Below are 50,903 nucleotides of genomic sequence, written 5' to 3'. Positions count from 1 at the left end.
ATTTACGATTATACATATCGAAGAAAGAAACAAGGATGAAAAATAAAAAGTGAAAAAAATGTTACATAATCTTTTTATTTCGTGTGGCTATATATACCTTATGAAATCGACTGTAAGTAATCACTTACGTCACTTATACGTCAGGTTTGCCTTGATATATTGGAGATTCACCAATGATATACTAAATTGTTATAATAAAAATTGTAGGGTTATCTTTTCGTATCGCATTGTATCTTTTGTAAATTTTTTAACACATTCCTTGCTACTGACGTATATGTTGTGTCGACTCAGTTATAATAAATACAATATAGCGTTGATATAGCTGTCGCGTTTTGGTCTCTAGGGATTTGGATGATTACAAGCGTTCTTCTGTGATTATTAATTATTAATTAATTTCCTTATCGATTCTACAAATAGTTATATAATTTTAATAATTGGCATGTTTACTAATTTAACTAATTTCTTTTTTATTCCTTATCATTTCTTTATTGAATTAGTAATTCTACGTTAACACTGTATCCTATAGTTTTAAATTGCATTGCGTCTTAAAAAGAAATTCTTTCAAGAAATATTTCCCCTTCGTGTAGTTCTCTATCATTGCTCATAACTCAGGTTATAGACACGCTATAAATCATGTTACACACGTAATACCAGGGAAAAAGTGCTTATAAACTGGATACCATATAACCTGTTAAGAAATAAAAATTTCATCTAAAATATTAAACAGAAACTTGGACCATAATGTATGTTTCTTAAAAATCGATGCGTAATCCGATCTAGCCTTGAATTTGAACGGTTAATTTACTTTAACGGGCCATGATTCAGTCCAGAAAATATAGGCATTGACTGTGACTATTTTATCCGACATAAGGAAACGATCCAAGATCGAATGAGCCTTGATTACGATCTTTTCTATGGTCAACGTAACTTCTTCATTCAGGTGAAAAGTAAATAATAGTAAGAGAAAGGATAGGTTTATATGAAGAAAGGAACTTCATTCATGCGTGGAAATCAGGATACGACCTCAGTATTAATGTCTGAAAGGATAATTATAATTTGCAGGGCCTCCTTTGTTACTATTGCTTCCTTATGCAAAGACAAACTATTTGTTGATTGATTATCCATGATTTCTTTAATGCACAGCAATTCTCATACCGATCTTCTCTCGAAGAATAATTCGAAAAGAATGATCACGGTAGGGTAATTTCGATAATAAGAGCACGAGGGTTCAAAGTCGATTTGTACTACTTAAAACGCGTCCCTCTGTGTTCCAATTCTTTATTGTTATAATCGTAGGAATTCAGCCGTTATTTGTGCAATAGGTTGGCGCAACTACGAAGAAATATGGTTAATAACAGTGAAAACGTTTATGGTGATTACTGTTGTTGTTAGTAATTTAATCTAAAGTTCAGTTTACGACTCCAACTTGAAGAGAGAAATCATGAAGTCGAAGTCAGAAAAGAATTTTTGCTGAAGATTTAAGAGCATGTTGCGGAAGATGTGCTATTATACAAAAAGATCCGACGAAAGCACGTTTACTTCAACAATTTTTATAATTCGTAACGTTATGTACGTGTATACATAGATAATATGAAAGAATTCATTATATCGTTCCAATTTCTGCTTTTGCTTTCAAGAAGAAGTTGAAGAATCAAGATTGATCAACGATTGCAGTAGGGTCAAATATCACGGTTTATCCAACCTTCGATTCGTTATCGAGTGTTAGATCAATCAGATCTATGATCGCTACATCTATTGAGCGAAGAGTGACTCGTATTTTCAGATTTTCTCAAGGTTTCATCAAAGGGAATCTTTCACGTACAACGTTTTATAATCGGTCATTATGAGTAAAGAACGTGATAGCGTCGAATGGACAGTTGCCTAATAGAAACTGGATAGTGAAACTGAAGTGGCGATTTCAATCAATAATTTCGCATTCTCGGCATCATTATATAAATATATATTAGTCGCTATGGATTTACATACACTTATCTACTCGCCAGTTCTTAATGCAATTTAAGGAAAAAGTAACCCAGTTTAACGAAATAAATAAACAATTTCAAGGAATTAATTCTTTTGCCTGTAAGTAATTAACATTCGTTCTAAATGGTTTAAGTAAGCCATGCATTTCATACAATTCGAATGAATTAGAACTCTCAGATGTAGTTACGACCAATTACCGGTTTTCGAGCACTTATTGTATTATTTGTCGGACGAACATCTTGGTTACGGTAACATGGAATGGCGACATCGGTAATGCAGGTGCAAATATATACGAGCATACGGATCACCAGGGACGGTGAACTCACGTAGCGTTCACGATGATTATGGTCGATCGTCGAGCATCATTGTGTCCGAGGTTCTTCACCTGCTTGAGAATCTACATGAATCTCGATGACAGTGATACGAGTGAGACCTTGCGTAATATAGATTTTTTTATAATCGTCTATTTTACACGGCAGTTTCGTGGAATTTTAACCAATACTTCGTAGAGGATATAATGGATCTAAATAACAAGTTGTCGAGTTGAGAAAGTAAATATAGTAACTTTCGTGTACTTTTGCCTTTTTGAGAATACGCCACATCTTTTACAATATTATTTTCTATTCCTGTTTAGTACTAAGATTAGATCAATTATTGACAAACCCGGATCTGATTCCAGGATTGCAGAAAGCGAACGAAGAAAAATGCTGTCTCGTCGATTTATTACAGCATAATTATGGCAGCACTTACGTACACCCTCTACACCAGAACAAGAGTCTTTCATTCTCCTGAAGAGATAACTTAATTACCCTCAATTATTCAGATAGTATGCGACGGTAGACATTCTGTAACCGTGGAAGTCGACGCTAAATAATTGGGCGAGAACGAGCGGGGGGATGAAGTTTCTTCACTGTTCGACCGCGCTGTCCGCGAACAACTTAATTACAAAGTGTTACGCAGTTTCTAGGTGGTGTATTATGTGATTACGATATATTACGTGTCTACTTTCTACGGTCGTTTTAACGAGATTTGTTTTTGCAACTTTTTTGAGAAAAATTCTAGAAAGACCTCAAAAGTATAAAAGAGTAAGTAATCATAAAATGTCAGTGGTCGGTGAAATCTTGACGAATATTTCGAGTGAAGATAGTAATAATATAATTAGATGTTTTGCATATTATACCGTATTTCAATTAAGAGAATTTAATCAAATATGAATACGTTCGATGCGAAACCCTTGATCAAGCAAAAATCTGATCCACAAGTATCTTATGCGTAAGTCTACTTAATAGAAGTACACCGTTCGCCCGTTAAACAATAAATTTCATTTTAATGGGTGGGTGTAGCAGTAACATAATCTCAAATGACGATGACTCCCACCATTGCCAGTGTAACGAACGAACGTGAATGTCCTTCGATCGTGAGCCTGCGAGAGTGAAATTACCTCATCCCGTAATCAGAACAGAGTTTGTGACCGCATCGATCGATCTCCCTTTAATCATCCACGTGTGCGCTACAAAGGAAACCACGATGTCGAATCTGCTAATCGCTGATTTACTTCTTCATCGAAATATGTAGCCGTTGCCGCAAAGCATGGTGAACATTCAAGACGAATGTCCTTCGGTATCGGCGCACGTTAGACATCCACGAGGATAGTCAAACGCGACGTCGGACCTTTTCAGACGACGTTGTACATCGTCCCGTCCTTCTTGCTAGCCAACGACTCTCACTTTCTCCTTCTCTGTCTCTCTTTCTCTCCTTTCCTCCCTCTACACATTTCAGTCGCTCTAGCTGCCGGCCGTTGGTCTTTCTTTCTCTTTCCACTCTATTCACCTCGTCTCACGAACAAAACGAAGAGTTACAGCATCCTCCCGTGGACGTCGGTTCGCAATAATCGCATGGACCGAACGTTTTACCCCCACCAGTCAATCGGGTGAATCCTATAAATGCTCTCCACGTTCCTCGAGACGAAGAAGTCACCTCTCTCGGGACCACCAAGCGCACCCGCGAGACATGTGTCCGTGTTGAGTGTCCCATTGCGCACGGTGACCAGTTTTTTGGTTCAGAAAGGCCAAAAAATATAAGATCGCGACCACGAAAGATGGTAAGTAAAGTGCGGCGACGGACCAAGTGACTCGAATGTGGGGGTTGATTACGGACGCGAGATGGGTTCAGGGTGAACGAGAGGGAACGAGACGTCATTACGATACGATGGACATGATAGACCGCGTAGGATTGTGTGGAACGATTGGAAAATTAATACATATTTGAAAAATATATATAGTATCTGTGGTGAAAGTGTTTTTTCCGATGATTTCACGCTAATTGTTGTTGGTGCGTTCTCGTTGAGAATGAAGGGTGAAATAGAAAATCATCGTGTGTTTGCTTCGATACTAGTTGTGTTCCGGAGAATAGTTTTGAAAAATTCACAGTATTAAGGTTACTCCGTTGTGATCGAATTTTTGTTGAATTCCTTATGGAGATATAGTTGTATTGAAATTCTAAGTATTCTTCGTATGTAACAACGAATTATCGTTGCTCCATAGAAAGTTCATCCCGCCTAAAGATTTCTCCTCAGTCCAAGTCGTTCTTGGAACCCAAAAAATCATTGCTCGTTTCGATGAGGCAATTCTTTCTTAGAGGAAATCGCTTTGAGCTTTTATTCAACGTGTAAAGGGCCCATTGTGCCCCAAACGTCCCGAAAAACATTTTCATTGTGGAATTTTGGAGTTGTGCCGCGACTTCACTTTCGTTTTTGCAAAACATCGTTTCCACTGGTGAGCTTACTGCTTGGTATTTACATGTACGGTCGCATCCACAGCCTCGCAAGAATTAATACCGAGATACAAGCATCAGCCAGCTGTTAGCGCGCGAAATATCAAAGGTTATCATTGTTCCTTAACTTGAAATCCGCCTTTCTGGAGCCTCCGTTTCCCAACCGTCAATCTCAAACATTGAACATCATCGATAGCGTCGTAGCCCCGAGCACGGAGAAAAATCGTTTTCGAAAGAATGAGGTTACGACGTGTCACAAGAATCTTAAGTAAGATGAAGTTTCTTGAAGTAAATGGAATTTGTGATTGCGATACGTTTGAGAGTAAAATAATGTTATTGCGAATAAAATTTCTGTAAAATTTTAATTAGAAAAATGTAACTCTATTTTGTTATATTTTTATATTTTTCGTGACAATTTTTTTAAGTCTTTGAGTATTTGAAAATTAATTGTTATAATAAGAAAAATGTTCGACGAAAATTCAGGAGAAAAATATTTCTCCCACGCAAATTATACAGCTGTTCGAATTATAATTTTCTCCAAGCTACGATTATTCAAATCGATTGTATTAATACCCATATACGTATCTCCTATATACTATGCGTTTAGGTAAAGGCAGCTCTCCGGTCACGTAATATAGAAATTTTTAGCCGCGAAAGGTCAACAGTGTAATTCTGTCATAAAAAAAAGATACCGTGCCATCAAAATATTCGTACGTCATTAGAAACTTCATCGCATCGATGACGTAATTTCTTTTATGGTTTCTTCTTCAATTCGATGTTAAATTATGGTCTGTCACTAGTGACCGTATGTATACGCGTCACTTTAAGATACAGATGTAACAGTTGCTCAAGAGTTTCAATAGATGAAAGATTCATCTTTTAATTATATCTTAACACGTTTAACGTATTTAAAGCTTTTTTACTTGATTAAAAAAAGCGAACAGTTGAATACATCGATCAAAGAGTTAGAAGCGTGAAATCGCCGTGAACATTAGACTATTACCCGCGTCATTGATTTAGAAATTAATTATCCCGAGGAATACCTGGTTGAATCACTCAATTGAAATTCGCTCATCGACTGAAAGACTGATTGCTATCTGTACAGGTTTCTAGCTCAGTGATGCGTCGATATGACGCGTTGGTCAGTAAAATTCACTTGTCGGCGTCAGTCGGGGCAGAAAACCAACATGTATCAATCTCTCGCCTATTATGTAGCCGCAGATTTTCCTAATTAATGCCATCCTTGCGTAGAAACATGATTTCCTTCGATATTTCTTTTCACGAATGCAACAAGGCCGTGGAACTCTAACCTATCGTCATTTATTAATCATTCGAACAACTTCATTAAGCTATACAGAATAATTCCGTGAAAAAATTTTTGAATACATAGTGAACGACGAAAAAGATAGTTTGACCAGGTTGCAACTCGTTTCATAACGTTATACAGTCATGATTGATTTCACAATTTTCCTTTTAAAAGTCTTCACGAACTTGAGAAGTATCAGCTGTATCAGAACTTTCAACCATAACTTAAATTGCCTTATGATTGATAATAAAAATATACTACCTTGCGAAAACGTGTTTGGTAAACAGTAGCATACAGTAACAAACGTAAAATTGGTCGTAACCTATCGCATAATATTCGTGGTATCGTTTAATAGGCTAATAAACTGAGGAAGTGCGTAACGCGTCGAAATGCGATAAAAAGTTCTAGATTTGTATTTTGTTACGTAGAATAAGAAGTTACTAATAAATGTTACATATTTTTGCATTTATAGGAAATTTAAAACATGCACAGACTGCACACGATATGCAAAGATAGATGAGATATCTGAAAGGTAGTACTCGTTACGATCTTTAATGGGTGAAACGAATCTCTTCTTAGATTTCATTCCTGCGGCTGAATTCATAAAAATAGGAATTTGCATAAACATCCGCAGTTTACCGACTTAACATTCACTGAGTTGCCAATGTGTTTGTACTTCGGTCACAGTTTCGTGAGAGCTATGAACTTATTCGACAAATGATTTTTCCAAGATCTGCATCGTCAATATGACGCAAAAGCCACCATGATTGCCACAAGAATTACGAACAATTACGAAAATTGATTAATTCATCGTTTGCCAATCGCTCGATTCGTTCTGTGACGTTAAAATGATGAATTGATTATGTGACTTGCCTTTGAGACGTGAGACGCGAACGTGATTTAGTCTATCAGAAGACTTCGATTCCTTCGAATTAGCATCTTTCATTATGCTACGGTTTGACAGAATTCCTTTTTCCATGCTACCACTCGACCATAATCACGATTTATCAAGAGATCTATCATCGACGACTAATCTGTCGAAGCTGACATTTATAACCAATGACGAACAATGCCTCGCTAGAAGCGATAATCAGGTGATCTTTCATAGAACTGACATTTGCTCCCAGGGAACAATTTTTTTGCACTCATTGTCCGTTTCAACTGTTTGTATTTCTTATCTGGTGACTCTTGCGTAGTGAATCGTGGTTGCATTTTCCGCTCCCACGCCTACAGAGGTTTCCAGTCCCTGTTTCCGCAAGTTCTTGCCTGAATTTCAATTCCTTTGAATACTAATATCGCAAGTTTAGTACAACTTACAACCGATGGTACCCTGTAGAATGTGCAATCAAACTAACTAATCCAAGACAGTACCATTCAACAGATTACAATAGTTCACGAAAGTATTTGAGCAAACGTATTTTAGCGAACAAAACTTATACATATATAATATTTTAAAATTTTATTAACACTGTAACAAGAAACACTTCTTTTATATTAATCAAATATGAAAACAATCAGAAAACTACATCCTGTAATTACTCTGTCAGTACATTTCCAGATATGTTTCAACATATCAGGTAGTAACACCTGATTGCAGTGCTAATGAAATTTTAGAATATTTCATATAATTATCCGGGTGAGCTATTATATATTTATCAATCGAAGTTTAAAGTTTACCACAGTGTTCATGATGGGAACAAGATCGACTGTTGGTCGACGTGACCACTGACCAATGTCAAAAAGCATAGCAAATAGAAGCAGAGAAACCACAAAGCGAAGATCAATGATAGTTGGTCTCAGATGGGGCGATTGACATCTACCGCAAACAACTTTCATATTCTCAAACGACTGCTATTGAACCACCGCCCCGCTCTTTTGTGCCCTGATGATGTTCTCGTGTTTGAAGTTTAGTGCCTTCATATATCCACCTGTCCGTACTCCCTCTGTATGCCGTAATACAGCCTTGATGAGAAGGATGAGCGTCTAGCGTCTGAATTCCACGCGTTCTTTTCTCCAAGCATCATCTGAGAGATTTCAATTAGAGACCTCATGTGGGTGGGTGTTGGATTTTGCTCGGCAGGATCGATGGTTGCGTTGCACGCCAGATTTAGTGTGAACTATGAAGTCATTGGTATTGGGCATTATCATTATCCGAGACGTTGGACATTAATTCGACAAGAAATGTTATGGTAATTTAGCAAAATTTTATAGATATTATATGACAATGGCAGGCCATATTTTATAACACACCTTATAACGTAATCTCAACGCTAAGTAGATCGTGGAATTGAAACAGTAAGCGGTATAAGTGCTTACAAGTAGAGATATACAGTGAAAATAAAAATTCATTTCTGTTAATTTTGACACTTACGCCATTTATCGCTTGAACGTTATGGGCTTTCAATGTTTGCCAATTTCACAGATTCAGGAAAATAAATGGTAAAAATTTTGTCTGGCTTCCATTTTCTTCAATCACAATTTAGTTGGCAGATAATTTATATTTTATCTACAAAAGGAAAAAACATTTTTTATTTTTGGTACACTTACAACATTTACCGTCTGAAATATTTAAATAAAAAAATTAAAGAATTATGATTTTATCACGATAATTAATCTTGTATTCGCTTTAATTAATAAAACTCGTCTCTTCTTCCGGTTATGTCATCTTATTGCAAGTTTATTGCAACTTTTATGATTGGAAAGTTCGAGCGATAAATTAACAGGTGTTAAATTCGATAGGAAAGAGTACATTCATCGCCGGAGGAGCGTCAATTTTTGTTGTAACTGTCGCGACTAGTGGTTATTGCCACGTTAAAGAATGAATGTTAGCGCTGTGTTAATAATGTCAGATTATATATCCTTCGAGAATTGCTACATAACGAAATATCGCGTAACAACTCTTACAATTTTGCAACGGGAATGTAAAACATGCAACAAATGTATAAATCGAAGTAAACGTCACTTTAAATATACATACCTTTGTATCTAATTCTCCACATCACCACAATTAATTAGCTCTTCAAGTGTAATTTAATCGCAAGGAACTTTTTAACTAGCTTCGATTGACAGTTTCTTTAGCAACATTCTTTTTCAGCGACTTCATTTTCGATATCTTGAAAAAATATCAATTAAACGAGGACTTTTGTATCTCTAAGAGATTTTGTAATAATTTGGAAATAATTTTGTATCGACGGCATAACCAAAAGAGTATCGTCCATAAGATTCAGAGGATCGTGAATAATCATTTTTGCGTCGGCCGATCGAACATGAGATCGTCGCTATGGCATTTTGATTGCGTAACGATCGGCCATGGCTGGACCAAATTGACCAATAAATTTCACGATGATCCATGCTCTTTCACATAAGAACGATAAATAATTGTCGGCTCTTCCTTCTACTTTTTCTTTTTGTTTTTATTTTTTTTCTTTTCATCTGGCCCGATCGCAATTTCTGTTCCTTTTTTGTATATCGTCCGAGACGAGATCCAGCGGCCAAGTTATAACTTTGTTTACGTAATAGTTATAACACTTTTCCCTGCGATCTTCAACCTTTTCTCAAAAAGGATTCACAGGTAGCTCTCTGTTCGGCAATTCGTGACTCGTGGAGCATAACATACTCCGATTCCTTCGATTGCGTCAGTGAACGTTAGTTAGAACAACGATATCGTCTATGGTGAACGAGGCAACACTTATAGAGACGACACGCTATGCTTATTTATTAAATGTTTTGTGAATTTATCCATGAGTTAAATTTATAAACAAACGAAGATAATGTACATTAATAAGATTTATTAAGGATATCTAATATTTATTCTAAATGAAGACTAGGAAGGAAAGACAAGATAAACTAACTTCTTCCATTTTTTACACAGGTGCAGGTTTTAAATATTCACTATGTTTTTTTCATATAATCAATCCCATGTTACGAAAATTGTCCTTTTATTTATTATATATTTAAGAGTATATTTATCCATCTTTTTAATAACTTTAGATATATTATTCGTTATTAAGATATTGTTACAATATAAAAATGTCGTTTGTTAATAATCATACCTTTATTTACTACAAAACCAACTATATAACTGATATAACAATTTTTTAAGGCTTTTATATTAAAATATTTCCTTTTTTTAAGATACAGTAACACTAAAATAAGAAAAATTGACAAGAATGTACTTATCGTGTTTTCTCCTGTAATTATCAAATGAAACACTGCACCAAAAAGTTTTGTACACACTATATACTACATACAAAGGATGAAAAGTCATGAATTTCCAAAGAAAACATTCGGTTATAAAAACGTCCATTTGTATTGAAGAAACGTTACATTGTCTCAAGAGTTGAAAGGAAATGTTCTTACTCATTTTCCTCGACAGGATCGTATGATAAAAACGCTTGTCGCTGAATGTCATTTGCATCCTCGTATAAACGCTATCGCAGAGAGCAGTAGAACACCGGCGATTTTTTTCTCGTCCCAATAGAACAAAGCCGATCTTTGTTATGGTAATTAGTAAAAGTACGCGAACATTTCGTCGTGTCATCGTCCTCCAATTTTTTTCGCTGCATTCCTCCTTGATTTTGCGATGGTTGCATGCATTGTTACATGGGTGGGGAGATACGAGCGAACTGTGGCGTACCGTACTTTCTCCGGAGACGTACTTCTTTTCGCGCATCGTGACGCGTGACAGTGGCCTGCCCTGTTTAATTCATCGGCACGAGCCACGAGAGAAATTCGTCACGTAGTAGCCTAAAGTGGTAGTTTGTGCGATCACGAAGACAATGAGGGTGATTACGAATCTACTTTATTCTTTCGTTACTCCTTTGACTTTGGAAAGGCTGCTGGATTGTTCAAATTTTTCCGAGAACGTTGAAACCTATTAGACTGTAAGATTAAGGCATATGCCCCATTTTTGAAGTTATGCTTCATTTATATTAGCTATTTCGTGGAAGGATCAAGAAGGAATTTTTTAAATCTAAATAAGTATCAATAATAATAATAATAATAGAGAAATCTGAATAAAAAGAAAGTTTGTGTGGTAGATGTTGAATATGGGATTAATAGGTGAATATCTTTGAGAATAAAGTTATAAATGATAGAATGCACCTACGACTAAAAGTGGAGCATTCTTTAAATAAAAATATAATTTTATGAAATGTATGCGCGTATGGGATCGAAGGAAGAGATTACAGATATCGCTCGGTCAGAAATGTCCTATTAATCTTTACCGTAAACCTGGCCGTAAATTAAAACTGTCTAAAGCAGTAATTGGCAACCTTCTGTTTTCATAATGTTGGCAATTTATGTATACTCATTTATTTGTCAAATAAGGTACTTAGGTAATGTGCATCGACATCTTCTAATTGTACAGTGACACGGACCGATAATAACAAGACTTGATGTAATTGCTATTAATTTTCTTCAACGTAAGACGATACTTCAACACTCATTAAAATAACCGCTTTGCTAACTTAAACCTCCTACTGTTTAATGTTTTTACTTTCAATAAAAAAAATTGTATAGCTTCTAAATGATTAAGTTGTTACATACCTAAACAATTCAGATATTACGAATCATTACTTCCATTATCTATTTCTTTAATGGCAGGATAATTAAAACGCGATAAGGTATCACGCGAAATTAAATCGAAAACCATCCACGAGCATCCGTCACGCATTAATTAAACTCAATTTATACCTGTTCCGCTTATAACTCCACTTAGTCTTCTTTTCTGCTCTCGTGAAAATGATTTCCCTTCTACCCGGTTGCCATTTTCGTTGTTCGCCGCGCGAGTTACGACAAACCACGATGTTTCTTTCTTCGTTTAATAAGTACTCGCATTAGCAGTGCACGAAGCAGAATAATTAGAAAGCCATATTCTCGAAGACGCGTTGCTCAGACTTTATTAGTACAGGTAAAGATGCAACCCGCGCCTTCGCTATTATGCAAGATGTCATTTTTGCTCGTATCATAGTTGATCTAGCCGTTTGTCTATTGAACGGAACTCGTCTGTCCGATTCAAATCAACCGAAGATAAATCATCCGGTTATAATGCGATAAATGGGTGTTCGATCGTAAAAAATTCAAAGCGAAATTATGTTTCTGATATTTTATGTTGCCTCTTGAATGATATCATAGATATTATTACTCAACGTTTACCATTCATGAATAATTATGAATCTTCTTAAAAATGCAAATATGTATTAAATATCTAAAAGATTTGAAGGGTACCATTGAACTACAATCACTCGCGAAAGAACTTGAGCCCTTATGTAGTCGTGTTTCAATTCATATGCTATTGGAATTTCAAAAATATTTCAATGACATACATAGTGTATTCATACAAATTTCCTATAAAGTTTCTATAAAGTGTTCTATATATTTGTAAAAGTTTTAATGTAATATTTTCATGAGCCATCATAGTTTCGAATCTTCTTTCGAGAATCTTTTGTCGGTGTGAACGGTGAACCAAGTAACCAAATGCAGCTGTAGGCAGTTCTAGCTATTACGACACAATTTTGCACCTGAAGCCGCGCGAACTGCTGACCCATAGGAAACTGTTGTCATATTGGTTTCTCATTAGAACCGAAGACGTTCTAGACGTACAGTTTGCAACTTTCCCTAGGTGCAAATAAAACGTTGATGGGGCTACTAAGATGTGGCTAATTGTTTGCACTATTCATCCTTGCACCTGAATATCTTTTAAAGCTTTGCTAGTATTAATCATAGAATTTCTCGCTAGCCCGACATAATTACTTCTACGCTATGGAGGTTGCATAATGTAAATTAATGGAACGTTATAAATCAGAAAGTTAGAACGGTACTATTTTAATAAATAATAATAATGAAACATCATTCATTATGTTCTTTAAGTTAAACCTCTTGACACAAGCGGCTCGATATACATTAAATATTTCACCAGATGCTACCTATATTATCTTCTTTTCTACAGAAACAATGTTGTATAAGAAATTTCTCAAGTCACGAATATCCCCAGAGGTTAAGGAGGCTTGATTTCGCAACCTCACCGACAAGGATTGATCGTACTAAAAGTACAGAAATTGTACTAAAAATAAAATATAATTTTCGTTCCCAAAGTACTGCAGAGGAAAGTTTGTCTATGCAAAATGTCGCGAACAAAAATTATAACCGATTTTCTAATTACTTAAAAATAATCATGAATGGCAAACGTGTTTCTTTACATAAATTATAGTACTTCTAAGAATTACGAAGGATATTGTTGAAATCCTTGTTGAAGTCAAGGACTAGTTCATTAGCAGTATCCGAGAAGAGTGAAACGAAAGCGTGAGACCTCAAAATTTCTCAAGAAACGGTAACCTTGCGATCTGTATCGGTTGTTCCGCAAATCTAGCCGTGACACCACTTATACATCAGTAGCCTTTCACATACTGACGAAAGAGATTCTCTCCCCATAGCCCGCGCGATCCTCCTATATAAATTATACGCCTAAAGGTCACTGGACGTTTCTTCGAGCCAGAACCATCATTCGTAGCGGCGCTCACGATGTCGTAAACGGATAAGACGGTTTTAAATTTCTGGGCAACGAAGCTTCCATCAGCTTTCTCTGATTTATGACGCTTATTCAATCAACGAAAGATAATTACGTCGGATGGTAGCATTATTATGATCCGATCGAATTAATTCGAAACATTCAATAGTTTATTGCAAAGATACATACATACAAAATATGACAATAAACACTTTTCAACGATGTAAAATCACGCGGTCAAATGGACATACTCCTCGCGTAGGATATTGACTGTATTAAAAACAGCTAATAAATAACGTACGCTATTTTAAGTATGAAACTAATTAACGAGAGAAGGAAGATAAGAATCGCGACGTGAATTAGAATAGTGAAGTTAAATGCGCACATGTGAAGTTAATCATATGATGGTTGGTTAAACTCAGGAACAGAAAATATTAGGGTTAGAAAGCATCTTCAGCCTGGATAGGACATTGATCAAAAATTCCAAATGACAGGTTTTGAAGATTAAGTACATAATGATCAATGACATGCTGAATGCTGTATCTCGCACGAACGAACCTTTCACGATCACTAGTGTATCACACAAGATGTATCGTAGTCGAGACAGGTTATGTAAGTTCTTGGTTAAGGCGTGAGATAATCCCACGAAGACAATCTTCGATATATCATGGCCAATTGCGTGGCGATCCATGATCTAATACATATATTTCGAATTCATTCAGGTTAATAATTGAGATCATTATTGTACATTTATGTGTGAGATGTTTGATTTATATGAAAGATAATAATGACATGTATTTTCTGATTCAGCGAATCTTGTGGATTGCCACAATAGTGGCAGTGCTCTCCACATACCATGCGCAAGCATCGAGTGAGAAGAGCAAAAGGGCGATAGCAAGCAATGGAGGCTATATCTATGAGCCACCAAATGAAATATTCACGCTACCCCCGAGGTAAGAATTGATTGCAAAATTTTGTGTAAAACATTGTACGATCATTTACATAATTACTCGAACAAATGTACACACAAGTAGCTTTAACATTTTGGCTACAGTAGTCAGTTATACAAATTTTCAACAGACCAACGTCGAGACCACCGACAGCAGTGACTCATGGATATCCAACATCGCATGCATCATCAAGCACACTGCGTCCTGTAACAACGGCACCATATACCTATCCAACACCACAAAAATTCACAACGTCACGCACACCATCTTATCCTTATCCAACTCCATCACAGTAAGAATTGATCGAAAATTCATCTTAGAATATGATGCGATTATTCTAGATGTAGCTTTGATATAAATTTAAATCATAATGTATATACCACAATTATCTCACAGACCAACAAAAAGTCCACCATCAAAGACTACAGGATATTATTACGAAACACCTAGTAGGCCATATACGCCACCTCAGACAACATCATATGTTCCACCAAGGACTGATCGTCCTGCAACAACACCAGGACTTTCACCTCGGCCCACTTCACCACCACAGTAAGCATTTGTAGAAACTTGAATTTAGAAAATTGTAAAGAACTTGATATTATTAGACTGATGAAACTATAATTTGTAGGACAACTTGTAATAAAATCATCATTTACGAATACACTTTCTTACAGAAGGCCAACGATAAGAACATCTCCAGGGTATAATTATCCAACACCTGAAAATCCATTTACGCTGCCGCCTCAACGACCGTCTCCACGCCCTCAACCACCCAGAACCCCAGCACCACCTCCACCTTTCCCACCACAAACACCAAGACCTCCATCTCCTCCGCAGCCACCACGACCTCCAACTCCACCACCATATGTACCTCCATCTCCTCCACAACCACCAAGACCTCCAACGCCACCACCATATATACCTCCATCTCCTCCACAACCACCGAGACCTCCAACGCCACCACCATATGTACCTCCATCTCCTCCACAACCACCAAGACCTCCAACGCCACCACCATATGTACCACCATCTCCTCCGCAACCACCGCGACCACCGACGCCACCACCGTATGTGCCACCATCTCCACCACAAACACCAAGAACACCACCAACTGGTTACACTTATAAAACACCATCACACCCATTTACATATTCACCTCCTACACCATCACGGCCTTCAACACAACCACCAAGAACACCACCGCCTGGACCACCATCAACTGGTTACACTTATCAAACACCATCACACCCATTTACACATCCACCGCCAAGACCTTCAACACAACCACCAAGAACACCACCACCTAGACCACCGACACCTTATTTGCCTCCAACACCACAACCTCCAAAAACACCAGCACCACCACCACCTTTTCCTCCGCAACCACCACAAACGCCAAGACCTCCATTACCTCCGCAGCCTCCTCAACCTCCAAGGCCACCTTCTCCACCACGACCACCCGTGACACCACCACCTAAACCACCAACACCGTATTTACCTCCTTCGCCGCCACAACCACCAAAGACCCCACCACCTTTCCCAACGCAACCACCACAAACACCAAGACCACCTTCACCCCCACGGCCGCCTCAAACTCCAAGACCACCTGCTACATCTGCACCGGGCTATCTGCCTCCCGTACCACCTACGCCTCCACCAAGACCACCGCTTCCGCCACAGCCACCAAGGCCTCCAACTCCACCACCATATGTACCGCCATCTCCTCCACAGCCACCAAGGCCTCCAACTCCACCACCATATGTACCGCCATCTCCTCCACAGCCACCAAGGCCTCCAACTCCACCACCATATGTACCGCCATCTCCTCCACAACCACCAAGGCCTCCAACTCCACCACCTAGGCCCCCAACTCCACCACCTAGGCCCCCAACCCCACAACCATATTTACCCCCATCTCCTCCACAGCCACCAAGACCTCCAACTCCACCACCATATGTACCTCCATCTCCTCCACAACCACCAAGACCACCAACTCCACCACCATATATACCTCCATCTCCTCCACAACCACCAAGACCACCAACTCCACCACCATATGTACCTCCAACTCCGCCACCTAGGCCTCCAACCCCACAACCATATTTACCCCCATCTCCTCCACAGCCGCCAAAACCTCCAACTCCACCACCATATGTACCTCCATCTCCTCCACAACCACCAAGACCACCAACTCCACCACCATATGTACCTCCATCTCCTCCACAACCACCAAGACCACCAACTCCACCACCATATGTACCTCCAACTCCGCCACCTAGGCCTCCAACCCCACAACCATATTTACCCCCATCTCCTCCACAGCCGCCAAAACCTCCAACTCCACCACCATATGTACCTCCATCTCCACCACAGCCACCAAGACCTCCGACTCCACCACCATATGTACCTCCATCCCCTCCACAACCACCAAGACCACCAACTCCACCACCATATGTACCTCCAACTCCACCACCCAAGCCTCCAACCCCACAACCATATTTACCCCCATCTCCACCACAGCCACCAAGACCTCCGACTCCACCACCATATGTACCTCCATCCCCTCCACAACCACCAAGACCACCAACTCCACCACCATATGTACCTCCAACTCCGCCACCTAGGCCTCCAACCCCACAACCATATTTACCCCCATCTCCTCCACAGCCGCCAAAACCTCCAACTCCACCACCATATATACCTCCATCTCCTCCACAACCACCAAGGCCACCAACTCCCCCACAACCGCCAAGACCTCCAACTCCTCCACAACCACCAAAGCCTCCAACTCCACCGCCTTACCCTAAACCATCAACGCATGGCGGCTCGTACTTACCTCCAGACGATCAGACTACTTCAAGGACTACTCCAAGATATACCACTGCCCACACAACACCAAGTCCATTCCCACCAACACATAGAACTCCATTTACTACCTTGTCCACATCTAGTACACCTTATCATCCAACAGTACCAAGTACGCGACCTCCGCCATACCTCCCACCCTCTTCTCCCACTACGCCACGTGTTACGGTAACTCCGCCACCTCCACCAACTCCAATTTACACTCTCGTACCAACATCGACTATCTACACTGCCCCACCAACTGGTAGACCAGCTCCACCACCAACTTTACCACCAACCACGAAGAGGCCTATTGGTTATTTCTACGATGTACCAGAGAATCCACTGGAATTACCACCCTTCGTTCGATGAAGACGGGCAATGTTTTTGCCCTCTTTTTTGTAATTTTTAAATGTATAGTATACAAAGCTATTTATGGATCACCATAGGAAATGATAAGCAATCTGTAATCGAAAAATGGGTGAAAACGATATGACAGGTTTGCTGTATATATTATATCCAGTAGCTTGTACTGTATACGTTTAACTAGAATGGTAATTATTGTAAGTGTAACGAATGCTTCGAACAAAGTCGTAAAGTAGTTTACAATGAAATGATTGGAATAATAATAATTGATTTAAAAAGCTGATGATGCTGTGTTACATTTGTGTAAGAAAAATACAGTGAATATAAGATAAAATGGATGCACATAACTTTGTACATCTGACACACGCATATTACAAAAGAAATAAAAAATTTATATAAAAAATAGCTGTCGTTTCGTGTTTCATTTCACAAAATTAAAATATATAGAAGATAGAAACCAGTCGTGACATATGATAAATACTTCTGTCATATTACTTGATCGTTTCGATGTAACATTTTCGGAAGATCGAAAGTGAGGTACACCTGATTTGCCAGAGGGTCTTGAGAATCACCTTTTCGCCTACGACATCCTCTTCTCTCATGAATATTAACTCATGATTATGAAATGCATTCGAGAATTCAGAATAACGCGACTGGCTTGAACAAACACTATAAATCGAAAATAGTTTGCTGTTGCAATCAATCGAGAGTTATTTTACATCACAACAAGGAACGGTAATTACAGTGACTTTCCTTCCGCGTGAACCATGACGGAATGACGATAATAGTTGATGTGCTTAACCAGCCAGCATGACACCGTGACATTGGCATTCTCTTGCAGTATCGTGCAATAATATTTGACTCGAATCTCCTTGCGTAGTAAGTAGTCCATAACCTATCTCCTACTACCATAACAAGCCTCCCCCACGAACAAAGAAATTTTCTACGTTCATGATAGAATTCAAACAGTGAAAACTCCGTTGCGAGAAATGAGTGCTCGTTAGTTGTATATGGAACTTCGAAAGAATACCATCTCGTGTTCTTGCGACACAGGATTTGCAAAACTATTTGTTGTTAGAAATTTTTAAACAATACTTCGATTGTTTGATTGAAAATCGTGCCCATTTTAATTACCATTTCGATTGTTGTATCGTTGATATTGGAATACTAATATTTTTTAAATCTTCTTGTTATGTTTTATTTATATTTTTATTATGTCCACTTTATATTGATAAAGATCGTAATCATGTGGTAAAAAAATCCCTGAGTGTGCGAAAGATCGATCGATCCATCTCAAAAATGTCATGCGAATAATCAAAAGATGCTGGAAACAGGAAGAAGAACTGTAATTAATACGTCTCAGCTTGGACTTTATTCCGATCACGGTGATCGATACTATAGAAGTCGATACAGTTCTATTACGAGGAAATTTGTAATTGGAGTTATGGTGGTAGTGGCAGTGGCATTAGTAAGTATCCAACCGTAGTACCAATAAAAATCTTTTCAGTACTTAGTTCTCTCGTCAACCCTCTTAACTATTTCACATGTGAAATTTTATTAACAGACTTAAACATGAATATATTTATTTTTTATAAATAAATAAATATCAATAAGTAATATTTTTAATAAATAAATATACTCCCAATATAGTCCCATTTTTAGTATATTAGATTTCCTTTGCAAAAGCAATAGAAGAAATGTCTTATTTCTAAGATTATTATGTTGAAGATTATTAATAATTGAAGAGAAGAATTTTTTCCACAGTCCAAATAACATTCATTCCTGAAAGAATTAATGTCTCTAAATTTTTACCATCAATCATTTTTCTTTGTTTCCTCTTGTCAAAAAAATGTTGCATCCTCAATTGAACTAGTTATCGTATAAACTCAAACATTATAACACAATCTATTAGCATTACATATACTCGCTATGCAAACAGTAGCACACTGCTCACCTATATATCGTATTATTTGCTTTAAAGAGTATTGGTTTCTTTTACGCGATCCCCTTACAAAAGCTATTCATCTCACAAGGAATCGTTTCGTGTACCTATTGCCACATCGAGTAAGTTCAATGACTCACCCCGCGTGATCGAGAAACATTACATATCGATCATTAACAGTGCATTACGTTCTACCGCGTTCAAACGCTACTGTCTGCATAGCTGTAACACTTACGATGATTTTTTAATGAGTACCAAACTATGCGCGAACAATATATCAATTAATAGTACTTAATGCATTCATACCAGGAATTGGATTCATTGCAACGTAAGAAATGTGATTTTCTAATTGTTTTAATAGAAAGTTGATTTTTATGTTTTTACTTAATTCGAAATTTGTTTCATAATTAGATTATGAATGTTTATGCATTCATAAGTGCGCTTAAAAATGTAAAAATCTAAAAAATAGTTATTAGAATATTTAGTGGGTAAAACGAATTCCTATTTAGTTTCATTTCTTTAGTTATGTTTATACAAGTTTGGAATTGCATAAACATCCGCGATCTCTTTATAACTGATTCAAAATGTGATTAATTGTAAAATTAAAGCAACCTGACAGAAAGTAAGCGTTTAACTTTGCAATAACAAACGTTTCGTTAAAAGTAAAGTTTTTGTCACTCGGCGCCTTAATGAGACGCCATTGTGGTGAACAATAAGCGCAATTACATTTCACGAGTTTTCTCCCATGATTAATGCAACAGGTACAGGTAGCAGAGTTAAAAATCACAATTTCACCGTGAATCTCGCCGCAACAGATTCGCATGCATGGCAAACCAAGCGTCTCAAAGAAGATTTCTGCGTGCTTCACATATAGGGCGTTAACTGTGTTTTGACACGAATTAACGTGCGCCGAGACTGGTTCCCGTTTAGGCTTCATGTATAAACAAAATCTAGTGAAGAAATGTCTTTTCTTGCGAACAGGATACCAGTTCGGTTTGAATTGAGAAGTGAACTTTCCAATACCTTTTGTGTTGGAAAAAATCTAAAATTAATTTCACGAAATAAAATCAAATATTATTTAGTACACTATGAAAATATGCTTTATATGTTTAGAACAAGTTGAGAAAGATGAATTAATTAAAATTTAGTACAAATTAATCTTAACAATTTTATTCTTTCTCCTATTATAGGTCGGCATATTTTTATACGACTTCACATCCGCTTCATCAGTGAACAGCAAACTGAATCAGGAAACAAAGCATATGTACATCTTGCAAAATGCTCTTAAGAAACCTTCGAACTTTACGAAAAAATTGTTTAACTCGACTGTTCCGCCAGAAATGAATAGAACCAGTTCCATTTACATTCAAGATCGTTTAGACAATGATGGGAATCTGTTCCTTTACGATGAAACGACCGATCAGAAAGTAACTGACGCAGAATTTAAGTCTCAGAACCTGAATAACTTCAAGCTAAGGAAAAGAGTGCTGAAATCGGTGGAGAACAAGGTGGACGAGTCGGCAGAAGGGAAACAATTGTTCGACAATCATGCAATTGTTTATCGTGTGAGACAAAGGTAAAATATTGTCTACGTTACTCTTTATTGAAATAAGTGATTGTATTGTGGCCTTTTCTGTAACCTGACAACATAAATATGTAATGAAAATGTTCGATACGATTTCTCAAGTCATCAAAGACGTCATAAACGAACTAATATTCATAGAGTTTCGCTTCAATCGTCAGGACTGAAGTCGAGGATTTTAATACGGTGTTACATAACGCTTACAAAACCCGTAACTGGGTTTTAAATGTCCGTTAAGTATTTATAATCGTCACATTTTTCCTTCGTTTAAAAGTTAATGAGCACCCTCTGTGACGTACGCACACACACGATTCGTATTCGATGGAAATATACATGAACTGATTATCTCAGTTTCATTATATCGGTGTTCCCTGCCTGTGCCTCAAGCCGGCAATAAATCAACATTACAGCCTACAGTATGTAAATCCTCAAGAAACACTTTCTACTCTTCAGCAACACTTCTTCTTCCCTCGAACATAGCTCCATTATCACTCACTTTGTTCTTACTTAATACGCATTACGTACACCAACGTAGGATCGCAAGTACTAATGAATCAAAATTTCAATCTCATTTATATATTACAAATCTTTTATTTTATTTTATTTATTTATTATTTTATTTTATTTATTTATTAAATCTCTAGAATTGAAATTTGAGAACTAATTGGTGGAAAAAAGTGTCTGTGTGAAAAATATTTTTAAATACACTTAAACAGGCACAAGTACCCAGAGTTGGAAGAAGATGGAAGTTCAGAGGAGAATCGACCTCTTCCTTTTCATTGGGAATTGAAAACACCACAACCAACTGCCTTCAAACGTCCAAGATACCCTCAACTCACCCAGTACAGATATCCATACGCCTCTAGAAATATTCAGGATATCATCAAATATCTGACAAACGACGCTGACTTATCAAATAGAGGCATCAAGTTCACTGGCGTGTACGTGAATCCAAAGAAATACGATTTGTATCCTGGAGCAGGGGAGATGATGTCCAACAGCGATAGGTCGGAAGAAGATGAAACTCCATCTTATTCGCTAAACGAAGATCCGTTTTATCAGTACAAACCCAAACATCCGGCGGACGTGAATTTATTGGCTACGTCCAATGTCAGGTCTGTAGAAAAAGAATCTACGTATCATTGGTGGTTGGAAACTGTGCAAGCGGAAAGAATGCAGGTTTATTTGTCCTACATAAAGTTGATAGAACCACTCTAGTGGCAGAATTTTTAAAATAGGGCACGCATATTGGAAATTATTGATTATTTACACACTTACAGATTGACAGAGGAGCAAGTAGAGTATGTCGTTTGCCTTTGTACCGTTCAGCTATTTTTCCAACTGCATATAGTACATACTGAAAAATCTGTTCGCTGAACGTAAATTTAATAATAAAATTATTTAACTATCGTAGTTGGACATCGATTTAAATATATTACAATAATTTCTTTAGCACAAACTATTGCGTGTAAATAAAAAATATTATAGTATATTAAAAAATATTATACTTCTGAAAATATTGCACTTAGAAAATATTGAAATGCAATAAACTCTCTGGAATAAAAATGTTCTTAAATATGGAAAAGTGAAATCAGTTCGATTTTTCAGATTTTCACCGACAGGTCTTCACAGATACAACTACGATGCTTACGGACGGCCATCTAATTATTATAAACCGACGTCGATTGAAACCATGTACGAAAATCCAGCTTCCTATTCGAGTAATTATGGAAAGAAGCGGAAACCGCAGCCGTTCAGTGTTATGTTGGACATTTATCCCATCACCGACATTGCAGAGCAAAATAAAAAGACAAACAGGCCGAAACAAGTGCCTATGGACGATTACGAACTGCGAAGACCGATTCAATATAGCAGAGGGCCGAGGTTTCATTCTCCACTCTCGCAATCATTGACGGGAATGTCTACTCACAATCAGGCAATGACTGACGAAGAAGAAAGACAGCAGATGATATTCCATTTGAATCTATATCCAAGGAAAAAAAGCAAGATGAGCAGGTGAAATTTTAAAATACATAAAACAAGTTGATAACCATGTTGCGTTCTTTCAATGATATTAGATCCGGTTGTGTTTCTTATTCTTAACAAGCTTCTTAAGTTTGAGGAAAACATGGAAGAATCGTTATTGCATGTTATTTGCGTGATTTCCCGTTTTAAATATGCACTAAAGTATTTTTTGAAAAATAAAAAGTCCTTTCCCTTGTTCAAATAAGAGTAAGATTTGGACATAGAAACTTGAGAACCGCACCAGAATTAGATACTGCAAATTCATTTTTTTTTTAAGACAGCTTATTCTAGTCAAAATAGAATATATATTGACGTGCCAGAAATACGATATTTTTCTTAAGAAGTCACATTAAAGTACAAAATAAATTATATTCAATTTTGTTCAGAATGAAACATAAATAACATTTCCACATTTCCGGCTCGGCGATTACGTAAAAATTTCTGTGTGCAAATTTTCCACCCACGGTGTCTACGTTCTTGTATCGAAGACGATCTTCCTTACTTTCGATTACATAAGACTCGAGGATCGCTTTCGCGAATCCACCTAGATTTATTCGCAATCGACGAAACGCGATTTCCCTGTAAACCATATCGTCCGATGGATCGTGGAATCGTTACAATGGCGATCGTGGCTTCGTTCTACGTTGGATTTATCTGCAGAATTGTCGGGAAGATCGGTAAATTCATGCGGAGAACTTTCACCGAACGTGCGACGTCGATAGGTGAAAAAATCTTGTCGAAACTGTTCGACGACTCGTTAGAGACGACCACGTGAAATGTCATTGACTAAATTCAAGGTATAAACGATCAATTATTCCGAATGAAAATTATTCGTCGTAAATTCTCTTCAACGATCCTTGCAAGATCGCCTCCTGAAATATATGCATTAATGTATTTTGTTAACTGCGAAAAACGAAGTGACATCAGTTAATATATTGTCAGACAACAAGGATAAGAGTTATTAATGCTATAATGTAAAAATAACAGTTAACTAAAATAAAGAAGCATTGTTTGAAAACATTTTTTGAAAAATTTAAATGAAAATTATTCTATTTCTAACTACTACACTATATATTTTTAAATATAATTATTATAATAGCATTGTAAAAACAATACTTAAGCTTTATCCTTTGGTTTTAGGTACGATATTATTCACAGATCGGAATCCATGGCACCAGAAGATCGACAACAATTCGTGGATAAAGTATGGTCACCTTTAGAAACGATAGCCAAACATTTAGCTGTAGAACAATCAAAGTTCATCGATCAGGATAATGAAAGATCTAATCTTGCTGCCACGCGATATCAAGAAACTTTTCTCGATAACAAAGACGAAGTAAAAAGATTACAAAAGACAAACGATTTTTCAAGATTAAGTGAGAACGAAAACCCGGACGAAACCATCACTGTCCCACCTAACCATAAATCAAGCATAGAGGAAGATTACGCTAGTACCGAAAAATACGAGTTCGAGGCTCAGAAAATTGTAGAAACTACCACGGAGAGTGAATCGAATGACTGTAATACGACTGTCATTTCGAAAGAAACCAAAATCAATAAAACTGAAACTATAGATAATTTAAAGGACATTGACACCGTTGAAGGATTTAAACAATTCAACGACAGTGTCTCTTAAAGAGACTGCAAGAAGAAACATACATTTCTGAGAAAGAAAAATAATAAATATTAAAAAGTATATGGTTGGTCAAGGTAGCTGCGTAATTGTAATAGAAAATTGTCTAAAATCACGCAATAAATACATTAGTGTTCTTTTTTTCTAAATATATTACGATTTCTAATTATATCCTCGAATGTAATTATAGATGTTGTCTGAACTAGACAATCATCAATCTCCTTGAGATTTCTTCGTATTTCCCACCAGATCAAATTATCTACCGAGCTCCACCTCGCCTTGACATTTTCGTCGAGGGCGTTCGAGAGTCTCTCAAGATCCTTGCTGTAGCAATCTTAAGATATTCGTTCAACGCGATTGCTTAATAGGCCAAGAGATCGTGGTCTACAAAATTGGTATTAGTCGCTGAGTACATCTTCTCTGGAGGATCTTTAGACGACTATAAGATCTATTATCTATTGAAGTAGAAAATATTGAAATATTTTATCACAATTTAAAATTAGGAATCATACAAATTTTGTCCGAAAATTTCCAGTTATTTTCTTAAAAATTTCGAAGGAGACAATAAAAGAATTACTTATTTTGATATTACGATTATACAATATATGATTTAAAATTACTTAAATACAAATCATAAATCGTTACTTCTCAATTTTTAATTACTTTCTTTTTAGTTTAGCTTCGAAGTTTTAGTTTCGAAGAAGATGACGAGGTAATGATTTATTTTAGGCGTCGAATGTAAATTAAATAGATTCGAAAGTTGATTCAGGATCTTACAAATGTTAATGTATCCAAATTGGTATATATAAAAAAGACAGCGATATTTTTCGTTTTTTTATAAACATAACTCAAATGTACAGTTTTTATTTCATCCTTAAATACTGCATATATTACAATAGCGGACGCGCATTTTCTATGACAATGTCGCGAACGTTTTATGAATCAGATCCGTGTACAGTCTAAGAAATATACAATTCACGCAAATTAGTTTCACTTAATACTAAATAATGTCGTACTTTACACGTGTCCCTGTATTTTGGCACGAATTTCTCGATCTTACATTATAGCACCATTCGTCAACTTCGTTGCACGATTCTCGTAATTTTCTCGATGACACCGCAAATGACTATAATACAATTTATTCGTATGCTTCGGGCGTTTCCAGCAAGAATAGCGCATTGTCAGTTCTTGAAATGTGATCCACGATTTTTCTCGTTCTCACTGAATGAATCAATTCACTGATTTTGATAACGTTGTGCGTTTGAACAATTCCCTGCTAAGCCACATACCTTGAATAAGTTTCGTTGCTTTAAAATAACATTCAAAACTAACGAATAGCTACGAGCAAGTATTATAGTTGTACTCTATCTTTGATTGACGTTCGTAACTATGGTTGTCAGATATATTCATCTTAGAGATTTTTTGATTGAGGAAATACCTAATTTTTCGTGAATGCTTATATTCAACGTTTCTATTGTTAATATAGCATTCAAATTATTGTTTCCATCTCGTATGATAATCACTTCTCTGGTATTTCTTCCTCCAATAATACTTTTAGGAAATAAAATCTCAATATGGCATGCTCGTTAAGTAAATCTCGGTTCTGAGCTAAAAAGATCTTTCTCAAGGCGTTTTCTGTACAGAAGAATGAAAATCTTTATGCTGTTCAGTCATCGTCTACTCGTTTACGTCCTAGAACCGAGAGTACTCGGATGATAGAGAGTTGTATCCGCTCCCCATTCGTAAGGACCTTCGTGTGGTCCTAGAGAAACCATGGTACCAGGTCCCAGCGTTGTATGTGACGTGGCACTGACCATCCCTGGACCGGAAGAGACGTAACTTAATGGCGGCCGAGGCTGATCACGCAAACGGGCGTGTTTTACTTGTCGTTTGTACCTGGAAGGAACAATTAAACTAATTGTAATTTTCTTCACAAAACTCGACTACTTGTTGTTAAGAGAAGATTGTGGTTACGGATAATATATGTGTAATAAGATAACGAACTTCTAAGTTGGAATTTTAAATTAAATTCCTAAATTCTTAATTTTATTTACATTCTGAAAATCTGTAGAAGATATGGGGTGATTCCAAACTTTTGATCGATAGTGTATATAACAATAGCATTTAAAAATTTGGATCATTCGAAAATATAGCTAATTCCTCTTACAAGTCGTAAAAATCCAAGAAAATCATGGATACTCACTTGGCGTGCATGCAGCAAAGCGCACAACTAGAAATTACCGTAGCAATGCCAACAAGAACCGCGATGGCAAGCACCCACATCTGCGTCATCGAGGCGTCAGCTCTAGCTACCATGGCAGCGCAATGTTGCACCTTCTCCACATGATACGTCCTATAAACTTTCTTCAATTCTTCGTTTTTTGGATCAGTTAGAAGAGCTTTCATTTCGTCCAAATCATATGCTTCCTTTCCAACCATTTGAAAACAGGAACTGGTCGAAGAGAAATCCAAAGAGTTGTCTTCCTTCGAATAAAACTGCGTATCGTAAACATTGACAGTTATCGGTAAAGACAGAGCTTGTTGCACAGATTTCTCAAAATCCTCCAGAGTCTTTCTGACCTCTACAGGTGGCTTCGAAAACACAAACTTCAACATGTCTCTGTCACGCAGCAGAAATATCCTTAATGTGATATTCGTCTCTCTGCCTGGTGTAACCGAGTTATTGGCCGAGACAATGATTTCCATGTAACCATCTGCGTAACTGGTCATGGAACCAGTCGTTCTGAGTTCTCCAGTTTGAGGATTCAAAGACAAATGCGAGGGAATCTCTCGTTTAGACATAGAAGGATCAACGAGGGAAGTAAAAGAAGCTTTGCCCGTGCTGTAATTAATTGGAAGAGCGTCAGAGTCAGCATCGAAAGCTTCCAGAGTGATGAGACTCGTGTCTATTGGAACATTTAGACGGACACCCAATGTAACATTCTCCTTTTTAAACTTTGGCTTATTATCGTCGATATCCAAAATATTGACAAGAATTTGTCTTTCAGAAGGATCTTGTCGATTGTAAGGTTTTGGAACGATGTCACTCTTCTTTGTGGAAAAGGGGAAACATTTAATCGTTAGCAAATGACGATCAGCTGTCTCTCTATCGAGTCGACCGTTTGATTTGATCACTGCCGAATTGTTTTCGAGTCTTTCTACAATAAACAGCCTAGCTTCGTTTCCATAGATAATTGAATAGTCGATCATTCCATTTTCTCCGATGTCTTCGTCAATCGCCTCGATCACGCCAACTTTTGTTCCAATTGGTTCTTCTTCGAATATTGTCAGTTCTATAGGTGAACTGTCTAAGTTTCTTTTAAAATGAGGCTTATGATCGTCGATATCATTCACTAGAACTTGAAGAACTCTAGTTGCCTGCTGAGGAGGACTTCCCAAGTCTTGAGCAACTAATATCAAGGTATAACTATCCTTTGTTTCTCGATCTAGTAATTTTCTGGTAGTAATTAGACCAGTTTCGCTGTTTATTTTGAAGGCACTAGCGTCTTTGCCGAAGTTTCCATCTTCTAGAAATTTGAAAGTGATCTTTCCGTTTGGTAAATTTGGATCATCGGGATCTGAAGCTACGACTTGGAACACTGGACTGCCAATGGTTGAGTTTTCAGCTATGTGAGCTATTTCTTCGAGGGTGGGTCTGATGAAAAGAGGTACGCCATCATTGCTGACTACATCACCGATGTAAAGTGTCAGAATTACGTCGGAATAGAGTTCTGGCACGCCGCCATCTTGAGCTCTGATTCTCATTATGTATGGCTCTGTCCTTCCTTTGCCTGTCAATTCTCGAGCTGAATAAATTTCGCCGGTTGTGTGGTTTATTTTGAACAGTCCTAGAATTTTTATAATCCACAAGTCAATCTTAGAATTCCTTGGCGATTGATTGTATTTTAAAATTTAAAACATTTGACTCTTTTACAGTGACGATAAAGAAATAATTATTGTTCATTCTGAATTTTTCATTACAATCAAAGAGTTAAAGAAAAAACATTAATACTTCGAAAACGGAAAAAATGTTATACTTTTGCTTACCACTTGCTTCGCCCTCATCAATGATTTCATAATTGATTATTCCGCCATTGCCTTCGTCTGGATCTGTGGCAGTAATATTCACTACACTGACACCTGATGAAGCATTCTCAGGTATTACAGCTGTATAAGATTCTTGCTCAAAATTTGGAGCGTTATCATTGACATCTAAAACATCTACGGTCACCAAAGCTCTAGTGCTTCTCTGTTCTGCTCCACCTTGAGGCATGTCTGATGCAACGACGTAAAAACGGAGAACCGACTGTTTTTCTCTGTCAAGTGTTGTATTGGTAGCAATCTATACAAATAAGGTTAGAAATATTCAAATTAATGTAACATAGATATAATGAATGTAACTTAAATTCTAGTAAAATTTATAAAGATAAATTTATTCACCTGAATGTTACCAGTTATTGGTTCCACCTCAAACATATTAGCGTTTTCCCCAACCAAAGAGTATCTCACTTCACCGTATCCTCTCTTAACTTCCTGTTCCGTGCTGGAGCTATCCATGTCCGTAGCTCTGACGTTCAATACAATCTTTGGAGGTTTTACCGATTCTAATACAGAAATTTTGTAATCCTTTTGAGTAAAGATAGGACTGTTGTCATTCATGTCTTGCACTTCGACTATCAAGTTGGCTTCCGACATTTTTCTTGTTATCTCGTAATCTCTTGCTAACGCTCGTACTTTAAATCGAATGAACTGAAAATCACAAACCGTTTAAATCCCAAAACATAATTATGTATAGACACAGGAACTTAGTTTTAAAATTATAATTTGAATAATTTAATTACAAATAGAACAAGAATAAATACTAAATATGAGCTTAGAAATTAGAATTTATAGGATTAAAGTGAATATAAAAAATTAGCTTTAAAACTAAAATTTACCTTTTGATTCAGAGCTTCATAGTCCAGCCGCTTGCTCAAAACAACATTTCCGCTTTGAACACCCACATTCACATACCCTTCATCATCATCTTCCCTCACCAATTCAAACCTTTGAACAGCATAACCAGTAGTTGGTTCTTTAGCTGATAGCATTAGCAAAGTAGTTCCAAGAGGTTGTTCCTCTGGCACGGAAATTTTGATTGTGGGGTTATTAGGCGACCATCCTGGATTCGTAAACGTTGGATTGTCGTCGCTGTAAGCTTGGATATAAATCGTCACCTCGACATTCGTAATCTGTTTCTCTTTATCAACGACGGCGTTCAAATCTTGCACCTGAACCGTCAAAATGACTACTGCAGCCACTTGATAATCTAACACACGATTTACTGTAATTAAACCAGTCATGGAATTTATTCGAAACGCTGTTTTGTAATCATAGGAAGTTGTGCTCTTCAGAGCCACGCCAGTTTTGTCGACAGCCCTGATGGGTTCTACTAAAGAATATTCCAAATAAGCGTCTGAGTCTGGGTCTGTTGCTACTACTTTCAATACTGGTTCACCTGTTTAACGATTATTAATTATCAGCGCTGAATTCTTTCTGTTGTAATTTATATTGCATGATCCTGCCGCTAGTTAACATAAGGACTGTGTCGATAATCATACCGGGAACCACATACTTTTCTTATATTTTTATATACAGTGATGTACAAGATAGTTCCGACCAGAAAGATTTTTCATTTTATATTTTAAAAGTGATACATGAAAAATTTGTTGCTAATATTGAATATGACGACGTGGCACGTAAAAGATCTCAGTAAAACAAATGGACGCTACCAAATAGTTTTATAGTTATATAATATTAGCGGAAACTTTTTCAAATATCATTTTTGAAAGAGTATAAAATGGACATTTTATCTAACTTGAAAGTTTCATGCACCACTATGTACAAAGTGAGAACGAGAGTATGCGATTCACTACTGTTAATGCTGCCTATGAATTAACTAACAAAAGAATCATGCTGTATGTTTTTTATTAATTTGGAACCTACCAATAGATGCTCTTTCCGATACGTAAACGAGATACGTCGACTCGTTGAACATCGGTGGTTTGTTGTTCACGTCTACCATATTCACTGTGACAGTTGTCGTAGCGGTTTCCCTAAGTGGTGTGCCAGAGTCTATGGCGTAAACTATTACTTCGTACTTTTCTCCTCCGGTTTCCAAATCCAAACGAGCATCCGGTGAGACCGTGATAACACCGGAACTAAACAATTCATAACAGATTTTAATATTTAATATTTACAATATATTATTCTGGATCTCTGGAAACATTTATTGGAAAAAGCATTTACGAAAATTGTTACGTATTTGTCTTGAATAAATTATAGAGATGTAAATTATAGTGTAAATTACCTAGAGTCTATGACAAAATTATCTTTAGCACCGGAAGCAATGTGATACTGCAACAAGTTGTCTCTTCCGTCAGGATCGTTTGCTACGACTCTAATGACTTCCGTTCCTGGCGAAGCGTTCTCCAACAATCTTGCTCGGTAAGTGCTAGGTCCTGGTACATTAGATTTGTAATTTCCTCGGAAGATGGGTTTTTGGTTTCCAGGTACTCCGACCCTGACTGATAATTTTGCTTCGGAATATAATGGCGGCGTTCCAGCATCCGTAGCACGAATTATTAATTCGTAAATTCCTCTTTCTGTGTCGTCTGAACGCACTGCTTTCGCCATTGTCACTTCTCCGGTCTCTGAATTTATCTGTAAAAATATTGTTATTAATTCTGTACACGAAATAACTTTTAATAATAACCTACAATAACAATATGCAAATAGGACTTTATAGGATTGCTATTTTTTATTCATTATACTCAGTGGTGGATTTAACACTTTGGCTGCCTGAAGCTAATAATCATTTTGAGCTAAAACGAATTGAAAAATGTTTAAGATGTTTCTTAAATCAATAGGAAATTAATATTTACGTTTAGAGATCTTTTGACTAATCTGTCAAAATATGATATTCACTTAGACGGTGCACATTAATTTCATGTGTAGCAATTAAAATATGCACGATGGCCAGTCCAAAATTGCTTTTAAAACTCCTCGAAATTGTAAGCGAGGAAGATTCTCTTTTTTTCACGTATTTTAGAAAACGCAAGGGTCCTCCAAAATGTTTTAGAATGGACTTATCGAATGCTCATTTTGGCCAAGTTAAAATTTTTATCCCACCCCTTGGATACTAACAAATGTATTTTATATGATTCTTATAATCGTTTATTAATCTTTTTTGTAACCACTTTTTGTAACCCGAATCTTATTGTGTCATTGGCGTCAAGGTAGATCTGCCTCTGATTATACCTATGCTTATTTCATTTATTTTTACTCTTTCATATTTATCTGACTGCAACACGTACCTTGAAAACACCGTTCGTCATACTGTTGTGCGAACTGATGGAGTACGTTACTTTCCCATTTCCCTGTGCTGGGCCATCGACGTCAGTGGCTCTAACAAACATCTGTGGATCGAAACTTGTTGCTCCTTCGCGGACAGTTCTGGTATATTCGTTTTGTTCAAATACTGGCTTATTGTCATTAACATCATCCAATTCTATCAAAATATTCACAGCAGATACTCTTCCACCTCCATCTTTAGCTTCCATCGTCAATGAATACGATTTCTGAGCTTCGTAGTCCAATGGTTTTGCTACCGATACTCCACCTGTTTTTAGATTAGTTTCGAATTTGTCAGATCCGAAACCACGTAGAGTGTAAGTCAATTCACCAAAAGAACCACTGTCGTAGTCTCTTGCGAACACATCGCCGAATCGTGTGCCTATTTCCGCGTCTTCTGGCACAGATAGTTTGTACACCGATTGAGAAAATTCTGGACTGTGATCGTTGGCGTCCATTAACTCTACGTGAACTCTACTTGCGGCCACCTAAAATTTATTTATTAATATATTACTTTTCATACATCAATCGTTATACAAATATTTATTTGTATGTGGTCAAAGATAACATGGACGTTCTATAGAAACAAATCTAGGAATTGTTAAGAATGTATCTATCACTGTGTTAAAAATATTTATATGTAGACTAGGAGTATTTATACAAAATATAGAATTTATACTTTTAAGCCTAGAAATTTATTTTATCTACTAAACATCATTCCAAGTATATTATATTGTATTTGTATGTTATATTCTTATAGATTCTTGCATATTGTGGTGTATTTTTTATAGTATATCTCCAAATTTTTCGTAAATGCATCAAAGTCCATGGTCTATTTACAAGTTATTGACGACAAATTCGTACCACTTCATTTGCAACCAGTGCAACAACTTCGAACTCGAGTTGCCTTTTAGCGAGGTCATCCACATCATAATCCAAGACATTGACATCTTTTGCTTTAACCACAACTGGCACACGCCCTTGAGCTTCTTCGGGACTAACAATGAAAGCCTTGCTAATTCCAGGATAATCCGGCGCATCTCTAAGAGCCAATCTGTACTTCGCATTCTCTCCAACATCTCCGTCACTCACTATCATATTTAATCCCGGTAAAGGTGTACCTTTACCTATGTCTTCTGAAATTTTTATATTAAAGTACTTCTCGTTAAACACAGGCATCAAATCGTCAACATCTGTAACGACTATCGTGACAATCGAGGTTGCAGTGTCTGCTGGGATCTCGTTATTGATTAATTCCGTAGCTTTCACTTGGAACGTATAAATCCCACCATTTTGTAGGATTCTAGGATCCTCTCGATCGAGGGAAATGTTGGTGGTAACCAGTTTTCCTACTGTCACGTCACCCTCTCTCGATACGTCGAGATCAAAGTGGCCTGATTCCTCGTCTTCGAGAGTTAATAGGAGAACTCTAGGTTCACCCGTGTCACCGTCTCGCGCTCTGATTGTTAGAATCGTGTGACTAGCTGGCGTGTTCTCTGGAAGTGCCGCGCTGTACGGCGCGTTCAGAAACACGGGCGGCTGATCCTGAAAGCAATTTATGCAATTTATTTATCATTTACAATCCGTAGTAAATGTAAATCCCTGATTCAAAGGTTTGCTAGTGGATGATACTGGAGTAAGAGATGTATTCTGCTTATTTGACTTCAGCTTTTGATCAAAGCTGACACAGTACGTACTGCCAAAACTATGCCTATTGCTTTGAAACTTGTTGCAATGTTTGTCACCTCTTTCACGTAAAAAGTTTTAATTTCAAGCGCCAACCGATTATTTTTGGTAAAGAATTTTATATTCTAGGTCTCGTATTTAATTAATAGTACTCTCATAGTAATACTCATATTTGTACAATATTTAAACCGAAAATACAGTTATTCAGCATTATAGTAGTTGTGAAATAAAAATGTTACAAAAGTTGTACCAGTATATCCAAATTCGTTCATCACCATGTTGAAATATCTGATTTGTAAATGTGACTATTTCAACCAACTATTTTAACAAAAATACGTGTGCTTCGTTCTTAAAATTTACTGCTAGCCAAGTCTTCAACCACGAACGGTGTTTTAACAGTATTTTAACAAAATATCTATATCTATAATCTACTGATTTAGAGATAAATAAATATCTATAATCTACTGTCAAATATCACTAGTATCATCTCACTTGGTTTTTCATTTGTCTAGACTAATTCTCACGATTCCCAGGAATTAATTAAAAGAATTTGAGACCGTTATCTAACGGAGGATTTCGAGAATGATTAAAGTTTGTGTTAGAACGAACGAACGAACGAACGAACGAAAACGTTTACCGTTCTGGTGAAAGTTATTTCGCGAACAACGCGTACACATAATCAGACGTTCCGCGAACAGAGTCACTAGGTAACGGACTGCGCTTTCCTGCTTAGATTATCGTAAACGATCTTACTAACCAATACGGAATGATCACACTGGATGTACAGTTACTTCCGCGGTTAGGTCGAGACCCACTTACCTGAACATCGAGAACGTCCACGGCTACTGTTGCCCTGGCCTGTAACCTTTTCGATACATCGCTGGCACCGTCTACAGCCAAAAGGTTGATCAAATACGAGTTTCTCCTCTCGTAGTCCAGAGACTTCGACAGGGTGATCTGTACGTCGTATTTTCCCTCCGTCAACTGAAAATGTAGTTTTTGATTTATAGGCTTGATCGACTTTTCGTTGAACGATCGTAGAAGAGGAATTCGAGCGTAGGATGTAAATAATTGGCAATTTTTCTTAACTTAATGATATTTTCGTTGAAGAAATGGTAGAAGGGAAATTTAAGTATTGAAAGTAAGTACTTAAGAATTTAAGGATAGTATAATGTACAGAAGAAATGAATAGTTGAGAATTTTGGCGTATAGGATATAGGGAAATAAAAATATATATAATAGGATCTGGAGAAGATATAGTTAAGATCTTAGAAAGATCGTAGAATGTAAAGAAGTAATTAACTGAAAATTTGGAAATCATATAATATACAGAAGCAAATAGCTGAGAATGTAAGCAAAGCTGAGTGTAGAACATAAGTAAAAATTCTGGATAGTAATTACGTTTAATGAATCGCCACGAATTGTTTGTTACAATGAAATGTCAAGGTTTCTACCTTTTCTGTAGAAACGTTGAAGACCTCGCAGACATCATCGTCTCGCGACGTAGAGACACACTGCACGTGAATATCCGCGTTTACACCACCATCGCGATCTGTGATCGTGATCGTACCAGGTGGAACTAGAAGACCACCCACATGTGCGCTTTCTGGCACCCTGGCTGCATAAGGTCTGCCGTGGTATACCGGTGGATTATCATTCTCATCTAACACAGCTATCTCACGTCGGAGGGATACTGTGTTGGGTTCTGATCCTGCGATCCCTTCGTCTAATAGAATATTGATTTTTTAATATTACTCATAGATATCTCTCATTGTCTGGTAAATAAGAAGTGTACGTTTGAAGTGAACACAAGGAAATAAGGAATATTGTTTGATGAATTGAGTTGCTTAAAGAAGAAGTGATACAAGTGAAAAAGGCTATGATCGTATTTTCATTGAAGAAAGTTATGAATGAAATTATCTCTATATATACTCATGGAGGCCCAGAAGTTTTCAAGATAATTCTTTATATCAATTATTATGTGTATCTCGTTGTTCAAAGACATTTGTATAATTTCTTTACCGAGCCCCTCAAATAAAGACTGAAATCAAAAGTTTAAAGGTATAGTCGCGTAATAAATATAGAAAACAAACTTCACCGAAATTTAATTGCACAATCGAGTCATCACTATTCCGCTAGCGTATCGGCCATCTAATGCTCTATATATACCGTCATCTATCCATTGATATTCTACAGTAACAGTGTAACGGAATATCTATAAAAACAATGTAGTTACCCGTTATACTGATGATCACTTCAATCAAATCCTGGGTCTCCCTGTCCAGCGCCTTTCTTAAAACAACGACACCGCTGTCCCGATTTACAGTGAAGTATTCACCACTGATCGAATAATGTAACTTGGATCCTTCCGGATCTTCTCCTTGAAGAGTGTATACAGGTGCACCTGGAGGTGTGCCTTCTGACACGGCCAGTCTGGCCATGTCTCCACCTTGCACGAAATGCGGCGCTCTGTTGATCACCTGACCCCATGACGAAGACCACGTGGAGAGTGTGAAGAGCAAAATTGTCCACATCGTCACCTGCGGGTTAACGAAATAAATATGTTAAATATTCTTTTACTTTTAATTTTTGAAGATTAATTTCGATACAGACAATTGATGCGAGATTTTTAGGACTTTTACGTTAAAAATATATTTTTAGTATATTTGCGATTCAACCGATTTATATTACTAATGATGCAACACTCGAGAGCGTAGCTCATGTTCCTATTTAAATAGTATATATTTCTAATAGATTTTTAATTTAAATCTGTCAGATCACATAGTTTTAGCATGCAAAATGTTAACAATTTTCATCCCTCCATTTTCACCAAGCCTAAGATCCAATTGCAGCTCGTTGGGAACTTGTTCTTTTTATAATTAGAGGTTCTTTAATTATCGTGAGATGTTTGACATCGCAAGACCATTGTCTTTCATTCTTCGCTGTATAATTTGAGGATGTAAATTAACAATCATAATGCTATTTACTGATATGCACAAGGACCATCATTAGCATCAGTAGTTGACGTTGCATTCGTTGAATAACGGTTATTTAGTGGACGATTAGAAAGTGGATTCAAAGATGAAAATGTTGGGTGTAAGAAGAACAATTCCGCGGCTTATGCTTGGAACTTTCATTAAACAAATTGAAACACGAAGTTTTATACATAAAAGCGCGTTCTCTCTTGCGTGAAAGGTGAACACTTCCTACACTGCGATTCGTCACGATTCCGTTCACTTCCGGTCATCGAAACAAGCGTATCTTAATAATTGTACCGCTTTAAATAATGCAAAAATAACGTCTCCGCGTTCATGGTAATGTTTTCTCCTATAAAACTGACTACAAAAATTTAAGAAACAGACAGAAAAAGGACAATAAATTTTATGATCTATCAACAATTACGACAAACGATAAATTATATGACCAATAATCGCTGTGAAACTTCGGTTTCAAACTATCCGTTCACACACAAATTTTATACAAAAGTATTCAAACTAATTTAAAGTATATAAAAAAATGTGCTCTTGTTATAAAAGCTAATAGGTGAAACAAAGTCTTGTTACATTTCATTTCTCTAACTGCATTCACAAGTATCTAAATTTCTATAAACGTCCACACTTTAGTGATATTTATATATTTCCATGTATAGTGATACTTTATATCTCCACATACGTACAAGACCACTCACTTTCTATCCAAACAACGATTAATTACACAGCAAATAGACATCACTCAGATAATAGTTCGATCAACGTCTTCAACTAGAAAGGAAACTATCGAGAAGAAGCTAACCATAGGCGAGCTCGAGAGCCATCTGAAATAAGCGTACGTGCATTTGTTTCTTGGACGTTGTTGGGATCAATGTTCGCGGTCTCTGTTGGAAAAATGCGACGCATAGACGAGTGGGCAGGAGAGAGGAAATGGTTAAATACTGCGGAGGATGCAACGATCTATCGGAGCCACCGGTTACCACCCATATAAAACGCGGCAGCGACCGAGCCGCGTTCTTTCTGTGGCATTCCGAAAAAATGCTTTCAGGCGAACCACCAGCCGGCAGTGTAGCCACCGAGTACGGTGTCTGAATGACTTCTAGCGGGTGAGCACGGTCAGTGAAAAGCCGTTAGAAATCAGATTCCATTTCAGGAGTTCGCGGTATTCTTGTGCTGCGATCCGTAAATTAAATTGTCCTATTAGTCATCGAACATTTATCTACGCCTTGAGTACTGCTCTTCTGTTTTAATTAATTTAAGCTTGTAAAGTGTACAAATGAATTTGGTGTTGGTGGATAATCGTGTTGCTTTTATGGGTAGGGTTTAGCAAAAAAAGGTAATTGTTGCTCTTATCTTTAACGAGATACTAGAAAAAAGTAGAAAATTACTTTCAGATAATTGATAAACCTCAAATCTTAAGGATTAAGAAATACTTTGTAATTAAAACTTGTATGAGTGAAATATGCATATTATAGAAAAATATGTATGAGGCAAAATAAGGTTAATAAATACTGTAAGATAAGATTCCTAAAAAGATCTGCATACACGCGCATAGTTCCGGAATATACTGATAAAAGGTGTAAAAGATTTGAATCAAAGTTGGAATTCGCCGAACAAGAAAGTTTAGAATGCAAGTACTGACCGCGATCTTCGTTAATCAGAGTGTGTAGTAATCGATTAAGTATTTTTTCGTGAAAGCAGCATTCCAAACGACTTTTTCTGGTAGTGTAAACGGAAAATAATATTTCAACGTGATTTCAAGATCAGCATACGAAATTTCATGGGCCAATGAGTAGCACGTATTAATGTTACGCAGGATTGTTAAGAACTCTGCGGTAACTTTCTAGTAGAGTCTCCAGACAGATTCCGAACAAATGTCTTGCACAACAGCATCGGCTTGGATAGATGCAGATTGCGTTCTATGCTATTCCGCCTCTGTCATAACTCTCACTCAAGACAGCAATTTGTGCGGAATCAAAACCACTCGACCAATAATATTTTTCTGTAGCGTTTAAATGGAACTGCAACGATATTCATTTAGACTCTGGTATTTAAAGGCCAAGTATGTGGAGCAAAATGATGGATTACGAAGTTAATAGGAAATCGTTCAGATGAATTGCGGAATTTAAAACACAATGGGTTATGTTAGAATAAATAATACACAGCATGATTTCTACCCATAAAATTAAGGTAGGTACTAGAATGAAAGCACATATGATTATTGCAATTTATCCTTTTTATGAATGACAGTTTGCTTGTTCTTTTTATTAAGATAGGTTTGAAATGTACCTATCATAAAAATATTGTATAAAAGTTACGCAAACTACTCTTGTAAATTATTTGCATTATATAAGAATTTCTCTAAACTGTGAATTTGAAATTTTCTCTAAATGCGTACATATATTTTACTGTATGGTAGAATAGACAAATGTAATAGACAAATAATAAAATATTTTATAATGTATGATTAAAAAGCTCCGTTTATATGAATTTGTTAGGGGAAATATAGTTTGAATAGCTAACTGGAGTTCATTTTCATCACCACCTGTGGCTCTTTGTCTAATTTTTTGCTTAATTTTGAGAATTTTGAAACTGTTCATTTTGAAGGCTTCAATGAGAACCAGCTATTGCTGAAAGTAATACGTGGGAAGCAATCATTCTGCGAAGAGAAACAAGCGATGACTACGGGACAGTATACTAGCGATTTTCCGGTGACTTCGTACCACTAGTTGACTTCCGTGTTCTGAAGGTTGTTATCAAGTATTGTCTTCGGCAAACCTAATTATTAATCATGTGAAATTACTAGAAATTTTGTATGATACAGGAAAGGCACGAGACCTGCTACCTTGTTGAAACAATTCTCACAATTACTTCACACCGGAATCTTAATCATAGGATTAAATTTGAGTATCTTTAAATACCACCAAAAGAACACGTTGCTATGATCTTGACTCATAGTTAAACTCAAGAAATTTTACACAAAATGGATAATATTTACAGTCCTTATGAAGGCATTTATATTCAAATATTCGTGCATCACTATATTACCCAACAATGGAGAAAGGCTGCAACTACTAAAGAAGCAATTTGTAGTACATTGACATAAAGTTTTCACAGCTTACTACGTTTATTATATGTTGTGATAGTATTAGTGATTTGCTTAGCAAATTAGGCATATTAGGCATATTAGGCGTACAAACTAATTTGAACTTTTGATTCTTAGATTTACCTATTTCTAACTTAAATTCAAATATTTTTTCTATCTTACAGGAGTTTTATGAAATAAAATCTACAATTAATATTAGCAATATTAATATTAGTTTCACGCTTACTATAGTTAATGAAATAATAAGAACGGTTTTGATGATTAAAATATTACATAATGAATAGAATTTCCATTTTCTTTCTAAAGGCACCGAATTCATTTACATTTATAATACACATCTAATATTTTATTTTCTTTTTTCATAGTTGAGCAGTATAGAAGAGGAATTGACAACGAAACATACAAGAAAATTTACATTTCCACATAAACCGCTTAAATAGATTCAGCAATAACAAACGGACTCGAAGTATTCCAACGTTGGTACGATTTCTATTATAATGTGCGCAACGCGGGAAAGCATGGAACGTTAAAACTCATGACCAAGAGTATACTTCTACTGTTTAAAAACTCGTCCGAGATTCTGAACAGTGTAATTGCAATTATCAGTGACGGAACATAAAACGATACGACTAGATTATGCGATGGATTCAATTCTAGCCAGGAAGAAATTCACAGATCGCGCTTTCGTCATTCGCCATGAACGAACCATAAAACACACCATGAAATCTCGCAGAAATAATAGTAAACGGAATATTACACCGTAAGCGCAACGATCGCTGACCACAATGTATTTACTAAGCGCGATTCTCAAATATAAGATATACATATAAATATTTTGTAATGAGAAAAAAATCTTTTAAGATTATGGAAAAGGATGAAAATAAAGGAGATAATGAGAACACAAAATTATTCAAATAGAAATAACTCCATGCTCTATTTAATAATGCATGATCCCATTATTCATGATATTAAACGAATTCGAATTCATGACGTTGTCTTGTATTCTTTATGAATTATACTTGATGGTAACTACCGCAATGCATGCAATTTGCTGTTCAAAGTTTAAGTGCTGGTGCTTCGTTATATGGGTCATCGTGATTTAAAACATGATTAAAATAACAAGATAAAAGCATTCTATGCGCCTCAATTTTGAAATAAAAGTGGTCGTTACCTTCAATCAATTTGAAACGATGAAATTGATCTGCTCGTTAGGTAGGGGAAGAAAAATATATTCTTGGCTTTTAACTAACAATATATATACACACGTATATTCTATCTTATCGAGATTTTATATCCAGTTAGTTGATGATACATTTGTTTAATGTATCACGATCTTATTTTATTACTGTGATAATTTGTTCATTTAGACGTTACTTTTAAAGAGAATTGATTGTAGCCATCAATGAAGATAATACTGTAAAATAATCAAGAGTTCAAAGCGATACTATAAAATTGAATAATCAACTACTCGAGAAAGTTATAACTGTTTCTTCGCTCCTTTATTGCAACACATGTATCAATTAAAAGAACATGAACTTCATTTCAAACAGAAATGAAAAACAAAGTCAGGAACAAAATGAATAATTACTTTATTAATATTTTATGATTTTCCATCAACTATAAACATATCGATTTCAAAACATAATCGTTAAAACGCTGAAATTGAGCTCAATTTCATGGACTGTTGTTCGATCAACAAGGAAACCGGTTTCATCATCGGCTAAACGTATTTCGCCATTTATTACGCGTTGCGACGCTCCGTGCAAGAATTAATTCCTGTGCTATCTGATAGAAAGCTTTTCTCTTTGCGTTTGCTTCCGCACGTTCGTTTCCCGTGAATGAAACATACTACGTAGAAATTATACGCCGCGGTGTATGGTGATGTGTCACAATAGAATTTGCTGAAGTAATACGCGGAAAAATATGTCACGGTACTAGCCATTTTTCCAACGCGATGCATATTCGAATGTACTCAAAACGCTACACCGCGCCGCGGAGAAACTCGAATACATTAGCCGCTCATTCGATAAATTATTTTCCATTTAGGTCGATCGTAAAAAAGATAATGTAATGTTCGTTTCGCGTTCGTTAATGTGGATCAAAACTTATACTACATAATTCGAAATGAATTTAAAGAGTTGATCATAAATTCATAATCATTTAAAAAATTACTTAACTCCTTAAATGCAGCGTGTTACTGTTTTGTTTCAGTTGCGCAATACTTTTTTTTGTAGTGAATTGAGAAGAGCAAACGGAATTTACATTTAGAATTTTATGTAAAGTAGAACAATTTAGACAATGAAATGGATTTGTATATTTTGTAATATTCACATGTAAATCGTTGCTACTATTATACAAGAGAATTTATTAACACTGGTAATTTGTAACTTGTAACTTATGCAGTTTTACTAGTATAATAATTAAACAAATTAATTCGATTATGCAACAGGTCTTACATGATCTTAGTAATGTTCCAACACATTTCTTAGAAAAACCAGGATTATTCAGAATCTAGCAGATGGTAGTGAATATACTATTTTAATAAAATTACGTTCTTCAAGTTTTGCGGCCACTCAACTTTTACTTATTTTCATGGTTGAGCTACACAATTTCCTAGATTACACATAAGCGTAATATTACAACATTACCTAAAGCACTTTACCCCAATCAATTCTAAATTTTCAAAATCTAAGATTCTGTACAAATATTTACCATATCCATTTTACAGCTTAAGCACCTACTACGTAAACACCCGAGACATTGTGTATACACGCAACAATCCCCAAATTACAAAAGTCCACAGTGGAGTTCACGCGTGGCAAACATCTATCACATTCTCGCCTTTGAGACCAATTTCCCAGAGAATTTCTGTGCAAATAAGTTACCTAGATTCGTTCATTGACCTAGATACGCTAAAAAAAAATTGCGTACCAAGCACGAACGGCTCGTAATTGGTTTTCGATACCGGCAACAAGCATTTCGAAACGCGTTCCTTGTGAAATTTCGCGAACCGCCATCGCGGTGATACCGGTCAGGCCAGCAACATTGGCGTAGGATCTATTCTCTCTGTTTCTCGGAGTGAAGCGCCCGGTTTGATTCGTATCCGCGATACCGATTTTCTCTTCGGATTGCGCGAAAAGCAAACGAGTACGCGCGGTTAACTGTTCCGTGCTGATCGTACGAGTCTCGACGTCCTAGACTCGTTAATCGCCGAGAAAGGAGAAGAGGCAGAGCGAAGGCAGGCCATAGAAAAGCGAGAGGAAGACGGAGTAGCCGGCGAGAGGAAGAAAAAAAACCGTTATAGAGGCCCCCTCTACGATCCACACCATTACGTTACGCGCCTGGCATCCTGACACTGTGTGACCAGGTGATGCCCAGGATGAATGACTAAGAAAAGTACCATCTTGTCACGCGCTTCTTTCTGCCCTGTCTTTGCATTTTTGCTACACGAGACGCTGCTGTTCCAGACTATACTATGTACCGGATAGACGTGTCATTAATACGGTTTCTTTAACGCTGGAACCGTTAAAGTGTTTAATAAATCAGTATATTATAAATTAATGCTGTATATGTATATAATTACTGTAATATAATGAAAATGAACAAGTACATAAAACTACATTTCTATCTCTACAGGAAATAAAATTAATTCTATTGAAACAACTATGATTTTAGTAGCAACAAAATTAAAAAACGTGGAACGAGTCGTTTTAAGGAATTAAATAATTCTAATGTGGTGAAAGTAATTATGGAATTTTTCCAGAATTCTTCCAGTTTTCCTACGGATTACTTCGAATGCTATTCCTCTAATCTTAGTTACTTTAATATATGTTATTTCTACTGTGAACAATTTTTTTAAGAAATCTGCAAACAGAAAATTTCAAGGCCTAAAGGTAAGGCCAAGGAAATTTGTACATAAACCAACGCGTTAATGAATGATGGAATATTGAAATAAGTGTAGAAATTTAATAGCACAAGTATCTAAGTTTTATGTAATAATAAAAATACCACAATGTTTATGAAGAAAAGATCTGACGTACATCATATCTTCATTGGTCGATCAAGAAAGCTGTAAGTCGCAGAAAAAGTCTTTCAAGCAACCTTGAGGAACGCAGGATCGGTATTTATGAAAAAATCAACCGATTAATCTCTGAACGTGTTAATACATGTATATTCAAGCTTTTCCTGCTCCACGAACTTGACACCGGTTCCTTGAAACCATGACTTCGACTAGTGCACTCGCTGGTCAGACTGGTTTTCCTCGAACTGACGAAAACGATGACGGGAGTTCGGCATAGTTTGTCACTATTTTATTATTTCTCAGTCATGTAAAAGGAATGTGTAAAAAATATCCTTTAACAAACGTATATTCCTGATAACAAGACTGGCTGGTTTTAACTTTTCATTTTTCCAGCCTTTCACAGACCACTGAAATATTTGATATAATTGTTTAATGTTTCTAGCCAACGACTTTAACTATCTCTCGATATAAAGGTCAAGGAAATACCAGTAAGATCGAGCCTGATATAGAGTTACCTTACACAGTTGGTCTCAACTTCATCAAGATTTATACGTATTTATAACTCCACTTTTACCGGTTCAATTCGTATTCTATCTAAACCAAACTCTACGTAACAACGCGTGTATCAAGTTTTCAAGATGCTACCTCAATAGCAGCACGTGACTAAAACAAAAACAGGAAATCGAGACGTGCTTGAACGTCAATGAATTTTTATGGAAGATACGTTGTATAGCTTTGATATTTCCTTTCACATATCCACCCGTTCGATTCACAATATTATTAAACTTAAATGACAAATTATTCCAATAAATATAGCGAACAATAATTAAAGTAACGCTTAATAATCCAATGAATGTTGTTTTGAACTTTCGTTCGGACTCGATCAATCACTTGAAAGTAAAGAAATACCATCTGCCAAGGACCTTACCTCATAAAGTCGGTCCAAGATCCTTCTTCCTCGCAGCACCGTATCAACTCATCATCACACCACGTGTATTTCCGTTTGGGAGATCACTCGTTTGAAAAATAACATTTAGAAAAAATCACGTACATACACCCTACCTCATGACGCATCGGTACACGAGTGTGTCTAACACGACTTGTATCCTCTATCCTCTCGGTTTCATGAGTCGTTGTCGTTTCGAAAAAGAACCGATGTCTGTGCCAGCCAATGGACAGGTCTATACTGCATCCTAAGGAGGTATGCGGCCTCTGCTATGGGAGTGGAAGGAATGGAGAGAGAGAAACAGCTCGCCGCGAAGGAGAGACTACAGTCCGTGCCCGGTAACTGTGAGCGAAAGGGGGGCGAACCTTTTTGATTCTTTTGTACCTCGACGTGCCAGGTGAGTCTCTTTCGTGGTTCCATCGTGACTGGGAGTGTGACGCGAAAGGGATCCAAACAAAATTAGAGAGAACTTTCCTTGGTGACATTATCTGAAAAAATATTTTAGTTTCATCATTTTTGATTGGCTGGAAAACTCCTATTTTTATGATATATATGTACACTTTATCCTTGATTCATAGTTTAATGATTTAATAGTTGAGAATCAAAGATATTATTTGGAACAAATGAAACCTATTTTAGTCATAAATTTTAGTTATGAGCAGTTGCGTTCTGGGGCTAAATATGTTTGCAGCAAAATTGAGATCACAAATTATCGTAGATTCATCAGAAGTTGAATGTTGTGAAACACTTTTTACTTTAGAACTTTTTGCTTCCTAAATTAATACTTTCACGTCGTCATGTATATCAGAAATTCTCTGCTACTAATGACAAACTAGAATTCTAGTAATAAATCGAAGAAATTTATCACATACCATTTCCTATTAAAGCTCCCAATTAATTTTTCTTGCTTTCACCGACGTCCAATAGCGCCAAAACAAGTCCATTAAAGCATCTCTTTGCACAGTTACATAATCCCTACTATTTTCATCTCCGTAAGAAACGCGGCGGTATCCATTAATTCCCTTAATGTCCCTTAATGTCCTTGTTTTTCCCATATAAGACTAGAAAGTTCAAATTACGGAACGAAACGGCACCAGGAATTGCCACGAAACATACACAATAATCATTCCGCAATCCTCCGTGTCTCGCAATGATACTTGTTCTTAACGCTATCGTTAGTCCACTTTCGTAACTCTGCCCACTTTTCTATATTCACACAACCAATCTAAACGCGATTCTCATAGAGAAAAAGATACGTGCACAGTAGATATCAGAAATTTATAAATTATCATTCATATTTGAACTGTAATGGTTTTATTTTTTATAAACTCTACCCACGTATTCTGTCAAGAATCTTAGGACAGATATGACGTTAACTTTAATCGTACGGTCGCAGGTGACGTTGAAATCGTGTTCTATATATTTTGTTATTTCAGTGAGCTACGCTATCTGCACGTTGAAAATTAATAAATAAAACTATTCCTTCCTCTCCATTCATTGCGATCTTTATTGTTTTGCACTAAAAGTCTCCCAATGATAAAGCTATACAAGATATACAGGGCAGGGAGAGGGAAGTGGAGAAAATTTGAAATTAATATACTATGAATTTTACTAGAAACTTTTGTGCTACAAATTGTTTCAATATTAGTAACAATCTTCTATCTTATGGTATACACTGCATTTATATCATTGCTCTCATTAAATTATAAGTCCATTTTGTAAAATTACCATGTCTTCTTATAGTTCTTATTTTATAAACTTTCTTTCATCCGCCGCTATAAATTTTATTCGTGATTTTGTAGATAGAAATGTGAAGATCGGTCATGTTTGATAGATTAGAATTGATAAAAATTAATTAGTTCGCGACACCCGCGCGCTGGAACTGTACCCTGGAAACAACGAAGCATTCTACAGGAAGTGGAGGACGACACAGTTACGGAAGCCTGACTAGCCGCATGCTTCCACGTAGAAGGCTTCCACGCATCCTGAGGGACGCAGACGCGTGCACCAGCTCGATAATAACCGCGTAACCGGCAATTCCGTGCGAGCTGTTTATCGTTGTTTCGCGGGCAACGTCTCGCAGCGTATTCCTTCTTGATCGTTGATAAGGGTAAGACCGGTAAAACGAGGAAGACACACGTTCCTGGATGATTTCAGCCTCTGCTAGAGATAATGACCCTTGCTCAAACGCTTCCTTCGCGAGACTGCGCAAGCCAGTCAGTGATAAGCAAAGTAGAAACGAAGTGTAATTGCCCTGAGATATCGCGAACGTAATTTTTTTTATGTGTTCTCGGAGGTGTATAAATACAGAGAATGTTGTACGAAGTGTTAGGTGGTCTCGTAATTATGTAGAAGTTTTAGAAGAATTAAGCTTTAACAAGGTTCTAGGCTTGTAGATTTTATGCACCAGAGAATGCATTTGGTTGTGGTAGCAGCATATCTCTGTTAATTATCATCGGTGGATTTAATTGAATGAAATAAATAATCCTATGTTTTGAAATTGTAACTCTCATACAATTATAGATTGAATTAGTTAAATACATCATATATGGTATATTATATGTGGTAAATTTATAGCCGGTCTGTGAATATTTATACAGATACGTTATAAATAAAGATATCTGATATTAATATACCTATAAATAGAAAATTTAAATAAAGATTTCTTTCATTATCTTAATATTACAATAAGTACTTTACTTTGGATATTTTGAATATATTTTTTAATATTCTGTGCTCCGGATATTATATCTTAGATATTTCTGCGTATTGAAATTTTCTGTTGAAGTCGACTGATAGAGGGACGAGTGGGTGAATTTGTAATAGAAAAATATATTAAAATAAGTATATGTGTAAGTATAAGTACAAGTATAATGTATGCTGATCCAGATCCTCACTCTTTCAGTGTTACAATACAATAAAAGGTAATAGGGAGTACGTTCATATATTTATAGCAAAGGATATTACCAAAAAGTTAATCTTGGTGTATAGCTCTAGCTGAAGGCTACAAGACACAGAAATAGAAATCTATTTATCGCTCTTTTGTTTCTGGACCTTGTAACCTAAAACAATATTTATATTCAAGGGAACAATAACATGGTCCTCTCCTTGTTTCGAATATTTGTTTCACTAAGTTCTATTCTCTTCGTAACAGCAGTCTCCAGGTCACGGATATACAAAAGAAAAGGTGTAGAGTGTTTCTTGAAGTAATTACTTCAACATTTTTCATAAATGCGTAAGAAATTTTCTATGACAAGTGTTCCAATACTTTCGTGAGGTTCTGTACTCAAGAATAGTTTTATCACACTCCATGCGTCATCGTTACGTATATGCTATTCAGGAAGAAGGAACCAACTCGATGCAGCTGGATGCAACGCGTATGTATATATTATGTAGACCGTGGATGGCGCACGATGGAAACTGCACACGTGCGCACGCGACAAGCGTGACCGCGCGCGGCGCCGAGTGGGTTCGTTCGCGCCCGCCTCATTCCGTCTCGCGGCTTTCTCATCGAGCCGGTTCAAAAGGTCCTGTCCAGGATACGGAGGTGAGAACGCAACAAGCATAGGCTATAGGGGAGCGACGCTCAAATGCGGCTGGGCCACCCTGCAGTCTCCTTTTTTCTCTCCGTTTCTTTGACCTACGTGACTGGTGGTGGCAATGGTGGGGACTCGAAAGGACGCGGAAAAAGAGGACTCACGGAGATCGCGCGAGAAAGTGAGAGGACCACCACAGTCCACCGGAGGAGGATGTTCCTAATAGGATGTGAACGAGATGACTCGTGAACTCTTCCTTTAACAAGATGACTGCTACGGTGGTCATCGATGGACCACATAATTCAATTTTTTAGAATTATTAAGGTGAGATAAATTTCATGGATAAACAATTTTCGATAATGTGAATGACTTAAATAGCATTGTGAATATAATGTTATTAATATTTGATACAGTATTTAATATCTTGTAGAAATTAAATATTATTGTATGTTGTAGTATATCTCAATTCATTGCAGCTCCCAGGACAGAATATGTAAAACTCACGTAGCATTTCACGTGTTAAGTACTCATTTCTCTTATTATTATATGTAGGTTATATAGAGGACTTAAGAGTTGGACAGTGTAAGTCAGTCAGTTTCATGAAAAATGACTTATGCCGATAAATATCTCTTCGTTATGAAAATCTTCAGTTACCGGAACAGTTCAATAATTACATTAGAATGACTGAATTATTAATTGTATTATAATGATTAAACTATCCTGTCAACTGTACGTTTTGATAATGAGAAAGAATAAATGGAATATTGACTTACATTAATCGAGTTGTGGCAGTCATATTTCTGCCTTTCTTCTTTTTTTCTTTTTAGGTGAACAGAAAATAGAAAGATTCGCGATTGGAGCAAAAGTCGTGCAAACAGATTAACGAGAAGGAGGCCACGAATGGAGAAAAGAGAGGAGTAGATCGAGGTAGCTAAAGAAGGACGTTGCTGGAAAGACGAGAAGGGGACGTGTACAGTTACCAAAGGCCGAGGCGAACAGCTCCACCTCTGACGATAAAGTATCGACTTTGAAAAGTCGGACAAAGATTGTTTCTCTTTTCTGAAAAAATGATTTCCGGCGGTGGATGAAGCACTTCGATGGGAACTGAGGATTCGTTGCAATAAGCTGATGATTTTTGGAAAACAAAGATATTACTTCATTTTAAGATGTTCGATTTTTATCATTAGCAATAAAAAAGTATGAAGTAATCTGTTGGCGAATAACAGGTGCTAGCGTTGAAGGTCGAGACATTCTCATACTTTTACTAGCTGCACCTTTAGCGCATATTTAAAAGTGGGAAGATACGCAATTTACTCCTTTCTTATATAAGGAAACGAATAAAGAATGTAAATAAGTTTAAAAAAGAAGAAAAATAAAGAACAGAAGTGTATATTATTATTATTGTTATTATTATTGTATAATCATGTATACGATTGATACGGAGTGTGTAAATGTATATTAGTATAAACAGAAAATTTGAGAAGATAAAGAAAAAGATTATAAACAAACAAAGAATATAAACACGCAAGAAGAAGTGGTAAGTAAATAACAGACGTAAAGAAGCGAAACATAAATAAGCAACCAAGATGGACACAAATACCTCAAATCGCTTTTATTACACATCTGCGCTGAGAAAATCTAAAAGAAATATCAATACATACAGCGTTGGCAATAAACAGATGTTTTCTTTGAATCTAATTTCTCATTACAGCATCATTACTATGTAATCAACGTAACTGTGTAATCATTGACATCGTGTGCAAGACAATGACAACCATGCAATCGTCTGCCCCTTCATAGACGGCCGTATTGTCGTAAGAGGAAGAAAGTCGTGGGATAAAACATAGCTTATACAAAGATCGACTGCGATCTTCTCTCTTTCTATCCGTCGGAGCTCGTTACAGGTCTGGGAAAACTCCCGTGAACTATATGAAACATGGGTGTTGCCAGTTAGTTAACCTACTTCTCACGACGCGCGCCTTTTCCAGGCGATACCTTTTAAGGAGATCGATTTTATTATGGCGAAGCCTAACCTTGTACCATTGAAAATATTAATTCCATATATCTCAAATTTATATTACATTTAGAAGTTTATTAATTAATCATTTATGAAAATATTACTATTGAATATTGAAAGGATCGTCTTTAACAATCGTTATGTAATAGATTTGAGGAGGATTATTTTATTATGAATTTTATCAAATAATAAACACTCTTCTTTATCTTTCTTTCTCTCTGTTATGTTTGATAAAATTTTGCTCCTGTTAAAAGAAACTTCTATTTTACTTAATAAAATATGAGTTCTATGAAAGC

The 50,903-nt window shown here is 36.6% G+C and overlaps 3 protein-coding genes across 4 annotated transcripts; 2 read left to right on the top strand and 1 right to left on the bottom strand.

The window, feature by feature from the left end:
• Positions 1-14,083: 14,083 nt before the first annotated feature.
• On the top strand, positions 14,084-18,103 carry LOC126871317 (basic proline-rich protein). The gene is made up of 5 exons (XM_050629953.1): positions 14,084-14,199; positions 14,291-14,521; positions 14,649-14,810; positions 14,915-15,070; positions 15,196-18,103. Exons 1-5 carry the CDS (start codon positions 14,084-14,086, stop codon positions 17,735-17,737), a joined length of 3,207 nt encoding a protein of 1,068 aa, XP_050485910.1. The 3' UTR covers positions 17,738-18,103.
• An 866-nt stretch (positions 18,104-18,969) lies between these two features.
• Positions 18,970-26,504, top strand: LOC126871164 (uncharacterized). The gene is made up of 5 exons (XM_050629645.1): positions 18,970-19,199; positions 20,864-21,249; positions 21,972-22,370; positions 22,864-23,271; positions 24,421-26,504. Exons 1-5 carry the CDS (start codon positions 19,053-19,055, stop codon positions 24,914-24,916), a joined length of 1,836 nt encoding a protein of 611 aa, XP_050485602.1. The 5' UTR covers positions 18,970-19,052; the 3' UTR covers positions 24,917-26,504.
• Positions 26,497-45,336, bottom strand: LOC126871146 (cadherin-23). 2 transcript variants are annotated; one of them, XM_050629613.1, is made up of 13 exons: positions 45,037-45,336; positions 36,228-36,531; positions 35,446-35,717; positions 34,811-34,975; positions 33,170-33,850; positions 32,269-32,793; positions 31,263-31,615; positions 30,899-31,113; positions 29,851-30,410; positions 29,354-29,662; positions 28,961-29,255; positions 27,117-28,761; positions 26,497-26,809 (listed from the first exon to the last, which is right to left on the bottom strand). In XM_050629613.1, exons 2-13 carry the CDS (start codon positions 36,523-36,525, stop codon positions 26,599-26,601), a joined length of 5,529 nt encoding a protein of 1,842 aa, XP_050485570.1. In that variant the 5' UTR covers positions 36,526-36,531; positions 45,037-45,336; the 3' UTR covers positions 26,497-26,598. The 2 variants fall into 2 exon arrangements, with proteins under 2 accessions (XP_050485570.1, XP_050485569.1); XM_050629612.1 differs by lacking the exon at positions 45,037-45,336 and adding an exon at positions 42,800-42,960.
• Between the last annotated feature and the right edge of the window lie 5,567 nt (positions 45,337-50,903).

This window comes from Bombus huntii, chromosome 11 (assembly GCF_024542735.1).
Source record: "Bombus huntii isolate Logan2020A chromosome 11, iyBomHunt1.1, whole genome shotgun sequence".
In the NCBI taxonomy this organism is placed as follows: Eukaryota; Metazoa; Arthropoda; class Insecta; order Hymenoptera; family Apidae; genus Bombus; species Bombus huntii.
The sequence above is the reverse complement of the archived record's forward strand: the minus strand, read 5'-3'. Positions and strand labels throughout refer to the sequence as shown.

What these genes read in the sequence shown, in the direction of transcription:
- LOC126871317 (XM_050629953.1), top strand. Translation starts at nt 14,084, where the DNA reads ATGATCAATGACATGCTGAATGCTGTATCTCGCACGAACGAACCTTTC. An exon ending in ATATTCACGCTACCCCCGAG is followed by an intron (nt 14,522 to 14,648) that starts GTAAGAATTGAT and finishes AATTTTCAACAG; the next exon opens with ACCAACGTCGAGACCACCGA. An exon ending in CCTTATCCAACTCCATCACA is followed by an intron (nt 14,811 to 14,914) that starts GTAAGAATTGAT and finishes ATTATCTCACAG; the next exon opens with ACCAACAAAAAGTCCACCAT.
- LOC126871164 (XM_050629645.1), top strand. Translation starts at nt 19,053, where the DNA reads ATGCTGGAAACAGGAAGAAGAACTGTAATTAATACGTCTCAGCTTGGA. An exon ending in TGGTAGTGGCAGTGGCATTA is followed by an intron (nt 19,200 to 20,863) that starts GTAAGTATCCAA and finishes CTCCTATTATAG; the next exon opens with GTCGGCATATTTTTATACGA. An exon ending in TTGGCTACGTCCAATGTCAG is followed by an intron (nt 22,371 to 22,863) that starts GTCTGTAGAAAA and finishes TCGATTTTTCAG; the next exon opens with ATTTTCACCGACAGGTCTTC.
- LOC126871146 (XM_050629612.1), bottom strand. An exon ending in AATTTTGTCATAGACTCTAG is followed by an intron (nt 31,114 to 31,262) that starts GTAATTTACACT and finishes TGAATTGTTTAG; the next exon opens with TTCCGGTGTTATCACGGTCT. An exon ending in CAATAACTGGTAACATTCAG is followed by an intron (nt 29,256 to 29,353) that starts GTGAATAAATTT and finishes TTATTTGTATAG; the next exon opens with ATTGCTACCAATACAACACT.